General features: G+C 35.9%; 3 protein-coding genes across 3 annotated transcripts in view; all 3 read right to left on the bottom strand.

The window, feature by feature from the left end:
- The window catches only part of LOC131611675 (F-box/FBD/LRR-repeat protein At4g26340-like), a 2861-nt gene extending 2228 nt beyond the window's left edge, over nt 1-633 (bottom strand). The window contains exon 1 of the mRNA XM_058883596.1: nt 1-633. This exon is cut by the window's left edge and continues 235 nt beyond it. Within this exon, the coding sequence (XP_058739579.1) occupies nt 1-506 (506 nt within the window). The 5' untranslated portion in view covers nt 507-633.
- An 18014-nt stretch (nt 634-18647) lies between these two features.
- On the bottom strand, nt 18648-44196 carry LOC131613890 (F-box/FBD/LRR-repeat protein At5g22660-like). Its single transcript, XM_058885529.1, has 4 exons — nt 44033-44196; nt 19281-19719; nt 19040-19180; nt 18648-18950 (listed from the first exon to the last, which is right to left on the bottom strand). The coding sequence occupies exons 1-4, from the start codon at nt 44194-44196 to the stop codon at nt 18648-18650; spliced, it is 1047 nt and encodes a 348-aa protein (XP_058741512.1).
- Nucleotides 44197-44240: 44 nt separating this feature from the next.
- Nucleotides 44241-44834, bottom strand: LOC131613889 (uncharacterized). Its single transcript, XM_058885528.1, has one exon. The coding sequence runs from the start codon at nt 44832-44834 to the stop codon at nt 44241-44243; it is 594 nt and encodes a 197-aa protein (XP_058741511.1).
- Nucleotides 44835-72089: the final 27255 nt, after the last annotated feature.

Below are 72089 nucleotides of genomic sequence, written 5' to 3'. Positions count from 1 at the left end.
AGCCGAATATATTCCAAATGAAGGGTTTTGAGAGAAGGAAGTAGAACAGAAGAATAGGAAAAAACGTCTTTCACGCTAAACCCGTAAAGCTTGAGAACCACAAGTGTTTTGCAAGTGAGAATGGTTAGGGGCAATTTGGGAGGATGATGCCAGGAATTGATATGGAGATGAAGGTACTCAACTCTTGTTTGTAGGATAAAGTTTACCCATTTGGTTATACTGATAATGGGACACGGAACAGGAAATTCATATGTAACGTCAAGATAGAAAGTCTTGATCGGAAGTGTGAAATCTCGCGAAACCAAAACAGAGTATACAAAATCGTTAAACTCAGAAGTTGTGATTCGGTCTCTAACTGTCTCCTTGAAGCACAGAGTGGGAACTGAGAGCCAGAGATGGTTCCACCTCTTTGAGAGAATGCTTGTAGCCACGGATTGTTTGGTTTGAAGAAAAGAGAGAATGTGACAGAGAATCGCGTCTGGTAAATTGCTTATTATATCCGCCATTGTAAATTTCTGCTACCGGAAGAAGGAGAAGAAGCTTTTGGTTGTGGACTCGAATGAGAGATAACGGGTTTCTGGGTTTATAAACCCTACTTCATTTAGGGTCAAGCTTTAGCCCCTTTTGGGCGGAAAAAACACTTGTCTTTCAGGAGTCTATACTGGTTATTCGATCAATCGAATGTATAAAATTTAGGGGTGTTCATTGGTTCGGGTAAATCTGAAACAAACCAGAATCTGAATCAAAACATAGTGTTTGGGTTGGATATTTTTTCAGTTTGGGCAAGAACCGAACCAAACCAGTGAAATCTAATGACAATCAGTTCGGACATCGGATCTTCAATTTTCTACCCGCAAGCCCAACCCAAACCAACCATAATTAATTATCATGAAACTTACTACCAAGCATTCAACTTCAATATGAAAAAAATAAAATGTTGTGTGTGGACAAGTTATGTTATTTTAATTTGTTATTAGAAAATTGATAGTGTAATATGATAAATGAACATAAAGTTATGAAACACATTCATTATCATATTAATTCAAGTGAATAGTTATAGATTCAAAAGTCTTAATCTTAGATATTTTTCTTGTTAGATATTTTTGAATCTATTAGAGAAAAATTTCTAGTATAATATTTAAATTTGAACACTATTAATATTATATTTTTTTATAATATTATGAAAAATTAATTTTTGTAAATAAGTTATTTTTTAAAAATATTTTTGCATTTTTTATGTACCCGATCAATCCAACTCAAACCAATCTGTTGTTTCTCGGATCGGTTCGGTTTGGGCTTTATCGCAAAAATTTATAAATCCAATCCAAACCAATCCATTTAATTTTAATCCGTTTGGATATCAGATTCTCTCAAAACCGAACCAAACCGGCCCGCGAACACCCCTAATAAAATTAATCTAAATGGCTATTTTTATTACTCCTATTTATTAAAGAAAATCAGAAATTATATAGGTTTGAGTTTAGAAAGAAAAAAATAAACGGTTTTCACTATGCTCATTGTAGTTTTTTTTAGCAAATAACCATGTTTTTCAAATAAATTTTCATAATAACTAATTTTTCCACGTAATTTTTAAAGTAATTCATATAACTTCATGCGAGAAATAAAAAATAAGAACCATAAAAAAAATACAGAGTATGCTTTAAATCAACCATCATTCAGATACTACCACGAGAAAATTAGATTGTCAAATGTGGATACATCACTACAAAAAAAAAAGGTCTCCTGCCACGCCCAAGAAACCGAAACTATATGCAAAATAACCGTGGCGTAACGCTGAGGTCACGGTATGGCTACGGAAATCCAACTGTGGAGTATGCGGCCGTGGCCTAAAGTAAAGTCCACGGTTTTTTGGTATAGACCACGCCTTTTGGACAACCGTGACTTTTTTAGGCCACGGTTTAGGTAGCTTGATTAAGGCCGCGGTTTGTATTTGCGATGACTGCAAAACTGTGGCTATATGGTAAAGCCACAGTTTCAATTTAACATTTACGATACAGTTTTGGTTCAAGATATAGCCACGGTTTGGTTATGACCACATATTTAAAACCGTTGTTATATGTTATGCATTCTAAACCATTTATATTGCCACGGTTTATTTCTGTAAATATGTCATTATATATATATATATATATATATATATATATATATATATATATATATATATATATATATATATATATATATATATATATATATATATATATATATATGGGGACGTATCAAATGAGAACTTTGGCTATAATGAGAACTGAGAACTTTTAATAATAACCGTATGATTTAAAATCAATCCTCAGATTTGCTTTAATGTGATATGTATTGAAACCAGAATCTATCTATTAATTATTGTCTCTTAAAATTTAAGTAAAATCTGAGTCATTGATTTTAAATCGTACGGTTATTATTAAAAGTTCTCAGTTCTCATTATAGCCAAAGTTCTCATTTGATACGTCCCCTATATGTATGTATATATATATATATATATATATATATATATATATATATATATATATATATATATATATATATATATATATATATATATATATATATATATATGGAGAGAGAGAGAGAGGAGGGTTATATTGACTCCAAGAGTAAGTTATAATAACTTACTCCACATCTTGGCCATTAATTATTATCAATCTAATGGTTAGAAATAATAAGTCATTAAATGTGGAAAGAGAAAACTATTCCTTATTATTTTTAACCATTAGATTGATAATAATTAATGGTCAAGATGTGGAGTAAGTTATTATAACTTACTCTTGGAGTCAATATAACCCTCCTCTATATTATATATATATATATATATATATATATATATATATATATATATATATATATATATATATATATATATATATATATATATATATATATATATATATATATATATATATATAATTAACAATAATATTGATCAATATAAAATTAACAATAATGTTGATAATTAGAATCTAATTAATTAAAAAAAAATATTCAAGAAACAGAATATTCAAGGGCATAAATATTCTTGTTAACTTAACAGAATCCCCTAAAAAAATAATTGATGACACTATTAATCCAAACCACTTTAATCCAAATTACAAATTTACAACATTGAAGTACAATGTAAAATTGAACAAATACAAGTATCTACGAGTATCTATCCATTAACAGTATATTTCTTAACAGTTTATTTCTTATTATTATAGTTACTACAATTTATGGACAAAGTTCATATAGATCAATGAGTTCCATCATTCCATGCCTGCTGCTCTTCTTTCTCATCAACTACTGATCTACCACCCCCTAAAAGGCTATACATACTATATTATATGCATTGTATTAATTTATGGTGTACTTTTAGAGGGATATAAAGATGTAAACGCATATAGAAAAATAGAGTGCTATTCTGCCCAAGTTTTTTATGAATCCATCCAAGTAACTGCATCAAATTCTACGAGTATCTAGTTCACCCATTAGACAAGATCTAAGAAACACTTTGGTTTTACTAATCTGCAGCAATAAAGAGAACCATTAAAATAGTTTACAAGACAATATATATTTGAAGTTACTTGATAGAAATTTTAAGATTTTGTTAGCGCACTTAACGAACAAATAGACATCAAATAGTTCTCATTCTTAAACCTAAACTTTGTTGTCAAGATTAACTGTAAACCTACTTGATGGTCATGAATCAAAGAAGAACAATATACTTTTCTATCGCCATTCCATTAACGTGTAAAACTTTACTCACCTGAAAATTAATATATTTTTCTACTAAAGAACACAGTAAGAACTACAGAACTAACTGAAGTTTACTTACCTGAAAATCCATATACTAACCTAAAAATCAATATTCTTTTCTATAAAAGCAAACTGATATATGAGAAAAGCCAATAGTAACCCAAATAAAAAAATCAAGGTTCAGCTTTAACCTTAATAAGCTTTATAATTTCACACCTCCAATGCTCCCGGTACATTCAACAACATGATCCACACCTCCAATTGTCATTTTAGCTATACATGTACAACAACAACAATTTAATCTATCGAATCATAATCAAAATTTAAATAAGAAAATATACAAAACATAAATATAATAAACTATTTATGTTGAACTCATTCTAAAGCATTTGATAGAAGATAAAAAAAATGTACCTAATTCAAATTAGCTGGAGACTAAATCAACTCCAATTATTCTTGATGCACCAATGATCCTTGCCCCTTCAGCAGCCTATATTATGGTTTAAAGAGAAGTGCATGAGTTAATATTATATCATTTCATTTCCAGTCATAATTACAACAGACATAAAGTCAATCGTATAAGAGTAAGATACTACAAGGCTAACTACTCAAAGTCCAAAGATAGAGAAACAAGAGAAACTGGTTTTGGTTTTGCAACATTGAAAGCAGTACCAAGACCTACAGGCATAAATGCAAATTAAACTGAGACGGAGTATTACGGAGAGATACCATTCTTCCTAATTCTCAAAGCAACACACATTAAAGATAATAAGGTTAAAAACATTGAACAAAGTGAATGTTCATTTTCATTGATACAACATACTAAATCGATATAGAGAGACGTGAGTTACTTATCTACAAAGTTCGGAGAAAAATCCAGAGCAACCGGTGGTAGTCGCTTAGCGTAATAACAAAATAGAGATATTAATACAAACACAAAAAACCTTCATATGACAAGTTGATGACCTTCTCTTTAAAGTTGACTCTTTAAAGGTATTTGACTCTTTAAAGTTGTTTTATTATTACTTGAGTCAGACCGTTAGCCAATTAATTTCATAAGAGTTATTCTTATATGTTTAGAGTTGTCAGTTTATGAAGTCTGTGTTTACATTCTCGTTGAAACTTTACAAATTCATAACTTTCAAACCGGGAATCTATTTTGAGTACCGATTGAACCTTTAGAAAGCTGGCGTGACATTCTTTCCAATAAAAATAGTTTTGTTAGCAGTAGGTGATATTAATTGATGACTAATAGTTGTATTAATTGCATTGAGCCGATTTGATTGGAATATACTTGGACTTGGATCAATTATTCGGTTTATCGGTAAATTACGGTATTTTGAGAATTTGTCCGTAATTGTGTTTTTGGCTCGAATATTTATGTTGAGAATAATATAATTCTATGCCAATGATGTTGTTTTGATAATATGTATATTCATATATATGTGGTAAATGTGAATTGACATGAGATAGTATGGATACTAGTGTTAATTGGATTTTGCGAATCGTAATTGATTAATTGGCCTTTTATATGTGAATGATATGTATGTGTTGTGAATGTTGTGTACAATTGGTAGATAATTCATCGAGTTGAATTATTGTGATATGCGAAATGTTAAGATGGTAAAGATGATCTTAATTGCATAATTGGTTGGTAATTGTACATTCATTCATGGCATAGTCGGCTTTATTGTGGAAGCGGTGAAACTGTGGGTTCACATGGTATTAGACGGTGATCCTTGAATGGAAATAGACGTAGATTACGTTGATCCTTAATTGGAAACATGCGTAGTGGCTTTGATCTTGTCCGGATCGGAAGCGGCTTGGATTCTAGAGTGAATTCGGAAAGCGGTAAACTATATGTTTATATTTGGTGGCTTCGATCTTGTCCGGATCTGAAGCGTGGCTAGATTCTATATGAATCGGAAGCGGTGGATTTTTGGGTCCACATTGGGTACCACATGCATTGAGTCACATGTTTTGCATTGAGTCACATTGAGGTTATGTGATGTTTGAATATATGCATTTATGTGATTGTTATGTGTACATGAGATGTGATAATTGGATTTGGTGATGTTTGGACACATGACTTGGTAAGATATATGATTATGTGATAATTATAGTTATGTGTATTATTTAGGAATATAGTATTGGAATTTAATATTATACTCCTTGAGTTTTGATGTATGCTTGTAACATGTGAAATAAATGTTGGTTAGTATTATTTATCTGGTCATATAAGTGTGATCAATTCCTATAACTGTTGATTGAATCATTGTACCTTATTATACTTTCTTCATAATGATTTGTATTCTCACCCTTCTGTTTTAATGTTGCCCTCGTTTGGCGACATGCAGGTTCTGGCGATTAGTAGTTCGTACGAGATTTAGTCGGAGAGCTTCCGAGTTGTTTGATGATTAAGTGGCGAGTCAATGCTCTGGTCATGTAGCACTGGGTAGACTAGGCGTGTTGAACTCATGCTTCACAAGTTGTGGATAAATGCTGTCGGTTTTTTTAAAAGCTTTTAGTTTTTGAAAACGTCGATGTGACGCCCTTTTGAATTATATGCATGCTTATTCTCTGATTTTATGTTAAATGTTTTGGGTTATAAAAGGGGTGTTACAAAGGAGGGTGATGATAATAGCGGTTTCTTTCATAAAGTTATTAAAGAAAAAAGAAGTATAAATCATATCGGGCCTATACTGTTAGAACAAGATTTGTTCTGATCAATATTCTTAGTTTTGATGATAACAAGGATATGAATTTTGTGTGAGATAATGTGGTACTCTAATACATTGCAATTTCCCTTTCAGGAAATATATAAAGAGTATGCATAAATCAGCGCTCAGAAACTCTGTCTCAGAAGGTTCAGCATGCAACATCAGAACATAGTCTGGCAAGACATCAGAAGATGGTCAAGGCAGAATCAGAACATGGGTCTATGGAAGCATCAGAAGAACTTGAGATCAGAAGCAGAAGCACTGAAGTTCTCATGGTATCACGCTCAGAAGCACTTCAAGGTCAGAAGACAAGAAGATGCGATGCACCAAGCTGTTTGACTATGATGATATTCAAACGTTGTATACATAAACATCAGATCAGAAGAAAGTACAGGTGGCAGGCTACGCTGACTGACAAAAGGAACGTTGGAAGCTATTAAAGGCAACATCAGTAGATACAGCGTGAACAAGGCTCGAGGTAGTTGACAAAAGCGTGAAACATTAAATGCAATGCTGTACAGAATACGCAAAGCATTAAATGCTCCCAACGGTCATCTTCTCAAGTGCCTATAAATATGAAGTTCTGATGAGAAGCAAGGTTACCAATCCTGAACGAACTTATTCTGAAAAACTTGCTGAAACGCTGTTCAACTCAAAGCTCAGAAACTTCATCTTCATCAAAGCTCACTACATTGCTGTTGTAATATATTAGTGATATTAAGCTTAAACTTTAAGAGAAATATCACTGTTGTGATTATAGCTTTTCAGAAGCATTGTAAAACTCTTATTTGATTACATTAATTTGTAAGTAACTAGAGTGATCAAGTGTTGATCAGGATACTCTAGGAAGTCTTAGCTTGTGTCTAAGCAGTTGTAATTAGAGTGATCACGTGGTGGTCAGGATACTCTAAGAAAGTCTTAGCTTGTGTCTAAGCATTTGTTCCTAGAGTGATCAGGTTGTGATCAGGATACTCTAGAAGACTTAGTCGCGGACTAAGTGGAAAACCATTGTAATCTGTTGCGATTAGTGGATTAAATCCTCAGGTGAGGTAAATCACTCCGTGGGGGTGGACTGGAGTAGTTTAGTTAACAACGAACCAAGATAAAAATAACTGTGCAATTTGTTTTTATCGTTCAAGTTTTTAAGACTACACTTATTCAAACCCCCCTTTCTAAGTGTTTTTCTATCCTTCAATTGGTATCAGAGCTTGGTTCTAAGGTGCAAGCACTTAACCGTGTTTAGAAAAGATTCAGGAAGAGAAAAACGCTTCAGTAAAAGATGGCTGGTGAAATTCCAACAAATACATCTGCATCTACATCTGGCTCTGCTGAGCAATACAACGGTAACAATGGTTATACTAGACCACCAGTATTCGGTGGTGAAAACTTTGAATACTGGAAAGATAAACTGGAAAGTTACTTTCTTGGTCTAGATGGTGAATTATGGGATCTTCTGATGGATGGTTACAAACATCCAGTGAAAGCTAGTGGCGTAAGGCTTACAAGGCAAGAAATGAATGATGATCAGAAGAAGCTTTTCAAGAATCATCATAAATGTAGAACTGTTTTGCTGAATGCTATCTCTCATGCTGAGTATGAGAAGATATCTAACAGGGAAACGGCCTATGATATATATGAGTCATTGAAAATGACCCATGAGGGAAATGCTCAAGTCAAGGAGACTAAAGCTCTTGCTCTAATCCAGAAATATGAAGCCTTCAAGATGGAGGATGATGAAGATATTGAGAAGATGTTCTCAAGATTTCAAACTCTAACTGTTGGATTGAGAGTTCTGGATAAAGGCTACACCAAGGCTGATCATGTAAAGAAGATCATCAGAAGCTTACCCAGAAGATGGGGTCCCATGGTGACTGCATTCAAGATTGCCAAGAATCTGAATGAAGTTTCGTTGGAAGAGCTTATCAGTGCCTTGAGAAGCCATGAAATAGAGCTGGATGAAAACGAGCCTCAGAAGAAAGGTAAGTCTATTGCATTAAAATCTAATGTTAAAAAATGCACTAACGCTTTTCAGGCTAGAGAAGAAGATCCTGAAGAATCAGAATCTGAAGAAGAAGATGAACTGTCCATGATCTCCAGAAGGGTAAACCAACTCTGGAAGAGCAAGCAAAGGAAGTTCAGAGGCTTCAGAAGTTCAAAGAAATTTGAACAAGGAGAATCTTCTGACAGAAGATCTGACAAGAAGAAGGCTGTCTGCTATGAGTGCAATGAGCCTGGACATTACAAGAACGAGTGTCCAAAACTTCAGAAGGAGAATCCCAAGAAGAAGTTTCATAAGAAGAAAGGTCTTATGGCAACATGGGATGATTCTGAATCAGAATCAGAATCAGACTCTGAAGAAGAGCAAGCCAACTTCGCGCTGATGGCTACAGAAGATGATGGATCAGAATCTACATCAGAATCAGATTCTGAAGAGGTATTCTCTGAACTATCTAGAGAAGAGTTAGTTTCCAGTCTAACAGAACTTCTGGAACTCAAGTCTCAGATTAGTATCAAATACAAGAAGCTGAAAAAGCTATTTGAATTTGAAACTAAGAAGCTTGAAGTGGAGAATTCTGAACTGAAGGAAAAAGTTTTAAATTTATCCAAAAATACTGGATCTCCTTCTGTCTCTGAAAAATCTACTCCAAGTCTGAACAATATTCTGAAAGAATATGACTTAAGTTTCAGAAAGTTTTTATCTAGAAGTATTGGCAGAAGTCAACTTGCTTCTATGATATATGCTGTGTCAGGAAACAAAAGAGATGGCATTGGTTATGAGGGTGAAATTCCATACAAGCTTGAATCTGTGGATGATATGAAAATATCATACAAGCCTCTGTATAACCAATTTAAATTTGGCCACTCCCATGATATTAGGCACACATCACATGCTCAAAGCTTTCACATAACACACACCAAGAAGCATGTGACAAAACCTAAGAAATATCATGGAACTCAGAACATAAACTATCATTCTGTTCCTCCTATTTCATATAATGCTAAACCCAAGTTCAATCAAAACTTGAGGAAAACTAACAATAAAGGACCCAAGAAGATGTGGGTACCTAAGGAAAAGATTATTCCTATTGCAGATATCCTTGGCTGCAAAGAAGGAAAAGCACAACATGTCATGGTACCTGGACTCTGGATGCTCGCGACACATGACAGAAAGAAGGTCTATGTTCCAAGACCTGGTGCTTAAATCTGCTGGAGAAGTGAAGTTTGGAGGAGATCAGAAGGGCAAAATTATTGGCTCAGGAACTATAAAGTCTGGTAACTCTCCTTCTATTTCTAATGTTCTTCTAGTAGATGGATTAGCTCTTAACTTATTGTCCATAAGTCAATTAAGTGACAATGGTTATGACATAATCTTTAATCAAAAGTCTTGCAAGGCTGTAAGTCATAAGGATGGCTCAATCCTATTTACAGGCAAGAGAAAGAACAACATTTATAAGACAGATCTTCAGGATCTTAAGAATCAAAAGGTGACTTGTCTTATGTCTGTTTCTGAAGAGCAATGGGTCTGGCACAGAAGATTAGGACATGCTAGTTTGAGAAAGATTTCTCAGATTAACAAACTAAATCTTGTCAGAGGACTCCCTAATCTGAAATACAAATCAGATGCTCTTTGTGAAGCATGTCAGAAGGGCAAGTTCTCTAAACCTGCATTCAAGTCTAAGAATGTTGTCTCTTCCTCAAGGCCGTTAGAACTCTTGCGCATTGATCTGTTTGGTCCAGTCAAAACAGCATCTGTTAGAGGGACGAAATATGGATTAGTCATCGTTGATGATTATAGCCGCTGGACATGGGTAAAGTTCTTGAAACACAAGGATGAGTCTCATTCAGTGTTCTTTGAATTCTGCACTCAGACCCAAACTGAGAAGGAGTGTAAAATCATAAAGGTCAGAAGTGATCATGGTGGTGAATTTGAGAACAAATTCTTTGAGGAGTTCTTCAAAGAAAATGGTATTGCCCATGATTTCTCTTGTCCTAGAACTCCACAACAAAATGGAGTTGTAGAGTGAAAGAATAGGACTCTATAAGAAATGGCCAGAACCATGATCAATGAAACCAATATGGCTAAGCATTTCTGGGCAGAAGCAATAAACACTGCATGTTACATTCAGAATAGAATCTCTATCAGACCTATTCTAAATAAGACTCCTTATGAATTGTGGAAGAACAGAAAGCCCAACATTTCATATTTCCATCCTTTTGGATGTGTATGTTTTATTCTGAATACTAAAGATTATCTTGGTAAGTTTGATTCTAAAGCACAAAAGTGTTTCCTTCTTGGATATTCTAAATGCTCTAAAGGCTACAGAGTATACAATACTGAAACATTGATTGTAGAAGAATCAATCAATATCAGGTTTGATGATAAGCTTGGTCTTGAAAAGCCAAAGCAGTTTGAGAATTTTGCTGATATTGATATTGATATCTCAGAAGTTGAAGAACCAAGAAGAAAAGCTTCAGAAGCTGAAAACCTAAGCAACAAAGAATCAGAAGATCAGGTTGCTGCATCCTTGGAAAATCTGAGAATTTCTGAAGAACCAACTATCAGAAGATCATCTAGACTCACATCTGCTCCCTCAAAAGATGTCATTATTGGAAAGAAAGATGATCCTATCAGAACAAGAGCATTCCTCAAGAACAATGCTGAATGTCAATTAGGTCTGGTTTCTCTGATCGAGCCAACTTCTGTTCATCAAGCTCTAGAAGATACAGACTGGATAATTGCCATGCAAGAAGAGTTAAATCAGTTTACAAGGAATGATGTTTGGGATCTTGTTCCAAGACCTAAAGGATTCAATATTATAGGAACAAAATGGGTTTTCAAAAACAAGCTGAGTGAGAAAGGTGAAGTGGTAAGAAACAAAGCCAGACTGGTGGCTCAGGGTTATAGTCAGCAAGAAGGGATTGACTATACAGAAACCTTTCCACCAGTGGCCAGGTTAGAATCTATTCGTCTATTAATTTCTTTTGCCACTCAACACAACATCACTCTTTATCTGATGGATGTTAAGAGTGCCTTCTTAAATGGTTACATAGATGAAGAAGTTTATGTCCATCAACCTCCTGGTTTTGAAGACTCCATGTCTCCAAATCATGTTTTTAAATTAAAGAAATCATTATACGGATTGAAACAAGCTCCTAGAGCTTGGTATGAACGTTTGAGTTCTTTCCTTCTGGAAAATGGTTTCACTAGAGGAAAAGTGGACACTACTCTCTTCTGTAAAACATTTAAAAAGGATATTTTAATTTGTCAAATATATGTTGATGATATTATCTTTGGAACATCTAATGCTACACTTGGAAAGGAGTTTGCTGAGTCTATGCAGGCTGAGTTTGAGATGAGCATGATGGGTGAACTCAAGTATTTCCTTGGGATTCAAATCAACCAAACTTCTGATGGAACCTATGTTCATCAAACGAAGTATGTGAAAGAACTTCTGAAGAAGTTTAATCTTTCTGAAAGTAAAGAAGCCAAAACTCCTATGCATCCAACATGTGTCCTAGGTAAGGATGAGGTAAGTAAGAAGGTAGATCAGAAGTTGTACAGAGGTATGATTGGATCTCTTCTATACCTAACTGCTTCTAGACCTGACATTCTCTTCAGTGTTTGTTTGTGTGCTAGATTCCAATCAGATCCTAGAGAATCTCACTTAACTGCTGTTAAGAGAATTCTAAGGTATTTGAAAGGTACTATTAATGTTGGTTTAGTTTACAGAAGATCCAAAGATTACAACTTAGTAGGATTATGTGATGCTGACTATGCTGGAGATAGAATTGAAAGGAAGAGCACTTCTGGAAGTTGTCAATTTCTTGGAAGTCATCTGATCTCATGGTACAGCAAGAAGCAAGCTACAATTGCCCTCTCAAAAACAGAAGCAAAATATGTTGCTGCTGCTGGTTGTAGCACACAAATGCTCTGGATGAGAAGTCAACTAGAAGATTATCAGATATATGAGAGTAACATTCCTATTTTCTGTGATAATACTTCTGCTATATGTTTATCTAAGAATTCTATCTTGCATTCAAAAGTTAAACATATTGAGATTAAACATCATTTCATAAGGGACTATGTTCAGAAGGGTGTTTTATCTTTAAACTTTGTGGATACAGACCATCAGTGGGCTGATATCTTTACAAAACCCCTGGCTGAAGATAGGTTTAAGTTCATTCTGAAGAATATCAGTATGGATTTATGCCCAGAATGAGAAGATGAGAAAATCTTATGTATGGCTATCTTCTGAAATGAGATTGGATTAATGTTTTATAAGAAGTTCTGATCTTAAATCAATTAGAAGTAGTGACTCGTTTATTACTAACGTTTCATTGTCTAAGTTGATTCAGAATATCTTTTAAAGTAAATACAACTGTATCTAGCTTTCTAGATGGTAACACGTGTCTACCCTATTTGGACAAGCATGCGTGCAGTTGAGGAGGCGCCTTTCCTAGGTAACTGTTCTATCACTTCATTTGTCATAATTTCTCTCTCCTCGTGTCACGTAACATTAAATGCTATTCATCATTTCAGTTTATTTTTTTTATTCTTCAAACGCTTCTTTTCCCTCTTATATTTCTCTTTCTTGCATTCAGTTTCCTTTTTTGCTATCTCTCTCTCTCTCTCTTTGCATTCATATCATAAACCCTAGCGGTTCTCACTATCTGCAAAGTCACCATGAATCCTTCGTCAAGCTCACCAAATCAAGAAACTGACCGCAAACAAAAGAGAATGGCATCTGATGAACCTGAAAACAAACCAAAAAGGGTAAGGATCACCTACGATCCTCTCAAGGTGAATCCTTTTGAAGCTATGATGTCTGGAAACTACTCTAGACGTGTGTATCAACCCCTTGAAGGTATCCCTGAATCACCTCCCTCTTCACAGACCTCCACCACCTCTTCTTTTTCTTTCACCTCTCTGGAACCACCATCTTCACCATCTGATATCCTTTCTCCCTCTACCCATCTCACAGATATCTCCTCACCGCTCTCACACCCTTTTCCCACCAGAACACCTAACCCTTACAGTTTTGTGTTTCCTGACTCCAGATTCACAGTCAACCCTCCTACACCTACCACTCATGCTTATCTAGAGCTTTTACACTCAGATGTAAATAGCTGGTTGGAGATTCTGGGTGCTGCTCACGTTAATCATCTGGATGAGTACGCTACCTGCAACCTCTGGGACACCTTTCTCCAGGATTTTCTGGTTAGGGCTACGGATGTCCAGAGAAGGATCATGACTGAAGCACCTGGTGCTCGTGGTCTTCTTTTGGAAGTTGGTGAAAGCAGCTATCACCATCTCATCAGGAACAGAAGAGTTCTTGAAGAGAGGATACCTGCAGATGAGATGGAAGAAGGAAACCCCTGCAGAGACATTGTGGTATGGAGACCAAGGTTTCCAGTGCTGACTGGAGATTTTCAATGGCTGTTCAATTGGTTCAGAATGAACCCTTCTGAAAGCGCTCCTCACATGGTCTTTCCAGAAGTGGTTTATCCTGCAGAAGTTGCTGGTCCAATTCCTCCAACAAACCTTGCAGCTATTCTTCAGGCATTGAAAGTTGGAGCTTCTGTGTTGCCCGAGCCAGAATATGCTGAGGCTGAAGACCTTCCAGAAGATCACTGACCGGATTCATGACATACTGGCGCAAATTTTGTCTAGGCTAGGGTCTTAGTCTTTGGTCTTTGTAGTTTTCTTTGGTTGATTGCATCTGTTATTCTGCATACATCTTTTGTAATCCTGCTTGTTTAATCAATGAAAAGTTTAATTCTGTTTCTTTCCTTTGTCGTTTTCTACATCTGAATCTTTTATATTCTTTTTGATGTTATGATAAAAGGGGGAGAAAATATATGATAAATGATCTGATTAATATTATCAGTTACCGGGTAAAAAGGCCCCACATTACTAACAGAACTTGCAAAGTTCTATGCTTTAAAGTTGTGTTGTTGCAGGAATTGAAGATTCAAGATCAATATAAGAAGCAACAAGATGAATCAAGTTCTTGGATTCTTGAAGCAAGCTGAGTGCTATGAAGCTTCAGATTCAGAATCAGAAGCAAGAAGGAAGAATGTTCAGATATTCTAATGATAGAATATGCTCTGAAACATCATGTCTATTTGTTCTGATACATTCTATATGGCTCTGATACATATTATGTGTTCTGAAACATATTCTATGTTCTGACTCATTCATGCTGACTTTTGTCGTTTAGTTTTGTTCTGTAACAATTCAGGATGTAGAGATGCTCTGATGATGCTCTAGTACATTCAACAATGTTCTGATACAATCTAGCATGAAGTGATGTAAGAAGAGATTCAAGCTCTGAAGCTGTCCCAATGGAAGCAGAAGTCAGAAGCTGTGAATGTTCTGAAGATCAAAGAAATTCAAGTTCTGAAGCTGTCCGATGGAAGCAGGAATCAGAAGCTGTGAATGTTCTGAGGATCTAAAGAAATTCAATATTCTGAAGCTGTCCTATGGAAGCAGAAATCAGAAGTCATGAATGTTCTGAAGATCAAGCATATGTGAACGTCTCTACTGAAATACTCAGGGAAGTCTTTTATTTATAAAATTCTTCTAGTATTAATTTCAGGGGGAGATTGTTAATCTCAGGGGGAGACATATTCACATGCTTATGCTATAGCTGTGTAAATTGTCTTTAGCCGTCTGCTCTTTCTGATCGCAAATTCATATCATTTATATATGTTTTTGTCATCATAAAAAAGGGGGAGATTGTTAGAACAAGATTTGTTCTGATCAATATTCTTAGTTTTGATGATAACAAGGATATGAATTTTGTGTGAGATAATGTGGTACTCTAATACATTGCAATTTCCCTTTCAGGAAATATATAAAGAGTATGCATAAATCAGCGCTCAGAAACTCTGTCTCAGAAGGTTCAGCATGCAACATCAGAACATAGTCTGGCAAGACATCAGAAGATGGTCAAGGCAGAATCAGAACATGGGTCTATGGAAGCATCAGAAGAACTTGAGATCAGAAGCAGAAGCACTGAAGTTCTCATGGTATCACGCTCAGAAGCACTTCAAGGTCATAAGACAAGAAGATGCGATGCACCAAGCTGTTTGACTCTGATGATATTCAAACGCTGTATACATAAACATCAGATCAGAAGAAAGTACAGGTGGCAGGCTACGCTGACTGACAAAAGGAACGTTGGAAGCTATTAAAGGCAACGTCAGTAGATACAGCGTGAACAAGGCTCGAGGTAGTTGACAAAAGCGTGAAACATTAAATGCAATGCTGTACGGAATACGCAAAGCATTAAATGCTCCCAACGGCCATCTTCTCAAGTGCCTATAAATATGAAGTTCTGATGAGAAGCAAGGTTACCAATCCTGAACGAACTTATTCTGAAAAACTTGCTGAAACACTGTTCAACTCAAAGCTCAGAAACTTCATCTTCATCAAAGCTCACTACATTGCTGTTGTAATATATTAGTGATATTAAACTTAAACTTTAAGAGAAATATCACTGTTGTGATTATAGCTTTTCAGAAGCATTGTAAAACTCTTATTTGATTACATTAATTTGTAAGTAACTAGAGTGATCAAGTGTTGATCAGGATACTCTAGGAAGTCTTAGCTTGTGTCTAAGCAGTTGTAATTAGAGTGATCACGTGGTGGTCAGGATACTCTAAGAAAGTCTTAGCTTGTGTCTAAGCATTTGTTCCTAGAGTGATCAGGTTGTGATCAGGATACTCTAGAAGACTTAGTCGCGAACTAAGTGGAAAACCATTATAATCTGTTGCGATTAGTGGATTAAATCCTCAGGTGAGGTAAATCACTCCGTGGGGGTGGACTGGAGTAGTTTAGTTAACAACGAACCAGGATAAAAATAACTGTGCAATTTGTTTTTATCGTTCAAGTTTTTAAGACTACACTTATTCAAACCCCCCCTTTCTAAGTGTTTTTCTATCCTTCATATACTTGTGGGGAGTAATTTGGTGGATTCGGTGGAAGGGGTTAGGGAGGCGGTGGTGGATCATTTTGGAAAAAAATTTATAGAGGCGGATGAGAGGAGACCTTGTTTGGAGGGAATCCATGTTAATAGCATCAAGGAGGAGGATTCGATTGATATTGAAAAACCTTTTAAGGAAAGTGAGATTAAGGAAGCTATTTGGAGTTGTGGAGGGGATAAGAGTCCGGGACCGGATGGGTATACTTTTCTTTTCTTTAAAAAGTGTTGGCATATTCTTAAAGAGGATTTTGTGGTTTTTTTTAGGCTTTCTATTCCGGTCTAGCCCTTTCCAAGGCGGTAACATCTTCTTTTTTGACCTTAATTCCTAAATCCTCTAATCCTTTAGGTTTAGATGATTATCGTCCTATTTGCTTGGTGGGTTGCATGTACAAAGTGGTGGCCAAACTCTTAGCGGGAAGATTGAAAAGAGTCCTAGATCCGATTGTTTCTCCGTGTCAAAGCGCTTTTGTGCCGGGAAGACAATTGTTGGATGGGGTTCTAGTGGCTAATGAGGTGGTGGATTATGTTAGAAAGGAGGGGAAAAATTGTATGCTTTTCAAAGTTGATTTTGAGAAAGCATATGATAGAGTGAGTTGGAATTACTTAAGATACATGTTAAATCGAATGGGCTTCGGTAGATGGTGGATGCTTTGGATGGAATTATTGATTTTCAAAAGTAGTATGTCGGTCCTTGTTAATTGGAGTCCATCTAAAGAGTTCGAAGTTTTTAGAGGTTTGAGACAAGGTGATCCATTGTCGCCTTTTCTTTATGTTATAGCGGCGGAGGGATTACCGGGTTTGGTGAGGCGTTCTATTGAAAGGGGGGATTATGCTCGTTTTGATATTAAAGGGGAATGTTCGGTTGATATTCTTCAATTTGCGGATGATACTTTAATGGTGGGAGAAGGGTCTTGAAAGTATGTTTAGGCTATTAAAGCAATTCTAAGGGCTTTTGAGTTAGTATCGGGTCTTGGAATCAATTTTCATAAGAACAAATTAATCGGTATCAATAAATTATACTATTGTTATAATTTTTTTAATTTTTTAATTTATTTAATTTTTTCTACATGCTACTTGCAAGAATGATAACTTCATATTTGAAAAAATTTAAATAATCAATAAGATTTAAATTTCTAATTATTAAAACATAAAGCAATTAAGAGGCTTTTTAAGATTGACGAGCTCCTAAAGCAAGTGATGTTTTTTCGGTTGGAGGATTCTTCACAATAGATTAGTTACTAATGACCAATTACATAAGAGGGGTGTTTTGGTGGTTAGTAGTGATTTACTTTGTGTGTTTTGTTCGATGGAGGAGGAATGTTTACCGCATCTTCTAGGGGGTTGTGTGGTTGTTGAGAGTCTTTGGAAGAAGGTTTTTGAGTGGATTAGTCTCATTGATGACATAACTTTGGAGGAGTTTGAGGTTTTTTATTTTATTTTTAAGAAGTTGAAGAATATAGCCAAAACGTCTATTGTTGCGGTCATTTGGTTAGCAACGGCTTGGTATATTTGGAATAGGCGCAATGCGATCATTTTTAAGAATGAAAAGTTTAGCTTTACCGAATATATGTCAGAGATCGTTTTTAATTCTTGGAAGTGGCTATAATCTAGTGGATAATTGTAATTTTCATGTTTGGAATATTCTACCTCTCATTTGCTTTGAGTAGTAGAAGCTTTCTGCGTTTTATTTCGGGTGGAGTATCTCTTGTACTCCTATGTTAATTCCATTGCCTTGTCCACATTTCTAACCTTCTATACCAAGAAATCAATAAAGTGTGAATCTCATAATGATGATCTTGTAAAAGAGAACAAATTTTATTGCTTCATTAAAAAACTAAGGAAGAAAAAGTATTTGTTCAAAAATCATATCAATCATCTCCCAACTAAGAATGCTTAAACATAGCAAGTGTGTCAAGTTCCATAATATGTGCTTTGAGTCAAATGAATTTCATTGATTACTGTTGTCTAACACTACATCAGAACTATCATGCTGTGAAACAAGATTAATTAACTTTTACAAACATATGCTATCAAAAGTAAATCAAACTCAAGCTCAAGTATTAAAAAAAAACTAATTATATTAATCCCCTAAGCACAAAGCAGTGACATCAGCTTTATCACAAAATCCACTAAGAACAAATTAACTGTTACCACCAAATCTAGCAATTGCATTGTAGAAGCTAATTATCTAAATAAATGACTGGAATGATATAGCTAAGTAAATGACAGTAAGTTTACACGTTGAAGATGCCCTTGGGAAAGAGGATATTATTCTTTTGTTTTTGGAATGCCCACAGTTCCAAATTTTCATGGTTTGTAAAATGCTTGCATTCTTCAAGATATAACTTGCTAGCATAAGCTCATCTGGTAGGCCAAAGAAGTTGAAAAGATTGCATGTTTTAAGGTGTAATGCAAGGCATTGCGGAACAACAACCGGATCTACCCAATTTTCTCTATCCTTTTTCCTATTCCATATTTTGTCCAAGTTGGCCTGTTAAAATGCACATAAAATAAAATAAAACATATTGAGCAACACAAGAGTGCTATGAAAAGATAAATCAGATATGATCCTTAACAAACCTGACGAAGGTCGAGCTTTTGAAGCTTAGGGCAGTGATTTAGAACTTCAACTAAGAACTGGCAACTATATCTGAGAGAAATAAGCTCCAACTGTGTCAAATTATGAAAAGTAGGAATCAAATCATTCTGGTAATGCACCACCTAGTTAATAAATGAAGAAATCAGGTAAGATTATCATACACAAAAACAAAGGAAAACGAAATACATATGACTAACATTTTAGTGAGTGTAGTAAACGAACCTGATCAATTTGAAAGCGCAGAGAATGCACATTGTGAAATGCTTTTAATGGAAAATAAGAATAAGCGCAATGAATATCAGCTCTTGTCAAGTTACTTAAGCAAAAGCCCTTCCACTCGTTAACGGTGAGAGATTCGTCGGAACCAAATGTCACCTCAGTGAGTAAATGTAAATCCTCAAGAATTGGACATCCAGTTAGAAACAACATAAAATCTCGAAGTTTTGGGAATGAAATATTTTTCAAACGAAGGGTTTTGAGAGACGGAAGTGCAACAGAATAATCCTCTTTCATGCAGAAACGAGAAAGCTTGAGAACCACAAGGGTTTTGCAAGTGAGAATGGCGATGGGCAATTCGGGATAATGTGCCACAAGTGAGTTAACACGGAGAAAAAGGTACTCAACTCTTCTTTGTATCACAAAATTGACCCATTTGGTTATACTGATAATGGGACACGGACGATCATAATGGTATGAAAAATTTAAATGGAAACTCTTAATGGGAAGTGTGGCATCTCGCGGAAGCAAAATAGAGTATACGAAATCCTTAAACTTATCATTTGTGATTTGGTTGTAAACTGTCTGGTCGAAGCACAGGGTGGAAACTGAGAGCCATAGATGGTTCCACCTCTTGGAAAGAATGCTTGTAGCCACGCATTCTTTGGTTTGAAGAAAAGAGAGAATGTGGCATAGAATCGTGTCTGGTAAAGTGCTTATTGTATCTTCCATTGAAGGAGGAGGACGAGACAGTGAAAATTGAAATTGGTTTTTTTTTAAAAACTAAACCCTAAGAGATGATATGTATAACATGTGAGAAAATATGGGCTAAGTATTAGTAGTAGGCAGTAGCATGGTTTTAAATTGCGGTTGCGGCTGCGGATGCGGTTGCGGTTGCGGATGTTGCGATTGTGGTCATTGCGCTTGTCGCGATGCGCGTTGCGGCATGAATTTTTAAAAGGAAGTGTTTGAAATATTATATAGAAAAACACTTAATGTTATGTTTTTTCATTATTTAAGAAGTAAATTGAGTTTTAGACTTCTAATATATTGATTTTTGATGAAAATACTTAAAAAAACATGATTAAAATTGTCCGATGGGGTTCTTAATGCATCCGGAAGCGAGACTTTAAAATCACACCGCAATTGCGGTCTGATGCGGTTGCGGAGGCAACCGCATTCGCAATATTGCGGGTGCAATTGCGGTTGCGGACCGCAATTTAAAACCATGGGCAGTAGCTATTATTTTATTTATATTTATTACGCCCACGTTAGGTTATGTTTAGTCAGTTTAGATTGATCAATGGGATATCTAATGGTTTATTGAGTAGTTTTTTAAGGAGTAAGACTAATAAAACGAAGAAGATTTAAAGGATGCTTAAAATGATACATGAAAAGAAGTTTTTCAAATAATTTTTTTTTTTTACAATAATAATAATATTTTTCATATTCCTATTCCAATTATTAATTAAAAAGATAAAACTCTTCCTTCTTTTTAATTTTATTCAAAATTAAAAAATATATAATAAATTTCATTTTAATAATCCTTAAATATAATATTTTCAATCATTGTAGAATATTTTATTTTACAATGAAAAAGGGTCTTATAGTATATTATATTACAGCATTGCACAAATGTTATCAGAGGCAGGGCTGACAGTGTCATATGCGGACTCTGCTGTTTGGAATCTTCAAACGGATGGAGTTTATACCGTAGCATCATGTTACAATTTTCTGTGTAGTCATTTTGTTCTTTTTGGTCCGGCTAATCGTTATGATTCGGCTTTCATCGATATTTGGAAGATAGATGTTCCTTTAAAAGTGAAGGCTTTTGGTTGGAGATACTTCATCAACAAAGTACCAACTAAGGATTCTCTCTTGTTTAAAGGTATCATTGCTTCTACCTCGAACTTGGGTTGTGTTTTTTGTGCCGATGGTATTGAATCTCTTCTTCACTATTTTCTATCTTGTCGGAATATCGGTATTGTTTGAAGAGAGATGGCCGAGTGGATTGGGTTACCTTATAAAATCGGTTTAGATTTCAAGGAGGGTTTTATTTATTGGAGCTCCTTTTGTCGGTCTAAGAAAGTCAAAAATGCAAAAGTGGGTACCGTTTGGTTAGCTATTTTATGGAGTCTGTGGATGCGTAGGAACAACATTGTCTTTAACAACGGATCGTGGAATTCGAGGGATGTAGTTTAGAGTTGTAAGACTCTTGTGTGGAGGTGGTCGGATATCGGGAAAATTACTCATTCCAATTATAACTTCTATGAGTTTAGCAATAACCCATTGTTTTACTTAAGTTAAGTTTCAATCGGTCTATAATTTTCTTGTTTTGGCTTTTTGGTGTTGTAATTTCGAATGGTTGGTGATTATTAATATATTTCTTGATTTAAAAAAAAAGTATATTATATCATATACTTTAACCATGAACTTGATATTTAAAAAAAAATAAAAAATCTTTCTCAATTTTTTAATCATTAATTTATTTTAAAATTTAAATATTAGAATTTTTAAGTCATTATAATAATCTTGATGACAATTAATCATTACATCATTAGAGAAAACGTTGAATGAAATAATCATTAATTTAAGGGCAATGCTAACGAGTGCCTAGGAGCACGAGTAATTACATCTTAAATGCATTAATATTATTTAAAAAAAGAGTTTAATAATAGTGTCATTAAAGACAAAAAATATTATTTAAAACAAAAAAAATTGAAATTTTCTAAACCATAAAAAATTGAGACGTTATAAATTATTATATTTAATGTTGCTTACTGTTGCTGCATATTTGATTTCCAATACAATACTTACTAATTTTTAATTTCAAAATACATTATTAGTTATTTTCAAATTATTCTCATATTAAAATGATAATAATATTGAAATGGGATGGTAATATTTGAATTCTAAATTGTATTTAATTTCACGTGTATAAATTTTGTAGTGTATGAAAAAAAAGAGTGAATGAGATAATTTAAGTGAATCTAATAATTAAATATATTTAATTATCATTTTCAAAAAACATTATTAGTTATTTTCAAATTATTCTCATATTAAAATGATAATAATATTGAAATGGGATGGTAATAATTGAATTCTAAATTTTATTTAATTTCACGTGTATAAATTTTGTAGTGTATGAAAAAGAAAAAGAAAATGAGAAAATGATGTTCTTCCTCCATTGTCGAAGTTCCTCCACTTGTCTCTCTTTGGCATCACTTGAGCCCATTTGTGCTCTGAGACCTCTGATGGTACTTTAAAGGTAACGCTTCTTGCTTTTGGATATGGACTATCCTGTCTTCTTGGGATTCCCCTCTTAGCGAAAATGTAGAGATATGGATTGCCCCTGCGGGCATCCCAATTTTGATTGGAGGGGATTCTTTCAAAAGATTCTGACAACCTTCGATGGTAAATCGCCCCACATCTGGGACACATTAAACATTCGGTTTCGTCCTTGTGGTAACGAACAAGAAAACCTAATAGGCTTTCTCCAAGTTTGGGATACACTCCCAGCAATTCACCTTCGTTTCTCCATTTTCTGTCAGCTTTAGCACGTTGCCACCTTTCATAGTCTTCAGCCATCCTTGGATTCACTTATATACTGCACCTAGGGCATAACAACATTTCAGAACTTTGTTTGTGACATCTCTAGAGGTATTCTTTCAGAGTTTCGGCAGGTTTGGGGTGATGAGACTGCATCCCTTCTTTCTTCAAAGAACTTTCAACTTCCACCATTTCTGGGGTTGAATGGTCCAGATTGGCGCCATGAGCAATTGACATTTCTTAGAACTTCTCCCTTAGGCCTTCAGTAGCTATAGCTGTCTCTCCGACAAGACCTTCAGTAGTCTTTGGTTCTGAAAATTCTAGTATGACAGACTCTGATGTCAATCCTGATGTCAAGACATCTGATCTGTTATTAATGTAGCACCAGCAGAATACAAGGATCCTCATTATTTAATTACTCTTAGGAAAGACTCAATGAGACATGGGATCACATATGTTAAGTATACATAACAAGATTATAATTTTTACATGGTTTTGTACAGGATTAGCTAACACTTCTGAATCTGATGTTATAGACAAAGTCATAACATTCATAACTGAACAAACAATGCAGAAAATAAATAACACAGTTAACTGTTAACCCAGATCGGTTCTAACTAACCTACTCTGGGGGCTACCATGCTAGGAAGAAGATTCCACTATCAGTAGTACTATTTTATATAAACAACCTCTGGTTTACAGATAAAAAACCTCTGGTTTACCTAGTCACTACCCAATGCAATCTCTATCTCAGAACTCCATCCAAGATAAGAAAACCTCTGCTCACTCCCTGGTGATACCTAACTGTTACAACCCTGCAACAGCTATTTACATAATTAACAATGAACACATACTTGATCTGCTTCACAGCTTCAATCAAACTTACAATACTCAACTCTTACCTACAGGTTTCGAGTGAGGATAAATCAATGACCTTCCCACAAACCGGGAGGTTCACCTACACGGCTAACCCTAATGGTTACATGTTGTTGATACTTGGCTAGCTTGCAAAACTAGGTTACAAAGTTTCCTATTTATAACCTGATCCCAATTGGACTTGGGCTTACAAATCGCAACACTCTGGCTGTTACAAATATGGAGAAAATATTCTGCTACAAATTAGGTCTTTTAATCTTGAGTTTCCTAAATTTGAAACTGCTGAATTCAATCTTATGATCTGATTCTTCTGAATCTTCAATCTTCTGATCTGATTCTTCAATTATTCTTTTGACCTGTAAATGTGCGCCACATAGGATTACATAATATTCACATAGAATATTCCGTATCTGTTTTAAACCAAACTGAATCTTCCTTCCAGTTCTGCAGGCGCGATGTCATGAGTTGATGTCATGACATTCCATCTAACATCTTGCTTGTTGTCATACCCCAAAATTTGCCCATACATTTTCTCCTATTCAAAATCAGATCAATGCGCAAAACTCATAAGACACATTCTCCTACACAAAGGCTTTGAATTTGGGTTTGATTAATTCAAAAGGAAATCAGTAAATCAATGGCTCCAAGGCATTCTATATGTCTCAATATATCTCACATTATCTCCATGACAAGTTTCAAGTCTCAGCTTAAAGGATTGGTCCCTCAATTGGTCCAGAAAGTCAACAGTCGACTAGGTTAACCTAAAAGTCAACTGTGGTCAAAGCAAAGTCAAAACTCCTGATTTTTTGTCAAGATCCTCATATTGAAGTATCATTAACCATTTGATCAAGAATTGATCATGGTTCATCAAGAAAAGATCAAAAATCAACAATTCAAAAAGTTTCTAAATTAGGGTTTTGTATAGGAAAAGTCAACTGAACTTTGACCGGCCATAACTCTCACATGGAACATCAGAAATTTCCCATCCAAAGCTCATTTTGAAGGAAATTTGATTCTCTACAACTTTGTGTCTCACATGCCAAGTCCAAAAATGCTTCATTTGAGAGATATGGACTAAAACATTATGGGTCCTTTTCAAAAGTCAACAAAAAGACACTTTTTTCAAAAGGACATAAAATGAGAATGGAAAATAATTTTGACATGAGACCAAAGACACTGGTTAGAGGACTCTCTAAGGTTTCTAAAAAGTCCTAGAACACTTCCATACCTCAAAAATTGAGAGAGATGGGCCTTGTCAAAGTTGGGCTATTTTGGAGGGAAAAATGTGAAAGAAATGAATTATTTTACAAAAGGACCCAATCTTTTTTGATTCAATCTTGCTTCCCAAGTCATCTAGAAGATCTAAGACCAATGCCACGAAATTTTGATGATTATTTGATTTTCTATTGAATTTTATTTATCAAAATATGATTTAAATCAAATAAATCAAAGAAAATTGAGGAGATTTGATTTGATTATATTTTTCAGTCAATCCAATCTTCAATAATATCCCACAATCATTAAAAATTCGTGCTAAGAAGAATTGGAAAGATTGAATCAAATTTTGGCCATAATTAGTAATATTTTTCAATCAAATTTTGCCAAATTGCCAATCATTGATTCAAGGGATTTTTCTCATTATTTTCTAACCTAATACAATCCTATAAATACCCCAAGAAACTCAGAAGCAAGGGTTCACGTTTTTGCAGCCAAAGAGTGCCTATCCCGAGTCCAAAATTCTTCAAATTTTTCAAACTTCAATTCTGAAATCTAAGCCAATACAGGTGTTGCAAGTGATCAAGAATTGTTCCTCGAGCGTCATAAAATGATTCCCAATCGTTTTCGAGTCACCAAGCACCAAGAACAAGGCACTGTAAGTCATACTTGGTCCAATCCTAATCTTCTTCAATTGCGTTGTTTCAGGCATCCACATCATAATCTAATGGGATATTTGTGTTTATCTTGATGTGTTTATTGTTTCTGGATGATTTGGTACATTGTTATGCCGTTTTGGGTAAACCACCATGTTAGGGTTCATACCTCCGATTTAGGGGTTTTTGATACAGGTTTCGATAGATAAATTTGATGCCCTCATCAGGTTCGTAAGGATCGCACGAATTTAATGGTACCATCGCGAAATATTTTTGTCTTGGTTTGCCTGTATTCGCTATTTGCAGGGAAAGCATTTATAGCGCTTTTTTTTAAGCGCTTAAAAGGAGGCAACTGCAGAAGTCCAAGGTAGGGGACGACAAGCTGGCGCGTTCTGATTGGCTGGTTCAAACCAGTTTTTGGCGCATCCTGGTTGTTGGAGCGAACGGATCACATGCAACACGAAACACGCGTTAGCGTGTACCCTCGCATCATCAGCCACTGGATCACGTTTAAATGCCATCCAACGCTTCAGGCGGCGCAGGTCTATCATGGTCATGCGCGTATCTGCCACACTGGAACGAAAGCTAAGTATTTTGCAATTTTTTTTATTTTTAATTACATAGCTTATTTTATTTATATATTTATATATATATATATATATATATTATTTCAATTCTTTGTTTCTTAGAAATAATAAACTATTATTAATAATTTAATTTGCTATTTGATTTGTTCATTATTTAATTAATTAATTTATTTAAATGATTAAATTCATATTCTCTTTTTATTTAATATTTATTTTTTATTATACTTAGCCATGTATATATCTTTAAAATCCATAATTATTTTATTTAAATTCTAAAATTTCATAAAAATTATTTTTATTCTAGATTTAATTTTTTGATCCCGATTTAATTAATTAGGTCGCGAGACCAATAATTAATTAAATCGTTGGTATTTCTTATTTAAATTATACCCTAATCAGGGTTTACGAGGAACATTCCAATACACTGAATATTTTCTCCTATGCCTTTTCAGGGTTATCAACATGGTTCCTTCCGACTACGCGCCCGATTAAGATTCAAAGCTAAGTACCCTACTTTTTAAAAAATCTAGTTTGTTTCCTTTTAAAATTAGGGTTTGTTTTGCATTCATCTTTCCTCCGCCTTTGCCATTTTTCAGGGTTACCCCCGAGGCTCCCCGCCAACCATATCAGATCGAATCAAGCTAAGTACTTTTATTTATTTTATTATTTTAAACTCATTATATCATTATTTTTAGGGTTGATGCCGTTTGCCTCCGAACCGATAATGCACTCACCTTCTGTTTATTCTTTCTTTTCCAGGGTTTGCCGAATAGCCAGAGCTACGAGTATTGGTAACCCTAAAACCTGATCTATTTTATTTTTATGTTTTTATCCGCTGGTTACAATTCCCCTCTCCTCCGCTGGTTTCATTTTCCCCCTTCCCATAAATTGTTTATATACTGCGTGGTTAGTAATTTAGGGAGTGCAAATTTAAACTGGATTAGAGTCATTAATTATAAGATAAATAACTGAATTGAACCACGTGATTGATGCACACACGCACACTTTTGGGTAACCTCTCTGTTGCCTTGTTGCCTGTTGCCTTGTTGCCTTGTATTTTGTGCAGAATAGCCAGTCCCTCGAATACGAGGATACCTCAGCCATGTTGCCTCGATTAAAGGTCATGGTCCCTAATGATGCTGCCTTCGACACACTAACATGACCTCGACCCTCGGAAGTTGCCTACGGAAAAGGTTGAGGTATCTTCTGGTTGCCTACGAAAGGCTATTCTGATCCTTCCCCTTAGACTACATGCCTCTCTATGGCATGGGTCAGTCTTTGAGCGAATGATAATTCGATGACCCTTCTACCTCCAAACAAAAGGCTTCCTGCCCTCTTATGGCAAGGACTGACCCTTTCATTCTGAAAGGCTAAAAAGAGACCTATCATCTGAGTTTAAGGTAATTGCCCCTAATTGCCTTGCCATGCTCTATTTTCTATATTCTTTCTCATAATTCTTCAAAAACTGGCTACGCTCATTTACGAGCTAAAGTCCATTTTTTCCTCTTTCATCTACATTTTCTTAAAACGAGCAAGCAAAGCAATTAAGAGCCCATGGAAAACCATGGATGCAAAGGGTGCCTTACACCTTCCCTTTGCATAAATTACCCCCCGAACTTAGATTTCTTTAAAAGGTTTTTTTCTGTTTCTTTTAGCCTTTCTGAATTTGTTTGGATAAAATAAAAGTCGGTGGCGACTCATGCTTAACCGCGACATTTCGATCGATAAAAAGTCAGTTCACCGTGTTACAGAACTGGCGACTCTGCTGGGGATTATTTCGATAAAAGAGGGGTTACCTTAAAAGTTTAGGAATCACTTAAATGTTTTCTATTGTTTGTTTTGCTTGCTTTAATTTTGCAGGGCTGTTTTGGGTATTCTGCTGTGTGAAAGATCCTAACCCGGATCTGAGTACCTTAGGTAAATGGCATGAGATCAATGAGACTGCACAGCGTATACTGATGTGGTTGATCTGATGGCCATCGTTAGTGTGACACATTGGTTTGTCCTGGTGTTCCTTGGGATCCGACCTGAGGAAATGCTTGGCTGCCGCGTGGTGTCATTAAGCACTAATTTGCCCTTAGAACCTTAGTCGAACTTGACTTTGGCCTATTAGAAAGTAGCGAGATGGTCGGCTTTGGTTCCGACCGAAGTTGGTTGATACTCGAAGCTACACTCATATGGACTGGACTTTCAGGACCTTTTCGGTTGGCGATTCGATTGCCGAACTGAGATAAGCGCCTTCGAGAAAGGTCAATGATATGAGCTCCCTAGAACCCGATCTTTATATAGGACAGGTTTGAACCAACTAAACTTCAGGGGGAGGGTACATACCTCTGGACCACATGCAAGCCTAACCATAAGGCAAAATTGTGTGACTTGTGTGACTTGCGTGACTTGTTGGTGTTTGCTACTAACCTTCGTTCTTTGCAGGTTTTGTCAAAAGGACGTGTTTGCCCTTACTATTTCATACTATGCCTAACGAACTGCATTCGCACAACAGCATGACATCATAAGCATAACATGATTAACTAACCCTTTCAAGGATCTTAGGAATTTAGGGCGCACAATTTCAGGTGCCCTCATCAAAGACATAATCCCTATCAAGGGGCAAGAGGATTTATTTTCCTCTGGCCACATACCTTCCAATTCAGAGATTCGATACCTATCAAGGGGCAAGAGGATTTATTTTCCTCTAGCCATGTACATCTAAATTCAGAAGTATCCCGAATCAGAGGCGATGACCCACTCGATATGGTGAGCTTGATTCTCATAAAAAGACGTTCAAAGACAAAACTTAGATTTCTTCAAGACAAAGACGCGACCAAATCGCTTTCTAATGTTGCTAACTAAATGCCTAAAGATCCTTGAAAGTATTGCATCTGCATTCATAACATCGCACAACAGGTCTCCTATGATGGGTTTCTCATCCTTCCTCGCTGTTTATTTCAGCATCATGGATCTCGAACAATCTGTCAAGAATCTCCAAGTTCAGAATGCCGAGTTCCAAGCTCTGATACTGAACTTGTCCAAGGGACAAGATGAGTTGAAATCCCTTCTTACCAAGAAGAAGAAGAAAGGCAAGAAGATTCCGAAGAAAAAGCTAAGACCGATCTTGCAACTCAGGGATGCTGAAACCTCTGAAGACAGTGACGAGGACGAGCAAGATGATGATGCTAGTGTCAAGACTGATGCAAAAGGTAACCATGATTCTGCCAAGCCCTCTGAAGAAGAAGAAGACCATTATCATGAGGATGAACATCCAGACGACAAATACAAGCTGCTTGAAGAACGTATGAAAGCTGTAGAAATTCAGAAGATACCTGGACTGGATTTTGAAGAACTAGGACTCGTTCCTGGAGTCATTATTCCTCCAAAATTCAAGACTCCTGCCTTTGCTAAATATGATGGAGTTTCATGTCCCAAGTTGCACTTGAGATCGTATGTAAGGAAGATTCAACCTCATACCGATGATAAGAGACTCTGGATCCATTTCTTTCAAGAGAGTTTATCTGGAACTCAACTCGAATGGTATTATCAGCTGGAAGGTACCAACATCCGTACTTGGGAAGATTTGGTTGTTGCTTTCTATAAGCAATACCAATACAATTCTGATCTTGCACCAACTCGCATGCAATTACAAAGCATGTCTATGGGACCCGAGGAAAGTTTCAAGGAGTATGCTCAGAAATGGAGAGATCTAGCTGGAAGAGTCAAACCCTCCTTAACTGACAGAGAATTGGTCGATATGTTTATGAGTACACTGACTGGACCTTTCTATAGTCATTTGCTGGGAAGTTCATCGTCTGGATTCACTGAACTCATACTGATTGGGGAATGTGTCGAGAGTGGCATTCGAAGTGGCAAGATTCAAGTGGCTACATCCTCAGGTACTACAAAGAAGCATTTCAATGGGAGGTCAGATTCCAATGCTGTGTATAGGCAGAAAAGGATAAGCCATGATCAAACTATTGGGGCAGTTCTGAGCTCCACACCGGCACCTCAACAGGGTCGTCAAAACAAACAAGATACACCCAGACGTCAATTCACAAAGATCAATATGTCGCTAGCTCAGGCTTTACAACATCTGCTAAAGGCAAATTTGATCACCCTGAGGGATCCTCCTAAGAATCCTAACACCTCTGCTCCTAGTTATAAGCCCAATGCGAGGTGCGCATATCATTCTAATAGTCCTGGACATGACACAGAGAATTGTTGGCCGTTGAAGAACAAGATCCAAGATATGATCGACGCTGGCGAAATTGAGTTCGACACCCTTGAAACTCCTAATGTGATCACTGCTCCCATGCCTAATCACAACAAGATTGCTAATGCTACGGATGGCTAGAAGGATGAACTTTTTAGATCATTAGATTTACTTTCATTTGCAATTTCTATTCTGTTTGTTTAAACATTCGACTTATGATAGACATTATCTGCTTTAATAATCATCATCAGTGCATTGCATATGTTTGTCTTGAATAAATTATTTCTCTATCACTCATTTTTAATTATGTCTTTACTTTGCATGTGTTTTGTGATGTTCAACTCCTGCTAAGCCGTAAGCCTTTAAAGGGAGGATGACGAAAATGATACCGCAACCTCATACGGTATGCTTTTGAGCGGACTATGCTGACGATGTACAGGCATTGTTTCAATTCCTAAACAGTGGAGATATAAGGATGTTAATCCCTCGTCAACCCCTTTGAGCCTAAGAAGTAGAAGTTCCTTTCTTGTACTAATCAAAATCCTTTGATCATAACCTGGGGCAAGGTAGTTCTCAGTTAATTTGGGCTGTGCATTCTATTTTAAGAGAATCATTCAAGTACACCTTTCAACAAAGGTTTCAATCACAAGCGTTCATCCGCACACATCAAAGAAGTGTGGGAGGTGTCAATCAAAAGCCAATGATGGTTCATCAATCATTAAGCGAGGCAGTCAATATCTTTCAAAAAAGAAAAAAATGAAAAAACACTTATACAAAGAAAAGCCTGCTAAGTCAAAATTAAAAGATGACTTAGGCAAAATTCAAGGCATCCCGCTGACTGTAAGCTCAAAATAGTCAGTTCAGGCAAAATTTAGGGATATCAAAAAGATGAAAAAAGAAGTCAATAAATTCCTGAACAACACAATGTTGTGACTACCAAAAGGAAGAAGTGACTGCCATCTCAAAAGTTCTCTTTGCTTGTGAACCACCATCATTATCAAAGGTGCAAATCCAAAAGTCTCTTGGAACTTGAATGCATAAGCTGAATTCACTGAGCTTAGGATTGAAGATCATCACGAAGAGGGGTGGGTACAATCAAATTTTGAGCCTTTATCTTTTGTTTCTTAAACCGTGAACCAAGCCACGTTACAACCCTTAAAAGTCCTAATTGAAGCCTGGTTAGTTCGAAAGCATACTGTCACAACAAAGGTATCCCGACTCCTTAAGGTTTACCACAAATGCTGAGTTGATATCCTGTTCTTTACAAACATCACGTTTTATAAATATCACGCTTTTACATCTCTTGTTTTAATGTTTTTCAAAAACTCAAGACAAACGTATGCATTGCATCTAATGAATTCATTATTAAACATATTCTGCTACATAATTTCAACTGTTAGCATCAGAATGAATTTGCACAGGGTATGGCTAATGATTCAAAGTTATCCCGACCAACACAGATTACTCCAAGAAGCAACGTCTCCTACGTATACAAGGGGCATGGTACGTTTTGCCCAATTAATCTGGGGCAATCCAGTCAAGATTCCAAGAATCTCTCAAATTTAAAATAATCAAAGGCATACATACCAAGTGGAGTTCAAACTATTTCCCGATCAATCTGGGGCAATCAAGTCAAGATTTCAAGAATATCTCAAGGATGCCAAAACAATCAGAGGCATGCATCCAAGCAGATCTGAAGTTACTTCGCAACCAACATAGGACATTGTCTTGAGCCTATGATTACTAGGGGCATGTCGCCCATAATGTACATTTCATGAAGTCCTCGCGAGGCGAATCTTTTCAAAGTTCCTACTAACAGGGGCAAATCTATGCAAGCCCAGTTTGACATCTCGAACAATACTCAGTGGTGTGTCCTAATCAAATCCAGGAATGGTAGTTACTATAATACTGGGGGCAACTTTCAAGACACCCATGTCTACCCACAGAGCCGGGTTCACAAGATCATGTCCCCACAGAGTAATCATTAAGAAGATATCTTCAAATGCTCTCGTCCCGACAAAGACATGGCTCCCCAACAGAGTTTACATCTTCAAAACTACCGGTTCTCCAACACTTTGCTCTTCTCCAACATGGTTTATTAATATCTCTAATCCCCAATCAGGGTACATCAAGTTACTGATCATCCCCAAGCAAAAATATAAGTCCCCAGCTGAGCATCTTCAAGACAAGATCAAACAACAAAATTACAGGGACATGGAGATTCAATTTCTCAATCAAGACGACATAAATCATATTCATACATCATAAATCATAAACATATTCATACATCGCATACATACTGAACTCACGCATAACATACCATGCTCCTCATTTATTTTGAGAGACTCATTACATAATACACGCAGCATGACATTTCATACATAACTATACCTATTGCAGGATACAGGTACCGACAAATGAACGAAATCTCCAAATTTCCAAGATCTAATTCAGCTACTACGAATGGTACTGACACGGTCAACGCCCGAAGATCTAATTCATTTACCACGAACGGTAATGACACGATCATTTTCAAAGATCTAATTCAGCCACTACGAATGGTACTGACACGGTCAACGCTCGAAGATCTAATTCATTTACCACGAACGGTAATGACACGGTCATTTTCAAAGATCTAATTCAGTTACTACGAACGGTACTGACACAGTCAACTCTTAGAGATCTAATTCTATCATCACGAACGGTGTAGACACGATCACTAACCTTCCCAGTCTAATTCAGTTACTACGAACAGTGCTGACACGACAAGAGAATCTAATTCTATCATCACGAACGATGTAGACACGATTATCTCTCCAAGATCTAATTCGGTTACTACGAACGGTACTGACACGATCAACTCTCAGAGATCTAATTCCATCATCACGAACGGTGTGGACACGATCAACTGTTTCCTAAGTCTAATTCAGTTATTACGAACGGTACTGACACGACAAAACGATCTAATTCTATCATCACGAACGGTATAGACACGATCATCTTCCAAAGTCTAATTCAGTTACTACGAACAGTGCTGACGCGAACAACTCTCCTAAAATCTAATTCATCTACTATACGATCAACATTCAAACAATTACTTCCCAAAAAACTTCAGTCTCAACATCTAGATGGCATCTTTAAGCCCATCTCCGACAAAAGTCCCTACTCCAGTTAGGGCAAATTTCTTGGTATTCTAGTGTTCAATCATCTTCCACCTTCAGATACCGACTGGCATACAAACCACTCTACATCTTCAGGTTTAAGATAATTGAACAGGGGCAGCTGTCATACCCCAAAATTTGCCCATACATTTTCTCCTATTCAAAATCAGATCAATGCGCAAAGCTCATAAGACACATTCTCCTACACAAAGGCTCTGAATTTGGGTTTGATTAATTCAAAAGGAAATCAGTAAATCAATGGCTCCAAGGCATTCTATATGTCTCAATATATCTCACATTATCTCCATGACAAGTTTCAAGTCTCAGCTTAAAGGATTGGTCCCTCAATTGGTCCAGAAAGTCAACAGTCGACTAGGTTAACCTAAAAGTCAACTGTGGTCAAAGCAAAGTCAAAACTCCTGATTTTTTGTCAAGATCCTCATATTGAAGTATCATTAACCATTTGATCAAGAATTGATCATGGTTCATCAAGAAAAGATCAAAAATCAACAATTCAAAAAGTTTCTAAATTAGGGTTTTGTATAGGAAAAGTCAACTGAACTTTGACCGTCCATAACTCTCACATGGAACATCAGAAATTTCCCATCCAAAGCTCATTTTGAAGTAAATTTGATTCTCTACAACTTTGTGTCTCACATGCCAAGTCCAAAAATGCTTCATTTGAGAGATATGGACTAAAACATTATGGGTCCTTTTCAAAAGTCAACAAAAAGACACTTTTTCAAAAGGACATAAAATGAGAATGGAAAATAATTTTGACATGAGATCAAAGACACTGGTTAGAGGACTCTCTAAGGTTTCTAAAAAGTCCTAGAACACTTCCATACCTCAAAAATTGAGAGAGATGGGCCTTGTCAAAGTTGGGCTATTTTGGAGGGAAAAATGTGAAAGAAATGAATTATTTTACAAAAGGACCCAATCTTTTTTGATTCAATCTTGCTTCCCAAGTCATCTAGAAGATCTAAGACCAATGCCACGAAATTTTGATGATTATTTGATTTTCTATTGAATTTTATTTATCAAAATATGATTTAAATCAAATAAATCAAAGAAAATTGAGGAGATTTGATTTGATTATATTTTTCAGTCAATCCAATCTTCAATAATATCCCACAATCATTAAAAATTCGTGCTAAGAAGAATTGGAAAGATTGAATCAAATTTTGGCCATAATTAGTAATATTTTTCAATCAAATTTTGCCAAATTGCCAATCATTGATTCAAGGGATTTTTCTCATTATTTTCTAACCTAATACAATCCTATAAATACCCCAAGAAACTCAGAAGCAAGGGTTCACGTTTTTGCAGCCAAAGAGTGCCTATCCCGAGTCCAAAATTCTTCAAATTTTTCAAACTTCAATTCTGAAATCTAAGCCAATACAGGTGTTGCAAGTGATCAAGAATTGTTCCTCGAGCGTCATAAAACGATTCCCAATCGTTTTCGAGTCACCAAGCACCAAGAACAAGGCACTGTAAGTCATACTTGGTCCGATCCTAATCTTCTTCAATTGCGTTGTTTCAGGCATCCACATCATAATCTAATGGGATATTTGTGTTTATCTTGATGTGTTTATTGTTTCTGGATGATTTGGTACATTGTTATGCCGTTTTGGGTAAACCACCATGTTAGGGTTCATACCTCCGATTTAGGGGTTTTTGATACAGGTTTCGATAGATAAATTTGATGCCCTCATCAGGTTCGTAAGGATCGCACGAATTTAATGGTACCATCGCGAAATATTTTTGTCTTGGTTTGCCTGTATTCGCTATTTGCAGGGAAAGCATTTATAGCGCTTTTTCTTTTAAGCGCTTAAAAGGAGGCAACTGCAGAAGTCCAAGGTAGGGGACGACAAGCTGGCGCGTTCTGATTGGCTGGTTCAAACCAGTTTTTGGCGCATCCTGGTTGTTGGAGCGAACAGATCACATGCAACACGAAACACGCGTTAGCGTGTACCCTCGCATCATCAGCCACTGGATCACGTTTAAATGCCATCCAACGCTTCAGGCGGCGCAGGTCTATCATGGTCATGCGCGTATCTGCCACACTGGAACGAAAGCTAAGTATTTTGCAATTTTTTTTATTTTTAATTACATAGCTTATTTTATTTATATATATATATATATATATATATATATATATATATATATATATATATATATATATATATATATATATATATATATATATATATATATATATATATATATATATATATGTATATTATTTCAATTCTTTGTTTCTTAGAAATAATAAACTATTATTAATAATTTAATTTGCTATTTGATTTGTTCATTATTTAATTAATTTATTTATTTAAATGATTAAATTCATATTCTCTTTTTATTTAATATTTATTTTTTATTATACTTAGCCATGTATATATCTTTAAAATCCATAATTATTTTATTTAAATTCTAAAATTTCATAAAAATTATTTTTAATCTAGATTTAATTTTTTGATCCCGATTTAATTAATTAGGTCGCGAGACCAATAATTAATTAAATCGTTGGTATTTCTTATTTAAATTATACCCTAATCAGGGTTTACGAGGAACATTCCAATACACTGAATATTTTCTCCTATGCCTTTTCAGGGTTATCAACATGGTTCCTTCCGACTACGCGCCCGATTAAGATTCAAAGCTAAGTACCCTACTTTTTAAAAAATCTAGTTTGTTTCCTTTTAAAATTAGGGTTTGTTTTGCATTCATCTTTCCTCCGCCTTTGCCATTTTTCAGGGTTACCCCCGAGGCTCCCCGCCAACCATATCAGATCGAGTCAAGCTAAGTACTTTTATTTATTTTATTATTTTAAACTCATTATATCATTATTTTTAGGGTTGATGCCGTTTGCCTCCGAACCGATAATGCACTCACCTTCTGTTTATTCTTTCTTTTCCAGGGTTTGTCGAATAGCCAGAGCTACGAGTATTGGTAACCCTAAACCCTGATCTATTTTATTTTTATGTTTTTATCCGCTGGTTACAATTCCCCTCTCCTCCGCTGGTTTCATTTTCCCCTTCCCATAAATTGTTTATATACTGCGTGGTTAGTAATTTAGGGAGTGCAAATTTAAACTGGATTAGAGTCATTAATTATAAGATAAATAACTGAATTGAACCACGTGATTGATGCACACACGCACACTTTTGGGTAACCTCTCTGTTGCCTTGTTGCCTTGTATTTTGTGCAGAATAGCCAGTCCCTCGAATACGAGGATACCTCAGCCATGTTGCCTCGATTAAAGGTCATGGTCCCTAATGATGCTGCCTTCGACACACTAACATGACCTCGACCCTCGGAAGTTGCCTACGGAAAAGGTTGAGGTATCTTCTGGTTGCCTACGAAAGGCTATTCTGATCCTTCCCCTTAGACTACCTGCCTCTCTATGGCATGGGTCAGTCTTTGAGCGAATGATAATTCGATGACCCTTCTACCTCCAAACGAAAGGCTTCCTGCCCTCTTATGGCAAGGACTGACCCTTTCATTCTGAAAGGCTAAAAAGAGACCTATCATCTAAGTTTAAGGTAATTGCCCCTAATTGCCTTGCCATGCTCTATTTTCTATATTCTTTCTCAAAATTATTCAAAAACTGGCTACGCCCATTTACGAGCTAAAGTCCATTTTTTCCTCTTTCATCTACATTTTCTGAAAACGAGCAAGCAAAGCAATTAAGAGCCCATGGAAAACCATGGATGCAAAGGGTGCCTTACACCTTCCCTTTGCATAAATTACCCCCCGAACTTAGATTTCTTTAAAAGGTTATTTTCTGTTTCTTTTAGCCTTTCTGAATTTTTTTGGATAAAATAAAAGTCGGTGGCGACTCATGCTTAACCGCGACATTTCGATCGATAAAAAGTCAGTTCACCGTGTTACACTTGTACCTGTTTTATTCTTTATAAACTTGCAAGATTCACATTAGTATTATGTTTTACTGCTATTATGTTTTAACCAAACATAGATGCCAATCAGACAATAAAAGCACTAACAATCTCCCCGTTTGGCATATTTTGGCTAAAACATAGACATGCAAAAAAACATAAATACTTCAAGACACCAAGGAAGAACAGAGTTTACATTCTCAGAATTGGGTTTCTCAGAATTGGTTTTACCTTCTGTTCTTCAGGACTTGAACCACATCATAACATCGTCAGTCTGCTACACAACTTTTTACAGTAGCAAAATCAGAAGATGAAATTCCTCTCCCCATTTTTAGACACAATATGACAAAGAAGGAACCATGTCATAATATGCAGTGGATCATATTCATGCAACACTGATGTACATGAGGAAGAAGATGGGAGAAGCCCTGCGTCTTGGAGGACCAATGGTGGCATAAGAGACCCCTTCCTTAGTCTTGTACCAGAAACCAAATCCTAGCTTAGACCTCAAGAGAGGACTTGAGTGAAAACTGTCCACCAGTCCTAGTAACTCAGAACACAAATCACAATTATGTTCATAACTCAGATCACAAATCACAACGAAAAGTGATTCCTATACTGAAGGTTGTATATAGTGGAACATCTTTGTTGTTATTGTAGAAAAACCTATGGTAGAGACCATCAACATCCCTAGCCCGTGTTTTTCTTTTTCTGAGATGGTTTTGGTACAGCAATCCATCACAATACCAAACCCAGACTCGACTCACAAGAACACACACAAACGACATTTTGAGAGAGTTTGATTTCTATAATTCACGGAGATGCTATTATATAGCAAATGAAGATCGTAGGAATTAACGAAGGTCTTTGGTCTTGTTCAATGGTCAAACGGTTAATTAGGAACCAATTTCAAAAGCTTTTACTCTTTCCAAAGTAGTTTTTGACTGTTTTTCTGATAGGAGTTATCTTGAATTACCAGTGCATGCATAGTCATTGAATGAACTTTACACCGACCGCTGATGTGTAGATAAACTTCAATTCAGATTTCCTTGTTTGACTGTGAAGATTCAATGTCTTTAAACATGTCATGACATTGTGTCAGACATTGTCACTTTTCTTTCCTTCAGGCACATAGCCTAAGATTCCGTAAACGTTTAAGACAGAGCATCATTTGGACCAATTAACATCCTCCCTACTTACTTACTAGTAATGGACATAGACTTCTGTTGTTTTTGTACACCTTGAGACTGTTAGCACACAGCTACCACATTAGTGTAGAGAAGGAATAATGGTTATTTGTTGCACATGGTTAACTTGAACCATTCAAATAACTGACAAAGGTATCACATTTTCTTCATGATGTAAAAGTATTTTTAACCAAGAAATTTCTCTTGACAAAAGAAGTTACTCCCCCTATCCGAGATAGTTTGAGCTCCCACAGACAGAATAAGATTGAAATGATGAATGGAAAATATAAGACACATCTTCATATCTTCAAGAGCCGCACCCTCTGTTCAACAATCCTGATGAACACACCCATTATAACAATTTTGTTCCTCACAATAAATACTTACACCAGAAGTAGAATGTCATAACATTGTGTCTGATATTTGTACTACCAGTATTCTACACAAGTTTCATTCTCCTCTTCTTTTCAACAGACCCTTGTCTAAGAACTTATCTCCTTCAGAAATGATCAACTGATGACCCCTTGATACTAAAATCATACATAGATAGGTTGCCACGATCTCAACACGCAGAACTGCCACTCCTAGAATTTTGTTGAGCATTAACCCTACCATGTTTGAAACAGATCATGGTCTGCTTAAGATACTTTTGAAATCCTTCTTGATAAGGTGTTTTTTTTTCAATCTCACGCATTGATTAACATGCTCCTTGAACAGAAGAGATTCTCCTTTATGCTTAGCTGTGTTGATTCGATCATAGAACTTTTGTCTTTATAGTCATCTTCACTAAGTGAAGTCTTCATCATGAAAGTAATTGTGTATGTCCAGAACACATTACTTACATCCAGATTAGAACCTGCCCATTCTAACCCACATTATGTCCAAATTGCCACTTTAGACTATAATGTTGTTATTTCAAACTTCTCTATATTCCCAGTCCTTCTACTAGGGAATATGAACTTTGTGATGTTGATACCTAAGACACTAGTTCATCTGAACTCAATCAAACTCTTGACTATCCATAGAGATAAAACATCTCTATAGAGGACTTGGAACACAAGAAACGAATTGTGTTCACGACTCGAAGCAAGACTCTTTATTCTTTACCAAACAGTTGTAAAGAATGACCTCAGACTTAACAATGCCTGAACACTACCCTTAAACCCTATGATTGACTCAAACAAACAATCATAACCTAAACTCTAGACATTTCTCATATTCAAAAGAAGAACATGAGGGACTCAAACAAGACTAAAAAAAACGAAAAGAATCTATAATCCTGAGCAATTTAAACAACATACCTGGACTTCACCCAAAGTCTTAATCAAGAAATGTTATTTGAGAACAAACTGCACCAGGTGGACTTGTGCATAGGTTGGATCATGCACTTAGATCAGAACAAGTGATACACACCATCAATTCATGTCGTCAGATGATAATGCAAAGAATATTCTTTGTTGATCTTTGAGAATACACATGACTTGAGTTATGTTCTGAGGATTTTGTGTGACTTTGTTCTTCTTTCTTCAAGGTTAGTCTTTGAAGGACTTTTCAAATGAATAGAAGTAGAAAAACATTGTCTTTGCTGATCTTCATACTCTTTTACTCCCACTGAGATATACAACTTTTGGACATCTTTGATGTTTGTCCTTGAAGTTCCCTTCATTTGAAATTTGCCACAGATTCCACGCTTTGGAAACCTCAGTTTGCTTGCTACACAAGATCCAGATTGCCACATTCTGTAACTTGGAATAGAAGAAATTGTGATTGTATAACCGTAAATTGATCTTCAATAACATGTCTGAGTTGTTTTATACAGACTTTGTAAATATCCAGCTCCCATCAAGATATTTAATAGAATCAGTATCCCACATCAGAGACTTTTGCCTTCTTCTTTGATGTGTGAAGATAATTGAGAACTCATGGTTGTAAAAACTTCTTTTCAGCATCCAGGTTCTAAACCTAATAAGTACTAAGTCTTCCGTCAAAGTACTTACCAGCTTTTCAGTTAGAATTTGCTACTCACACTAGGTCATTCTGACTGATTACCTCTTCACATGTATACTTTCTGTTCTTGGCAAATACATAAAATAACTGAAGATCTTGAGATGTTGTAACATCAGATGTGACATCATCCTTCATGGTTCTTGGTTAACATCTTTAATGTCAAATTGACAATACTCAGGTTAGTAACAGAATAATCCAATAGTCAGCAATATCCAGACACATCAAGGGATAAAATAGCATCTCAATAAACGTTTCTTCAGACTTTAATTCTGATTTTGAGATGAAGGATGCCATGGTCTGTACCTATAGAGGAGATTCCCTCAGCTAGGTTTCTGGAACAGACTTAGCCATAGCATAACACTAAATTAGCCAGATCCATCTGACTTCCTTGATAATCATACTACCCTTTCTAGATAACAACTAGGGCAGTATACATTCTCAACCATATTTCACTGTGATTGAGACATAGTATTTAGCTCTAATAACTGCTCTATGGTTATGAATACTTATCAGGTTTCGTCGATCAGAGGAAACTGACAGATATAGGCTCTTCAAATGTATAACATAAAGGATTAGAAAGGAATGCCTTTATGAGTTTTTCTTTGTGGTACTGAACACATGTTAATCGTGTCCATATTCTTAACCATATTTCACTGTGATTGAGACACAGTATTCAGCTCTAACAACTGCTCCATGGTTATGAATACTTATCTGGTTTCGTCGATCAGAGGAAACTTACAGATATAGGCTCTTCAAATGTACAACACAAAGGATTAGAAAGGAATACCTTTATGAGTTTTTCTTAGTGGTACTAAACACATGTTAATTGTGTCCTGATTAACTTAGCCAGATGTCTCCTCTTCCAGACCAAGAGTAAGTTCCAAACCAATGTTCTCACACTATATTAGTTTAGCACCATAACACCTTTTCTTTAGCTGGTAGCTGCATACCAGTTCTTAATGTCCCAACATCAGATAGGACATCTGTTCCTTCTTCTAGGAACACTTCAACCTTGAAGATTTCAAGGTACACACTTGTAGATAATTATGAATATCAATGATCAGATGACATTCATCAGCTCTAATAAACCATGCCATTATGAGTGGACTTGAGAGATTACTCAAGTATCTTTGACACTTTAATTATAGTTGTCAATAACTGCCATATATTCTGTTGAACCTTCATAACCCTAGGGTTTTTCAGAGACTATGCAGCGGAAAAATAGTCATATATCAACAGAATTTACACAATGCTTACTTTAAGTGTTAGTAGTAAGCATGACAACTACAGATTGATTGTTAATCAACCTTGCACAATGCTTGCTTCTGCACTAAGCAACTGATTAGACCAAACCAAAATCCTGACTTGATGAACTCACAGACAACAGAGGTTACCTTATCAATATCTTCACTCCCGCATGAAGGTTTTGATGAGCTTCTTCTCTGTTCATAGATACCAGTTGAATTTGTATTTAAATTCAAGTTCTTCACTCCCGCATGAAGTCCTTGGACTTAGCACTCTTCGTTCCAGCATCACAACTCTTAGGTCAGGTTGGTCTAATCATATAGGTACATCCTCTAATTCAAGGGACCATACAATATGAACATCCTATGTTCAAACACTCTTCTGCTTTTACCACAACCAGAATTTATCCCTTATGGATCTCATCCAGAAACAGACATGATGCCTGCTTTGAAACCAATTGAAAATTCTTGTATGACAGACTCAGATGTCAATCCTGATGTCAAGACATTTGATCTGTTAATAATGTAGCACCAGCAGAATACAAGGATCCCTTATTATTTAATTACTCTTAGGAAAGAGTCAATGAGACCTGGGATCACATATGTTCAGTATACATAACTAGATTATAATTTTTACATGGTTCTGTACAGGATCAACTAACACTCTTGAACCTGATGTTATAGACAAAGTCATAACATTCATAACTGAATAAACAATGCAGAAGATAAATAACACAGTTAACTGTTAACCCAGTTCGGTTCTAACTAACCTACTCTGGGGGCTACCAAGCCAAGAAGAAGATTCCACTATCAGTAGTAGTATTTTATATAAACAACCTCTGGTTTACAGATAAACAACCTCTGGTTTACCTAGTCACTACCCAATGCAATCTCTATCTCAGAACTCCATCCAAGATAAGAAAACCTCTGCTCACTCCCTGGTGATACCTAACTGTTACAACCCTGCAACAACTATTTACACAATTAACAATGAACACATACTTGATCTGCTTCACAGTTTCAATCAAGCTTACAATACTCAACTCTTACCTATAGGTTTCGAGTGAGGACAAATCAGTGACTTTCCCATAAACCGGGAGGTTCACCTACACGGCTAACCCTAATGGTTACATCTTGTTGATACTTGGCTAGCTTGCAAAACTAGGTTACAAATCGCAGCACTCTGGCTATTACAAATATGCAGAAAATATTCTGCTACAAATTAGGTCTTTTAATCTTGAGTTTCTTAAATTAGAAACTGCTGAATCCAATCTTCTGATCTGATTCTTCTGAATCTTCAATCTTCTGATCTGATTCTTCAATTATTCTTTTGACCTGTAAATGTGCGCCACATAGGATTACATAATATTCACATAGAATATTCTGTATCTGTTTTAAACCAAACTAAATCTTCCTTCCAGTTCTGCAGGCGCGATGTCATGACATTCCATCTAACATCTTGCTTGTACCTGTTTTGTTCTTTATAAACTTGCAAGATTCACATTAGTATTATGTTTTACTGCTATTATGTTTTAACTAAACATAGATGCCAATCAGACAATAAAAGCACTAACAGGTTCAACTGAAGTCTCGGATGTGACATCCTCCTTCAGGTCATCAGTAACCTGTTTTTCAACTTGGACATCTTTTTCATCTCCTGGGATCCCTCTTGCTCCAACTTCGACCATGTCAACCATGTTGATCTCGACAGGCTCAGAGTAATTTGTGTCATCAATATTGAGGGGATTAGCGTCTATCTTCATTTAATTTCTTCCTTTGTCTGCAAACTTCAGACGCCCTTCCTTGATCGCATTCTGGATAAGATCCCTGAAAAGAAAACATTGTGATGTTTTGTGACCCAAAAATTGTGGTATTTACAGCAGCCTCTCTTCTTCCGTTGCTCTCACGGAGGAATCTTAATGTTAGGAGGCAAAACCATTTGGCCACCTTTCACAAGAAAATCAAATATTTCATCACATTTAGTTACGTCAAATGTGTATATTTTCTTAGGAAACTTATCATTCTTTTCAATTTCAACGAGTTTTTTTTCGTGTGATGGTGTGATCATCTTGTAGGTATAGGGGGCTGCTTCTTTTAATTCGGCTAGATCCACTTTGCAATCTTCGAAACCATATTGATCCTCGGAGATCTCCGATTCTCCTTCGTTTACTTCGACGTAGGTAAAGCTTTCCTTTTATAGCTTTTATTTGCTCTAGCCTTCTCAACCTTTAATCTTTTGACCTGGCGAACTCTATCAGCCAATTGGGCCATATCTCGCAGATATTCAGTATCCAATTTCTTCCTGATGGAGTAATCTAAACCTTCATCGTCCATTTCGACCAATTCGTGTTTAGGTACCACTATAAAACATCTAGCTTTTAGAAAATGGTACCTGTTAGATAATCATCTATAGGTTCAGTAAACTTCCTCTTAATATTGGCCAATTCTTTGAGACTTATCTTGGTTTGACCCATATAGAATTGTTCATGGAATAACCTCTCTAACTGAGACCAATTATCTATTGAGTTTGGTGATAGTGTTGTGAACCATGTGAAAGCGTTCTTGGTTAGAGAACTAGGGAAATACTTCATCCTCAGATCCTCATTGTTCGCCAAATCTCCCGCCTCTGTCATATACCTGGCTATGTGCTTTGTGGTAGATTCACTATTATCCCCTGAAAATTTGGTAAACCTAGGGATCTTGCGACCCCTGGGTAATTCAGTTTGTAAAACATAATCTGATAAAGGGGATGTATAATTTGGCCTTCGAAGTCCGGTGTTCAAACCATTTTGGGCCATAATCATCTCTATCATAGTAGTCAGATTTGTCTCCATCTGATTATTTTGCCTAAACCTGTGAATCATTTCGTCAGCATTTTGGTTTCTATTAACCATCACTACCCTCCCAGGTTGTTCTTCAAGGATCTCTTGTGGAACTGGTTGTTGTCCTAATCTTGCCCTCAAGGGTTCCATTTCGGGGAATGGTCTTGGTGGTCGAACTTGATTTATGGTTGGTTCATCCTCCTGGATAAATATTTGGTTTGTCCTTCGACGCGCCGAGGTCTCAGGAGCGCCTAAAAAGTTGGCTATTCGACCCATATATATTGACAATTGTTGACATGTCTCAGAGTTATCTTGATTGGTTCGGTTAAGGTTTTGTATTACTCGCGTCCATTTGTTGTTGGAACGCTGCTTGATTATTCGTTGTTGATGTGGGCATGACATTCTGGCCTTGGACATTTTGTCTCACATTATTCACACCAGAACCAGAATTTTGGAATGGGGAAAAAGCTGACACATCGGGTATCGTATAAACAGGTATACTACTACTTAAATCTTCCATGAAAGAATATGGCATACCGTAAGGTGGATCTCTCCATTGTATCTGGTTTCCAAATCCTTGGTTCGGAGGGGGTGTCCCCTGAGTACCAAATGGTGGTATCTGGCTCACTTGTGCATTCGACGGAGTGGCTGCCGTGGTTGTAACGGCAACAAATGTTGAATTATTTCCTTGGATCGTTTCTGTAGATCCAGGTATTGGACCAGTTACGGCCAATGAATGTGTTGGCGCAGACATGGCCTGTGATTGGGCATTGGGACCTGTAGTGTTTGTTGCACTAACATTGTTATTTCTCGATCCCTGTGGAGGATCCTGTTGTCCCCCTCTGTTAGTTTTGTTAGTCATTCTCTTAGTATATTTCCTCTTAGGTATTGGTTGGTTACTATTGAAAATTTTACCACTCCTAAGGTTCATACAACGCAAAAGGCAACGAAAACACTAAATCTACAAACTAATTGAAATAAAAAACACTTGACAATAACACTATGACATAGTCCCACCAGGTGTGCCAATTTCTTTACCATTGATTTCTAAAAAACAACCGCTAGTCCTCCAAAGTGTTTAAACAATCTAGTTACTCGTAGGATCGACTAGATTGATCCTAGGACATTGTCAAATAGTGTTTTAGTGTTTTGATTCATATTCAATAATCTTTCTAGTTTGCAAATATATACAACTTTCTAATGTAAATTGCAATAAGTAAATGACTTTAAAACGAAACAAAGCAAATGCATAAATAACATGACTTTTAAATATAACTTTGCATTGAACAAATAACATGAAATGTAAATATGATGTTCTTCACACATACATTGTTTCAGCAAAGACTCTTTTCTCTCACGCTGGTACTTCAAGTATTTTTGTGAATTTTCAGTATATTGATTCGAACATGCCAATCTAAAAAATAACACTCCTATTTATACTACTTCGACCCTAACGGTCATTAAACAGATGTCTGCCACGTTCAACATTTTGAACGTTTACTTCGCTTCAGATGCTCCCACGCGTCCGCTAGACAAAGCCATTCCATTTGAATTTCAAATCTTCCCGCTTCAGCATTTCAACTATGCCAACGCTTCCGTCGAAGGATACTTGTAAAAGATTATAAAAGTAACTCTTGGTCGAATAACATCTCTTACAAAGAGAAAAACCCTTAAATAGTTCTATGAGAACCATTTCTTTATCATGATCCAATACTCCAAAGTATTACAATTCTTTAGTCGAAATCTTTAGCTAACAGATGGCGAGTTGAGAAATGAGCGAATGAGTTGTTCGATGAGAGAAGAGTTTCAGTGAAATGGGCGAATCTGAGTTCGTGAATCTGGGTTTCGGAGATAAATCAGAGTTTCGTGAATCTAGGTTTCGGTGAATTTGAGTTTCGTGCATGCGTTTCGGAGGTGAATCTCAGTTTTGTAAATTTTATGTTTAAACTATTTTTAGTCTCATTTTTCTTCAGTTAAAATGAATGGTGCTTTACTACTTTCTGGTTAAAAGGGTATTAATTTCTTTCATTATTAATATTCACCTATTAATTAACTAGTGTGTTTAAAAGAAATAGTTATTAACATAATTGAGTTAGATTATTTTATTCACCTAATAAGTTTAGACCATTAATATTCACCTATTAATTTGTTACAGTATTTAACTATTTAGATTAAATATTTTAAGTTATAAAATTAAATATATTTTTTTAGTCTATATAAATTTACACCCGTTTTTATTTTAACGGGATTAATTGAGATTTGATTATAATAATATTTTTAATTAAAACCCATTTTTAAAAAATAGGGTGTATATTGTCACCTAATAATACTTAAAATGACATTTTATTTACAAAATTGTCATTGTGTTACTTATTTACACCCGTTTTTAGTATATCGGGTGTAAATTTTAAAATTATATTGCTATTTTTGCACTAGTGTTTGGTTTGATGATGTATCTTATATCCCACTTAACTTTTATATATATATATATATATATATAGTTAGAACAAGAATTTTTCAGATCAATATTCTTAGTTTTGATGATAACAATGTATATGAATTTTGTATGAGATAATGTGGTACTCTAATCCTATGCAATTTCCATTTCAGGAATCATATAAAGAGTATGCACAAAATCAGCGCAAGAAGCACTGATTCAGAAGGTTCAGCATGCAACATCAGAACATGCTCTGGCAAGACATCAGAAGATGGTCAAGCAGAATCAGAACATGGTCTATTGAAGCATCAGAAGAACTTGAGATCAGAAGCAGAAGCACTGAAGTTCTCATGGTATCACGCTAGAAGTACTTCAAGGTCAGAAGAAAAGAAGATGCTCTGCACCAAGCTGTTGTACTCTGATGATATTCAAACGTTGTATCTACAAACATCAAATCAGAAGCAAGTACAAGATGGCAGGCTATGCTGACTGACAAAAGGAACGTTAGAAGCTATTAACGGCAAAGTCAGTAGACGTAGCAAAAGCAAGGCTCAAGGTAGTTGACAAAAGAGTGAAACATTAAATGCAATGATGTACGGATCACGTAACGCATTAAATACTCCCAACGTTCATCTTCTCAAACGCCTATAAATAGAAGTTCTGATGAGAAGCTGAACACAACACTTTGCGCAAACATACAGAAACGCTGTCAAATTCAAAAGCTCTCAAACTTCATCACCAACCTCACTTCATTACTGTTGTAATATCTTAGTGAGATTAAGCTTAAACTTTAAGAGAAATATCACAATTGTGATTATAGCTTATTAAGAAGCATTGTATAACTCTTGTAAGAATTTATTTACATTCATTTGTAAAGAACTAGAGGAGATCAAGTTGTGATCGGATTCTCTAGAAGTCTTAGAGGTTATCTAAGCATTGTGTTCCTAGAGTGATCAAGGTGTGATCAGAATACTCTAGAAGACTTAGAGGTTATCTAAGTGGAAAACCATTGTAATCTTGTGTGATTAGTGGATTAAATCCTCAGTTGAGGTAAATCACCTTGTCAAGGGTGGACTGGAGTAGTTTAGTTAACAACGAACCAGGATAAAAATCATTGTGCAAATTGTTTTTATCTTAAGAGTTTTAAAACTACACTTGGCATCAGAGCGCCGGTTCTAAGGTGCAAGCACTTAACCGTGTTAGAAAAGATTCAGGAAGAGAAAAATACAAAAGTTTAGATGGCTGGTGAAAATCCAACACCTACATCTACATCTGGCTCTGCTGAGCAACATAATGGAAATGGTAACAATGGTTATACTAGACCACCAGTATTCGATGGTGAAAACTTTGAATATTGGAAAGATAAACTTGAAAGTTACTTTCTTGGTCTAGACGGTGACTTATGGGATCTCTTGGTGGATGGTTACAAACATCCAGTGAAAGCTAGAGGAGTAAAGCTAACAAGACAAGAAATGAGTGATGATCAAAAGAAAGAATTCAAGAATCATCACAAGTGTAAGACTATTTTGCTGAATGCTATCTCTCACGCTGAGTATGAGAAAATATCTAACAGGGAAACTGCTTATGACATATATGAATCATTGAAAATGACTCATGAGGGAAATGCCCAAGTCAAGGAGACTAAAGCTCTTGCTTTGATCCAGAAATATGAAGCCTTCAAGATGGAGGATGATGAAAACATTGAGAAAATGTTCTCAAGATTTCAAACGCTAACTGCTGGATTGAGAGTCCTTGACAAGGGATACACCAAAGCTGATCATGTCAAGAAGATCATCAGAAGCTTGCCCAGAAGATGGGGCCCAATGGTGACTGCATTCAAGATAGCAAAGAATCTGAATGAAGTCTCTTTGGAAGAGTTGATCAGCGCCCTGAGGAGTCATGAAATTGAGCTGGATGCTAATGAACCTCAGAAGAAAGGTAAGTCTATTGCGTTAAAATCAAATTATAAAAAATGCACTAACGCTTTTCAGGCTGAAGAAGAAGATTCTGAAGAATCAGAATCAGAAGAAGAAGATGAACTGTCCATGATCTCCAGAAGGGTAAACCAACTCTGGAAGAGCAAGCACAGGAAGTTCAAGAACTTAAAAAGTTCTAAGAAGCTTGAGAAAGGAGAATCTTCTGGAAGCAGAAGATAAGATAAGAAGAAGGTCACGTGCTATGAATGCAATTGTTGCACCCCAATTTTTGACCTCTGAGATCCCATCATTTTCTAAGTGTTATGATCATTATTGTTATACCCCAAAATTCGCCCGCTTTCTTTTTTTTCAAAAAGAAGTCAACAAACTTCTGTCTAAAAATTTGGAGTTTTATACAATCTTGGATTTTTATTTCATAAATATCCTGATTTTATGAATACTCAATTTTTAGAATTTTTTATACAGTATTTTGGTTCGCTGTTAAATTTATTCTTACATAAACGCCAAATACTGTTTATCACTTCATACACTGTTTATTTCAGATTTATTTTCAAATAAATAATGCTGGCGCAGTTGGTACAAAATTAAAATTTGCAGGCGCGGAGTCTGGGTTTCAGATTATACTGGTAACAATTAAATTATTATTGGTTTTATTTCCCACTAATTTTTTATTTTTATACTATATTATTTTTTTTCTTTCTTTTCAAATATCTTCCTTTCTTTTCAAATCTCTTTCTTTCAAATCAAATCCTAGCTTTATTCTATACCCCTTTTCTTTTCAAAAACCTACCATACTTTTTTTTCAAATCCTACTACTATTCAAACGGTACCATTCCATTCTCAACGTCTCTATCTCTCTCTTTTCACTCTATAAATACTCCTCATTTTTTCCATAAATTCTCACATCAAATTTCACTCATCTCCCAAATTTCTCAAACTTCTATCTCATAATTATTTTCTCTTCTTCCCCGGCAAAAATGGCAAAGTGGATGGATACGTTTTTTCTTATGGTCATCACTGTTTTGGTGGTGATCATGTCCTTTTTCTGTCTGCATAGTCCTGAAAAATGTGGACCTGGGTTGCTTACACTCCCGTTCATCTATATGTTGTTATTTATAGCATGGGTTTTTAATCGTCATTTTTAAAGTTTGTTGTATCCTTCGCTTTCAAATAGTGTACCGTTTATTTTATTTGTCGTACTGTTCATTATATTATGTAATATTTGTACTGTTAGTATTAAATGTTGTACTATCTGTCGTACGGTAGTTTAATTATCAAGATAATATTATGTGCGTTAAATATTTATTTTTCTGTGCATTAAATTTTTTTTTCAAGGTTATTATCGGTAATTTCGTTCGCATACAGCATATTTTATTTATTTATTATGTCTGTGTTTTTCTAACAGCTCAGGTAAATAAATTTTTCACCATTAACACAACAAAAACAAAAATAAAAAATTAACTTTAACTGTTACGTTAATACCCGGACAGCTAGTTACCAGTCAAACCCGCTATCAGCGCAATTCTCCGTGTTTGTACCATCAGTCAAATCAATTTTTCGCACTTCAAATTTCCAAGATTTTGTTCTAGAAGTCTTCTGATAATCACGTGATCAACAGAGACTTAACACTGCATAAAAATCAGGTACGCATAACTGTCTCCTACAAAAACAGTCCCTAACTAGGGTTTTTGTTTTTTTCCAGGAGAACGATTTTTTGAGACCTCAAATGGATTTCATGGATCTCCATATATCTCAAAGTACCACCAGGCAAATTTTCAAACTTCGATTCGCTCAGACGCACAGTCAACAGCTCAAACACTCAACAGACGACCAGTTTGACCAAAAAGTCAACAGACAGTCAAAAATGCAATTTTTTGTCAACATCCATATTTTGTCAAAAGATTCATCATTTGATCAATGGTTGATCATAATTCATCAAGAAAAGTTCAGAAATTGACAAAACTCAAAATTGCAAAATTAGAGTTTTTTACCTAAAAGTCAACTGAACTTTGACCGACCATAACTCTCTCATAATTTATCAGAAAAATTCCAACGAAAGCTCATTCTCAAGGAAATTCAATTCTCTACAACTTTGATGTTGGGACCAAGGTCAAGAAATTCTTCCGCCTAAGAGATATAAGCCAAAACATTACAGGTCATTTTCAAAGTCAACAAAAAGCAGTTTTTTGTCAAAGCCCATATCATCAAGATAACTTCTCCAAATGCAAAAACGCTTCCAAAGTGGCTTGTAGAGGACATCTTGGGTTTTCCAAAAAGTACAAGAACACTTTCATAGGATCAAAATTGAGGGAGATATGCCTTGATGAAGTTGACCTTTTTTGGAAAAATGCATGAAACAAGTAATGACCAAAATTTGATTTTTTTTCAAAAAAGGCCAATTCTTTTGTGATTCAATCTTGATTCTCATATGTTTAAAGATATTCACAACATATCCATGATTCATGACATTTTTATTTCATTTTAATTAAATTTTATTCATTTAAAATTTAATTAAAGTGAGATAATTCAAAGATATTATCCAAGATGCTCATATGATGCAAGCAATGATCCAATTCATCTCTAAAGGCCAAGATTCCATTCAAGATATGCAATGATCATAAGTTGGAAGGAATAATAAAACACTTGAGATTTTAAACCATGGTTAGTCTTTTTAACTTAAAGCATTAAATGCTAATATTCCATTTTATCTTCAAAGTTCATCATCACATATTTATTAATAATTGTCCAAATACTATGATCATTTTTTTGTTATAATAGAATATTCTAGCTAACCATATTTTTATTCCACCATCATTTCAATAGTTTATCTAACCATCTTATCTTATATTTTTCTACAAATCTTCATTCTCAATTTTTATTTTAGTTAATATTATTTTAATTAACCATGTTTTTGTTTAAATTTATTTTATTAGTTATGTTATTATTATTATCTCGTTTTTCTTTTTTATAATATTTTATATTTTTAATTTCATTTTTGTTATTGTCTTAAACTAAAATTAGTATTTAAGTTTTATTTTGATATTATCTTGTAACTTGATTTTACTATTTTTATTTTGATATTATCTTTAAATGTTATATTTTAATTTTTATTTATTATCCTTATATATTATAAGATAGAATTGTTAAGTCACCATTCAACAAATTCTATTCAAACTTCATAATTCTATCCATTAACCATTAATGTCTTAATGTTTCAAACTCAATTCCAATTTAATTTCTCTCCATCTTATGTCATTGCATACATCACCTTACTTGTAACACCCTTATAAACCCCGCGGAAATTAATAAAATAATTCAGAGTAAAACATGAAAACAAGGGTGCCACAATTCAATTTAAAACAAATTATCATAAATCAATTGTCATGCTTCACTTAGGGGAAAATCATCCATTTAACAAAATCATGTTTCTATACAGCGGAACATTAATCAACAGATAAGCATAACATCATCTATGCAATATCTCACAAAATTACTCCAATAACAACAAAATAGAGTATCATCATAAACTCTAAACTAACGTTCCCCCAGTGTTACAATATCAGAGCATGACACCGACGCTATACCAAATAAACTGACTCATGAGCTAATCCTCACCGAGCCAAAAGCCGCTACTCGCCAATCTGAAATCATCAAAGTAAGGGTGAGTCTCATTCACAATTAACAAATGTTATCGAATCATAAACAATAACACATCATAGTCACATTATTCATCCAATTTCGTTATATTCAGATTGTCAGGAAGTACTCATCAACACACAACACAAATAGAATACATTACCAAGAGGCAACACCATAATTCATCCAAACAAATCATAACCATTACACAATCATCACATATTATAACATTGGACAATCTTCCATTCATGTTATAATAACACAAGTAACCTAATGCAAATGCAACTATATGCATGTGGTACCAAAATCTGGGATAACCCAACTCGCCGATCCACCATCATCAAGGATACGGCAACACCCACTCACTAATTCCACACAATGGGAATTAGCTACCACTGATCCACCATCGTCAAGGATCAGCCACATAATGATTATGAATGCATGTATCAACCATAACATGCTTATCACCCACATAAATCAACCAAATGTCATAATCATCAACCACCACAATAATCAATAGCCATACACAGTTATGCTATTTCTCAACCACAATAAAATACATATTTTACATCAACAATATATGTATAACAAACACCAAAAAAAACATTGCCAAGTCTTTGTTTTCTCTTTTCTTTTCTCTCTTCCAAGTTTTAAGTTTCAAAGGGAGTAAGAATTTGGAATTGCAAAACCAAGAAAATCACAAAAAAAAATCGAATTAAGTTTAATTTGTTTTTATATTTATTTTTGTATATTATTTGATATTATTTCTTATCTTTTTCTTTGTCCCGAATTGGAATAAAAGATCAAATATGGCAGAGATTGTATGCAGTTGATTTAAGACTTTTGGAAATTTATCGTGTAGTCGCTATGATTCTATCAAGCTTCTGATAAATTTTCATTAACTTTAAGTCCGAGATCATCATTCACTCACCATCGATCTTCACTAACATCGTGGATATACTTGACTAGCTTCAAGATGATTCGCGTGCTAACATACTAACAATTAACTTTAAATTCCGCATTTTATTATATTGTTCTTTATATTTCTTGCTTTATACTTTATTTTATCATTCATCATATTTATGTTTATGTTATTTTCTCTTTGTCCATTTGGACATATTATTTATATTTCTGCTATTTTCTCTTTGTCCATTTGGACATATTATTTATATTTCTGCTATTTTTTCTTTGTCCATTTGGACATATTATTTCTATTTCTGCCATTTTTTCTTTGTCCATTTGGACATATTATTTATATTTCTGCTATTTTTTCTTTGTCCATTTGGACATATTATTTATATTTCTGTCATTTTTTCTTTGTCAATTTGGACATATTATTTATATTTCTGTTATTTTTTCTTTGTCCATTTGGACATATTATTTATGTTTCTGTCATTTTTTCTTTGTCCATTTAGACATATTATTTATATTTCTGGTATTTTTTCTTTGTCCATTTGGACATATTATTTATATTTCTGCTATTTTTTCTTTGTCCATTTGGACATATTATTTATATTTCCGCTATTTTTTTGTCCATTTGGACATATTATTTATGTTTCCGCTATTTTTTCTTTGTCCATTTGGACATAATATTTATGTTTCCGCTATTTTCTCTTTGTCCATTTGGTCATATTATTTATGTTCCCGCTATTTTCTATTTGTCCATTTGGACATATTATTTATGTTTCCGCTATTTTTCTTTGTCCATTTGGACATATTATTTATGTTTCCGCTATTTTTCTTTGTCCATTTGGACATATTATTTATGTTTCCGCTATTTTCTCTTTGTCCATTTGGACATATTATTTATGTTTCCGCTATTTTCTCTTTGTCCATTTGGACATATTATTTATGCTTTCGCTATTTTTTCTTTGTCCATTTGGACGCATTGTTTATGTTTCCGTCATCTTCCTTTTGTCCACTTGGACCATATTTTTACCTTTGAGCTAAAACATTAATAATCAAGATAAAACTTAAAAAAAAAGCACTTTGCACACTTGCACCTCTATGGTTCTCCCTCTTATTACTTTTTTTAATCATACCATCATTTAAGAAAAGTATTAAATGCATAGGAAATGTCTTATAAATTGAGAGTAGATAACTCCTAATTGCTTGCTCAAACACTTTCATTTTCAAACAACGTATTTTCAAAACTTCTCATCTATTTTCAAAACTTTCATCTGGTATTTGAAGGGCATTATTCCCGGTGAAACTCTTCAGAGACCTATGTGACATATTGTCCATCTTCACTTCTTCTATTTTCAAATCAATAAAGCATTTAAAAAGTGAGCTAAGCAATTAAGAGCCTATGGATAACCATGGATACAAAGGGTGCTTAAAATCTTCCCTTTGTATAACCAACCCCCCGAACCCAAAATCTGTCAAAAGGTCTTTTTTCTGTTCTTTTATGCCTTTCCTAAATATTGGACAAAATAAAAGTCGGTGGTGACTCTTGCATAAAATAAAAAAATATCAAAGACAAAAAAGAGCAAGGAGTCAGTTTGCCTCAAAAAACCGAGTTTACAGAATTGGCGACTCTCCTAGGGACTTGAAAATTTTTTTTAAAGAGGGGTTACCTTAGAGTTTTTGATCACTTTAATATTTGCTTATACTTGTTTATTTTATTATTTTTTGCTATTCTGGATATATGTGTGGTTCCGTCACTTGAGATACATTATGGACAAATCCTAACCCGGATTAAGTACACATAAGAATTAGGTGGAGGGTATAGTCATGTATGGCATACAAGGAGTTCAGTCCTTAACAAGCTGTCATGAGAATCCTTCCGCTCAGTGGAGGTTCCTTGCTGGTAGTATATGTTTAGCAAGTTCAGTTGCGAAAACATTATTGGTTTCATTGAACTGTAGAAGCTGAGTTGGCCGTAGAACCCATTATCCCATCTTGGCCTTTTTAGGTTGTGATGCAGAAACTATTCAGGTGTAGACTTGGATTAGTTGTCATGCGGAGAATCACACACAGACGAGTTTTTCTTGAGAATATTATTGGCTCACAAGTTCAGTTGTGCAAGTCGGTAATATCCGAAAGAAGAATGCGGACTCTGACGTATCAGTAGAACATGTTATGCAGGTGATTAACCCTAGTACTATCCCATATTTGGTTCTTTGACCTCATGCTCGTGACGTTGAACTTTGGAACCTACCTTATGTGCACCATGTTTGTGTTACCATTTCTGTATATGTGGCATTCATGCATTCATACATTCATAAAAATCTTTTCCTTTGATTTCCAATGAACTCAGAGGTCTTTTTTTGTAAACATCGTAAGTTTCATCAAACTCAATGGATCTTGGGTGTTGATGGAGTGAAAACTCTAATCCACCAAAATGGATGATTGATTTTGATGATAAATTGATCAATGCTTTAATCCAATGCTTGAATGTTTGCAAATTAATATTTTAAGTTCTTTGAAACTCAAATAATATAAACAACAATTGCATCATTCGCATACATACATCCAGGTTACCCATGAAACTTATCCTTGTCTGTCTCCATCCTCAGAATTGTCTGTCTACCGTCAAGCTGATTCCCTCACACAAGTACGGAACTAGAGCCAACGTCAGATTAAGAATGGAGTATCAAGAGCAACATAACGTAGAGGTCAGAATGGAAATAGAGGATTTGAAGTCAAGTATGACTAAGCTCACTGAAATGCTGTAAGTTTTGATCGCTAGAGGGGAACCGCCTCAGAAGACTGTCATTGTTGAAGTCCCAAGTGCTGATGTTGACCCTCAACCCACTCAATAACCACCTTCAACTGGCTTGAGTTTGGTTTGCCACCTGATTTTACTCCTCCCTATGAGAAGACTCCTGGTATTGGTCAATCATCACGACCTGTGATGGGTCAGACTTCAAACCCAGTTATTCGTGCTCCTATCATGACTAAATCTCAGCCCATTGTGCATACTGTTGCTCAACATGCTTATGAGAATCCTTTATTTGAATACCAAGCTGCCAATTCCCAGAATGGAAGCCAAGGGGATGCTGGAGATATTGAAGATGTCAAAGAACAATATCAGACTTTGGAAAAGCGATTGAGAGCCATGGAAGGCAATAATTACTTTGGGGTTGCTGCTAAGAATATGTGTTTGGTTTCTGATGTCGTCATGCCTGCAAAATTCAAGACTCCTGAATTTGAGAAATACAAAGGAAACACCTGTCCAAAAAGCCATTTGATCATGTACTATCGCAAAATGGCTGCTTACACTCAAAATGACAAACTGCTCATCCATTGTTTTCAAGATAGTTTGAGCGGAGTTTCGCTAAAATGGTATATGGGACTCGAGAGGAGTCGTATTCATTGTTTTCAAGACCTAATTGATGCTTTCATGAAGCAATATAAGTATAATTTGGACATGGCACCTGATCGCCGACAACTACAAAGCATGTCCCAGAAAGAGAAAGAGTCTTTCAAGGAATACGCTCAATGTAACACCCTTCAAAACCCTCGCGGAAATATAATATAATCAGAGTAATAAAATAGCAAGGATGCTACAATTAATAAAAGAAATAGAATACCAAGTCGTTTGTCATGCTTTATTAAGAATAATCCAAAAATATCAAAATACATGTTCAGCACAACGGAAACTCATTTTAACCATGTTAGGAAACATATCCAAATAAATCAACAATACATAATCTGATGATGGAAAAATAGTGTATCACTGGTAACTCTAAGACTATCGTCCCCCAGTGTTACAAGACCAGAGCATGACCGACACGACCCAACATAACCGGATAAATTCTACGAGTCATCCTCACCGATCGCTTAGGCCGCTACTTCAATCTGAAATCATCAAAGTAAGGGTGAGACTACATCATAATTAAATAGCATTATAAATCGTCCGATATAGAATTCATAAGCAATTATCCACCCTACTTAGCATATTCAGATTTATCAATTCATACCAATCACAAACACAAGTCGAAAGTATGCACCAATAACACAACACAATCATAACACCGGAATTCATCCTGACATGTCACAATTTATACAAAGACCATGCAGACTCTTATGCATGTGGTACCATACATGGGATACACCCATCCAACTGATCTTTTTCATCACCGAGATACAGTTTAACCAGCACAAATTCCACATAATGGGAATTATGCCCACCATTTTGATCCATTTCATCACCGGGATCCATCACCAAAAATGTATGCGAATGAATGCAACATACAACATGCTTACAACATCACCAATCCGATGTATCACATCGTCTCATTATCATCACCAATTCATCACCAATAAGCATGTATATGTATCATGCATCATTCAAAACAAATCAATCATCATTATACGATCACAACAATCACCACATGATCAAAATGAACAATGTCATTATCAATAACTCACCAAAAGCAACACCGAATAAAATATTCGATTTCAGCACCATCTACAATTATATCATATATAATTCACACCACATATAACGTCAAATCACAGTTATATCATTATAACATCGCCACATTGTCACATTAACCAAATCATGCACACAATGTACAAAACACGCCATAAACGAAATAAATCAAGATTTCCAAAATAAAATCAAGTTATTGTTGTTTTCTTTACTTTATATTATAGAGTTTTTAATTTAAGAAACAACGTCCAAAACGGCGTCTAAAACGGACTTACGGTTTGAAAATTAGAGCTGTTTGAAGTTAGAATAGTTTTCAAAACGTGCTGCTGGAAATTTGTACTGGAACCCGGTTCGTCCCACATGGGAACCGGTTCCTGGACCCAAAAAGCTATTTTTAACGTTCTAACACAGTGGAACCCGGTTCCTCCCACATGGGAACCGGTTCCCACGAACCCTGAAGCTAAAAAACATGATTTTTAAGGCTTTTATGCATCCCAAACACATACCAACACATACCATTACGAAATTGATCGTCAATAACATCAAAATACTCCAAATACATGATTCTAATGCACAGACAACATACCACAACACCATGTAACAATACTACATCATCAATTGCAGTCAATTCATCAAATCATACATGTCAGTGTTGGTATTTCACAAAACCTAACATCCCAATTAGAGATTCTAATTCCTTAATGCAATCCTATCATCATCAAAATTATAATACCATATAATTAGAGTAATCACCCCTTACCTTAGCCAAAGATTTCTCGATTGGTCTTCTTCCTCTTGTTCCTCTTCACGTACAGCTTCCCAATTCTCTCCTCTCTTCTGTTCTGCTTTTCACGTTCCTTTTTCCTTTCTTCCAATTCCTTATTGTTTTATAAAAATAACATTAAATTAGTAATGGGCTTTACTAACTTAACACCTCCTTCTTACTAACATCACACATGGCCCAATAACTATTTTCCAATATTTCTCAATGTTCCTCATAAAATCAATTATTCCAATTAAATAATTTTCCTATTTAAATTAAATAATTAGAAATAATTTTTGGGGTGTTACAACTCTCCCCCACTAAAAGAGTTTTCGTCCTCGAAAACATACCCCAAGTGAAAAGTTCCGGATAAGAGTCCTTCATCTGACTCTCCCGTTCTCAGTCAACACTTTCTTAGTCAAACCTCAAAAATTCATCTGACATAACCAACATAAGCATGCCTCATGTATTCAATCTCAGCTCTTACGTCGCATTTGACCATCCCAAGGTGTACCACTCGCTATATCTCCCAAAGGTCAACGACAATGGAGCGTCAAGGTGCGACTCATACAATACGCCCAATAACTGAATAATATACTTACACAATCCAGGGTATGATCACACCTGATCAACACTGCAGTACTGCATTCCATCTACTGAACGTACCAACCTTAGACACACTTTTCCATCTGAGCGATAAAATAATACTTACACCTTTCACCAACTGCTTCCTTCAAGAAACTCAATAATAATATCCCTATACCAATGAATTTCAACTATCTGACTCCTCTCAAGTCACACCAACAATTATCCAACACGTTACATTCCGCTTTTGCTGCACTATTCTGATTACTTATTACAATCATCATCACCAAATTAGATTTCTGAGTTATACCCAACTCTGGCCCTCTTTACTCATTCGTTCAAGAATCATTCTTTACTATCCATGGTACTAATCCACCACTCGTCAGTACTTACTCGCACTCAAAAAAACAAATTCCTGATTTACTTCATCTATTAAACATTCCAACCATGGAAATGAGTGCACACGAGCTGTTATAATCACACTTATCAGCCTCGATATACCATTGCTTACATAATAGCTCAAACTGAATCCCACTCTCCTTTAAGAATTAAATCAACTTCGTCCTTCATAGAGTATAATTCCTCATTATATCTGGAATCCACGATACCACCTTAACAATGAAACAAAATTATTATAACATCATATAGTATAAACTTGTCGTCTTAGTTTTGCCAAATACATACTCGTCAACCTTGCACAACCACAATAACATATTCATCATCTCGGCAATTATTCAAAGAAAGTTATAATTCTATGATACGACATCGTTACATCCACTAGATCATAAATCCAACATATAGATCAATACATATCTTCTATGTAGGCTCTTGACATATTAATTCCTCACTTCCCACGAGTAATACTCATAACACTACTCCACATCACACTTTCGTTGCGCGATTCTGATTACCCGTCTTAAGTCACCGTCCAATATATTGCACTCTTTCATATCCACTTCTTCATAAATTCACACAACATGGTGAGTGATTATTCTCACGGCTTAGTATCCATCATATCCTAAACCATTAAGGTAACAAACAAGCTCATCCTATCTATATGATTCCGTCTACTATCAACAAGAGATTAAGGGTGATCAAGTCCTCAATTTGTCAATAGATAGCCGACAACCATATTTAAGCATAAACCGTCGTTACTACATAATAGTGTCCTTTCCGAGTTTGCACCCAAACTCATTAACATCGCCATAGTCTAATAATTCACTTTGAGTCTTTCCAACTCGCACACTTCCCTCTCATTGGCTCTTGTCGGTGAGACACCAACGTCCAAATATTTTACACAATCCGCTTCATAGTCACTTAGAATCACACACTTGTTAAGTACTTCCAAACTTCATAATCACTAGTACACTCGTACATTACTATTCATCTCGTTCCAAATTAAAATCCTCATCTTAGCAAAAGACCGCGACAACATTCATAACTCGAGGTTTTAATCTAAATCCCATGACATCTTTCACGTCCAAATGTCATTCCACTCAGAATTTCCACAAAGTCTTCCTCACATCAATAGGTGTTAGAAATTCTCTACAATTCTTCTTTTATACCTGTCGTTACTTTGGCATCACAATTACGACTTCAACTGTTCCCAAAGTTTGTTCCACCTTTTCTACTAATTCACTCCTCAATAAAATCCATCGGCACTCAAATCATCTTTATTACCGAACATCTCATTCACTTATTCCTCAACAACATATTCTACTCAATTTTGTTTCAAACAATCGTGGTAGTAGGCATTCCTATTCAATAAGTTTTACGCTTCCTTAACCGACTTCAGAATATCTCCTCATAGGATCAAAAGTTATGGGTTTTTAAAGTAGAAATAATTTTTCCAAAAACACACAGTAGAACCCGGTTCCTCCCACACAGGAACCGATTCCTGGCTGCTTCCCATAACTCGTCTCTGATATTTACTATGGGGAACCGGGTTGTCTCTATCTGAGAACCGGTTCCCAACAACCCAAAATTCCCACGCCTCTGTTTTTATAATGGGAACACATTTCTAACAAGTTTTAAATATCAAATGACAACATATGTCATGGTTATTAAGTCAGCTTTGCAATGCCCCAAACGGCACTTAAATCAGACACTCGGATCTCAAGATATGAATTTTCCAATCGTTGTCCGAAATTGCAACACTTACGCCATGCAGCGACACCTTAAATGATATTTCCAAAACTCCTCAAATGGTATACTTAATTCTTAAAATTGCTCCTCAAAAAACCTTTTAATTATTCCTTCAATCCGTTCAACTCTGACACTGACATCCCGTGCCGTACCAACAAACAAGTCTAGTTCTAAGAGCACGCGTAACTGCAACTTCACCTCTTTCCAACATCATCCTGTCACAATTAAATATCTTACAGCTGCTGCAACCATTTTTATAACAAAGTTCATCTCTTTAGCTTTCCGACGCTTCAAACGGAACTCAAATCGGATGTCCAGAACTCCAGTTATGAATTTTCGAAGTTCTGCAGCTATTCAGCAATTTCCTGCGTTTTGCTTACGAAAATTTCACTCCAAAACTCATTCTCTTCAACTCGGTCACATTCCAAACAGCCCCTTATCATATCTCTTCACTTCCAAACATTCTTATAACTTGAGCAACACATCCCATTGCCAAAGTGAGATTTCTAAAACATTACGACAACAACCCTCTCTGCAAACTTGCAGCTGAACCTCTTCCGAGACGCACGACTACCTAACTGACAACTTCGCAGCCCATCAGCAGAGCTGATACATTACAACTTCTTAATTTCCCTCTCCTACAAATAATCATCAATTACCTCTAATCATTTTTCCTTCCAGATGTTCCAACTTAACTACCAGACAAGTCGCCTCCGATTCGGAGAACAACAACTCCAACAACACTTGCACGGTTGCCAACAACAGCCTACTGAATCAATCGTCTTACAACCGAAACATAACCGAGAAGCGAAGCTTCTCCCCCACTTATTTCAATCCAACACCTACAACAAAACAAACAAGTACCGAAAGTGATTCACTCACATGCCGTGTGTCATACCCTAATTTTTGACCCCCCCTGAGATGACATATCTTCAGGATTTTCATCAAGTCAAAGCAAGTACCCAGAGCAGTCTGGCATTCAAACAAGGGTGTTCAAAGAAAAGAAAACTTAGGCAAAGGATCAATCAATAGAAGGATTAGTCTCTAATACAATCATAAGACTCAAGAGCTTCATTATTTCACCTATGATTGATTAGACACCCAGTCATCTGAGTACAGGTTTACTCAGGTCACCAGACTAGGGTTTTTTAGCCTATCAAGGACTAAAATCAGGGATCACCTTTGGGAAACCCTAAAAAGCCCCAGGGGATCACTCAAAGACATCAATCATCTTCAAATAACTTATATGACAAGATCCACTGGACATTACACCTCAATTCAAAGTCTACAGTCATTATTTTCATATGGTCGACAATTAGGGTTTTTGACCTAATTCACCAAGATAGTTGACTTTTAATCAGGGCATGGATTCAAGACTCAAGACATGATTCAAGAACCTCTACTACCTCAATATAATCCATTTACATCACTCATTTGAGGAGAAGATCTTGATTCTACACAAAAGTCCAAATTCTCACTTTATTAGGAAAAAGTCAACTGTATGAGTTCACCTTTGACTTTTGAGATTTTTGGTCAAACCATGACTTTCAAGGATCAATATCATCAATATATGGATATTAAAGTCATTTGACCAAAGAAATTCAAAAAGAATCTTCAAAGAGCAAAAAGTCGGGAATTAGGGTTTTTGAAGGCATGATGAGAACTCAAAATTTCACCTACACAACTCAAAAAACTTCCAACATGAAAGTTGTAGATCTTGCAAAATAAAATAACATCTTACAATGCAACTTTTTTAAAAAGATCAATCATTTAAGAGTTTTGGAAATTTTGAAGTTTTAGGTCACAAACACTTAGAAAATTTTCTAAGTGTTTTAACCTAGTTTTCTTCCAACTTTGGCCTCATTTTTAACAAATTTGCCAAAAGATTCTGAAGAAACTCCAAACTAATGATTTGAAGTAGATGTTTAGGGCTTTCCAAATTGTGTTCAACCTTCTCCAAATTCATTTTGAGCTAAGAGTTATGCTTGTTCAAAGTTGGCCTCGTGAAGTGAAATTATAGGTCATGTACAATTTGAAACTTTGCAATTTTGTGCAAATGACCTCTCTTATGGATGCTACACGATCCATACCACATCTGAAAACATGCCATGCATTCATTTTTACCATGACATGAGAATTGAAGAAGATTCTAAAAAACAAGAACATGTGATTATGTAATGATTACATTTGTGAATTTATGGCAAATTGATGAATCACCCAAGGAATCTTCTCACCAACCAATTAGAGCTCATTTCTGTCTCAGAATTGTCCCCTAAGATCAAGCAAAATCGAGGGCTAGGGGATTGATCAAATGGAATCAAAATTCTCATCATTGCATAAGAGATATTTACAAATTTTCTTCTTGGCTAAGAAACCAAAATGACTTCATTAAGCAAGCTTACTATCTCCAATTGTTCAGCATCAATTGCCTATAAATAGAGGCCTCTTTCTCATTCAGAAAACACACCAAAGCAACCATATTCCTTGCTTTCTCTTTCTCTTCTCATGCTTATTGTTTTTCAAAGTTCTTTGGCAAGAAGAATCGTTTTCTTCAAACCAGAGCTTATCTTTGGAAAGTAAGCATTCTAACATCTCAAGGGAGATCATTTGAGGTGATCCAAGCACCTGGATCACTTCTGTAAGTGGAGGAACGCCATTGTTGCTCTCACTTTGGAGCTGTTGCAGTTGGAGTTCCATAGAGCAATTCAGAAGGTTTCCAACAAAGCCAAGCATCCAGGCACGTTCCATAGGAGGTAGTGAAGCTGTTCAGATGGCTGCAGCTCATCTGTAACTTAAGAATCATCACTCTCCATGTTCACTTGAAGCTCAAATCGAGGGAGGTCCATAGAACAATTCAGGAGGATTGAGGTTACAATAAACATTCAGTTAGCATCACTGAGTCCCAAGGAAGCTTTTGGGATCATTCATACAAGCCCAGTTGCTCTCTATCATCCTCACGACCTCCATTTTCAGAGGTAAGTTTCTGAACTCCACCTCTTTAATTTAAGCACTCTTTATGATATAGCTTGATTCTATCTTGTTCAGCATCATCAGAGGATTGAAAACCCTCTATCATCATTCATTTATCTTTCAGTATAGTCATTTAATTTGATTTTCAAATTTTAGGGTTCTTCACGTTTTTTAGTAAATTAGTTAGATGTAGTTAATATAAAGGGTTAAATATGTATTTAGTCCCTATAAATATGCGACCCTGCAATTTTAGTCCCTATAAAATTTTTCTTCAATGAATCGTCCTTCTAAAATTTGTATGCATGCAATTTCGGTCCCTGTTATTTTCTAAAATTTCAAAAACTGTTTAATTACCCTTTAATTTTTAAATTTTTGAATAATTTTTTTTTTTATATATATGTTTAGAATACTGGAAAATATTTATTTACCAAGTTTTAGAATTTTTTAAAACGAGAAGAATTAAATATGAATTTTTCAAATTTCAAAAAATAATGATAAAAGTAATGAAAATCTCAACTTAGAAATTAAATTTTGAGTTTATTTTATATCCAGGAACTTTTTAAAACATTATGAATACGTCTGCAAAATAATCATTCTAAAATACACATTGGTTTGACAGTAGGGACTGAAACTAGGTGCATAATAATTTTATAAGGACCATTTATTGAAGAAAAATTTTATAGGGACTAAAAATGCAGGGTCGCATATTTATAGGGATTAAAAACGTATTTAACCCTAATATAAATTTATGTTAGTTACATATTCAGAATCGTGAGTGAATTTAGAACAAGTTTCATGTTTACATCGTTGCAAATGGTTGAGAGTTGAGAGAGTTCAGATTTTCAAAAATTCAAAGCTAGAGGTTGAAGATGACAATGGTGGTGGCGCGCAAATTTCAAATTCAGGGTTAAGTTTATTTTATTTTGATTGATACCTGTTTCATTAATGACTAAATCGTTATAGCCCAGTGGTAAGGAGTGTTTGTGTGTTGCGCGTGCCCAAGGTCTGGGGTTCGAATCCCCCTCGCCCCAGACCTTTTGATTTTATTTTCTTTTTTGCTTCTATACACTTGAATAACATATGAGTTGCAAAGGAGTCAGTTTACTATCACCATACGTGCGCTGGCCCAGTGGTGTTGGTTTTGGGTGTGTGACCTAAAGGGCGTGTGTTCAAACCTGGGAGGAGACAAAATCATTTTTTTACCACTAATTTCCTTCATTTTTTCTCACAACTTCACACCAATAATTCACCTATCAAATTAAATCATTTTCACTCCATTTTTCATACACTTGTTATTTAATATACTTATTTTATGAATAATCAAAAAAATCATAAAAAATATTATTTATTTCATGTATTTTAATTAGGGTTAAAATAGTATGTTTTAAATGTTTTCTTAAAAAACATTAAAATATATATTTTTATCTTGTTACCTTTGTGAATAATTTTATGATAAAACCCTAATTGTTTAGGTCTTAATTAGGCATAGATCTTTATCTTTACCTTAATTAAGTTGACTTTTGTCAATTTTCAAAGCTGTTATCAGTCTCCGATTAAACGGATGATTAAGGTTTTCAAACAACAGAACCTTATATCATTTCAAATCATTTTCAATTTGCTTTTATAGCCAGTACTGTAAAGTAATGGGCCTCTAATAGAGTGTAAGTCCCAAACACCTTCTCTTTTTAGCTTGTTTTCAAAACTGTATTTTCAAAATCTTCTTTCTGTTTTCAAAACATTCTTCTGGTATTTGAAGGGCATTATTCCCGTGAAACTCTTCAGATACCTATGTGACCTTTGTCCATCTTCACTTCTTCTGTTTTCAAAAACCATTAACTGTTTATCATATATATATTCAACTGTTATCCACCAATTACTGTTGAGGCTCTGTACATACTTCTTCAAAGGCCTCCACTCCATCCAGGTTAGGCTTTACAAGCTTTCAATTTACCGTCTTTATTTAAATTACTGTCAAATATAAATTGTGCATATATATTAGTTTAGAACTACGTTTGAGTATAAACCCTAGGACAGTTAAACTATATATATATTATAGGAATATGACCTAGGATTGAGAATGTCTTCCCGGTGAAGGCTCTTTCCTAATTAGAGATCTGTAGTTCAAACCCCCAAGATGAATTATTCCCGGTGAAACATCTTGGCAAAAACCTTAGAATCCAAAAAAATAGGACACATCCACCCAAAGAGGAATTATTCTCGGTGAAACCTCTTACCCATTTGCTTAGAGCCAAAATAAGTTCAAAACTACATAGCTTTCTCTTGTGCTATAACAAGGACCCTCGATTAGCCTCCTCTTGGGCTTTGTACAAGGACCCACAGGCTTCTTAAAAGCATTTCCAGCTTCCTCTTGAGCTTATATACAAGGACCCATCAGGTTTCTTATAAACATAGGAACAGGTCTTTAGTCACCTTTTAGCCTACCTTGGTGAGTTTCGTCCAATTTAAACCAGACTTTAAACAAGCTAAGTTTGTCTCAATTTCACATTGAGTACATTTTTGGAATAAGAGACATGGATAGTCTCTGTCACCCTTATCTTCATCAATCTCCCTTAGCAGAGTCTAGGATCCTTATTTGCTTATCCTCAGTAAGTGTCAGCCTTCATCTTGGGCTTTAAACAAGAAGTCTCCACTAGATAATCTTTCTGCCAATCATTTTCAATAAAATCCCTGGAAAGGGTTAGCCTCCAAATCATTCCTTCATTTTCAATAAAATCCCTGGAAAGGGTTAGCCTCCAAATCATTCCTTCATTTTCAATAAAAATCCCTGGAAAGGGTTAGCCTCCAAATCATTCCTTCATTTTCAATAAAAATCCCTGGAAAGGGTTAGCCTCCAAATCATTCCTTCATTTTCAATAAAACCCCTGGAAAGGGTTAGCCTCCACACATTCAGTCATTTTAATCAAAACTCCTGGAAAGGGTTAGCCTCCAAAATCATTTCTTCAAAAAAAACAAAGATTCATTTCTCTTAGGAGATAATTTCCCCAAAAGAGTCAAAACCCCTGGAAAGGGTCAGCCTCCAAAAAACATGATAAAATCAGTCTTTTAACAGACAAATTCACCAGCTGAGTCAAAATCCCTGGAAAGGGTTAGCTTCCAAAGGAAAAAAAACAGTCTTTTAATAAATAAACTCTCCAGTAGAGTCAAAATCAACAAAAAACAGTTAGCCTCAACCTTGGGCTTCATACAAGGCACCAAACAATAAAACTCCCCTGTCAAGAGTCAGCCTCAACCTTGGGCATTGTACAAGGCAGATAATAGAGTCTCCCCAGTGAGTTCTTCATCATTCAGTAGCCACAACCTTGGGCTTTGTACAAGGCAGATTAAACCATATGTGTCAAAGATTCCTAACACCTAGGATCTTTTCCCCATAGAGTCATCCATACTCAGTTTATTTTAGAGTCAGCCACAACCTTGGGCTTTTTACAAGGCAGAAAATAATGTTTTTTTCCTAGCTAGAGTCAGCCTCAATTCTGGGCTTTGTGCAGAACACCAAATAAAAATCCATCAAAATAAACACTCTCCAAATAGAGTCAGCCTCAATTCTGGGCTTTGTACAGAACACAAAAATACCCTGTAATTAATCCTCAATGGAGTCATCTCCCAGAGTCAATAATAATTAATAAATCAATCAAAAAGCCTCAAGCTTGGGCCTCATACAAGCCAGCTAAAGTCAAATCTTTTATACAGTAGATAGACATAGCTTATCTCTATAGAGAGATATTTTTACTACTCTACCACATTCAAACAAACAAACATTACATTTTAATCAAGTCTCCCATTTAGGATTTTGAAAGGCATGAGCTGGCAGTAAAACCCAGACATGTGGTAACTTTCCCTAATTTGGATGAGCATCTTTCTTTCATTTAAGAGGCATTTGACTGGTATACTTGCACATACACAAGTAAGGTCCCCCTCTTGAAAGAAATGAATTCAGTTATTCTGTCACTCCTTTACAATGTTTGTGGTAGAATAGTACTAATACCTCTCTGTAAAGATGATTCCATGTCTCTTTACTGTAAACAGAGATTTAATTCCAAGCTTCAACCTTGAGCTTCAAGCAAGGCACCAAAAAAACAATTAATTTCCCTAGTTAGTTCCCCGAACTACATTAAGCTCTGACTTCCATTAGGGATATGTAGGCATGAGGTTCACAAGGAATCTCAGCGAGCTAATAAAATACCAAAAATAGTCAGTCAGTCTGTCTGTCTTTCTTTTATTCAATTCAATTCCTTCTCCTAACACAAAGGAGAAACTTTCCCAATAATCATTAGCAGCACAAACACAAATGACACAGAGAAGGTTCCTGTAGAGTACTACAGATATGTAGGGTGTTTAAACACTTCCCTATGTATAACCGACCTCCCGAACTCTAGAATTTCTAGTCTAGGTGAAATCCCCACACTTAGCAAACTCCTAGGGTTTAGTTGAGATCTTTTTTCCCCTTTCCTACTCGTAGGACATTAAGAAAGTTCGTGTGATATCGTAGGAAGAACTGAAATAAAATTCATCCCACCACGGGCGCATTCTCCTTCCAAATTTCGCGTGAAGGGTCTAGCGTGCCGTCCTCCCAAGTGAAACGGGGAGGTAAACAAAACGACACCACAGTAAAAATGGCGACTCTGCTGGGGATATAAGTGTTAAAAACCTTGGTTTTTCATCCAAACCAATGGTTGACCTATTGCTGGTCCAGCCCCAATGAGGAATTAGGGATGCCAAATTCCCCCTCAAACAAGAGAGGTCCTGCCTAACCTCTGTGTCATTTCATGTGTTTGCTGCATTTATATTTGTTTATTTTGTTTATTCTGTATCGGGAAAGGGCTTGATTCCCCCTTGTGGTGAGAAATCCTATACCCGGATTTGAGTGCAACATAAGATAGGATGGAGGATGTCTTCCCGGTGAAGGCCCTCTAATCTTGGTTTCCAAATCTACTCTTGGGATTTGCCTGGCTGGTTGTGATTAACTGCGCCACTGCATTCCGAGACTGATTTGTACCAGGAGGACCTAGAAACACATTAACCCCACTTAAAGCCTTTTTTTAGGACGTAGAGCGGTGATTACGAAAGTAATTGTCACGCAGATACTACACTCAGAGAAAACTCTCTTATAGATACCAATCAACGTATCTTTAAGGTTGAGCAAAAACTCTGAGACCCCTAGAACCCGTTCTACAGGTACAAAAATCCTTATCCTTAGTTTACCATTGGGGCGAGGTTTGCGTTTTGACTTCATGACCACTATACCCTTCAACGCCATGTTTGTTTAAAAAACTCTTGTGTGTGCATTCATGCATTCATGCATCATTCATTATAATAATTAAAACCAAAAAGAGTCTTTTTCGAGTCGTTTTTCAAGGAAACTAAATAATGAACGTTTTGAACTTCATAGAAAGAGAGAGAAGGAGAAAGAACTTAAGGATCTATACCATGGATTATGGAAGAAAGAGAGCTAGGAAATTCACCTTCAAGATTCCCCAGGTCGAGGAACTGGGAAAGCTCGGAAAACTGGTGGTCAACCCCCAGGTTTTCAAGGAGAAGTATGGAAAACTTCTGCCTTTGCTCAATACCAACATTGTGGATGGGATCCTTCCCACCTTGGTACAGTTTTACGATCCAACGTATCACTGCTTCACCTTTCCGGATTATCAGCTCATGCCTACGTTGGAGGAGTACTCTCGTCTGATTGAAATACCCGTGTACGCGCAAGATCCGTACTCCGGTTTGGAAAAGAATCCTGACGACGTTATCATTGCTGCAACTACTCCTTTGAACATAGTCGACATCAGAACTCATATGGTGAGTAGAGGAGGAATTCAAGGATTGCCTTCCAAGTTCCTGTTGGATCAAGCTCGGTACTTCGTCAGCATCCAAGATATGAGCGCTTTTGAGGAAATCTTGGCTTTGCTTATCTACGGATTGTTTTTGTTCCCTAACATTAATGATTTCGTCGACATCAACGCAATTAAGATCTTCTTAATTGGAAATCCAGTTCCAACCTTGCTTGCGGATGCTTATCACTCTGTGCATTCAAGAAACCTGCAGCGAGGAGGATTAATCACATGCTGCGTACCGTTGTTATACGAATGGTTCGTTTCGCACCTGCCAAAGTCCAGCACTTTCTGGAATATGAGGGATGGCCTTTACTGGTCACAGAAAATCATGTCTCTCACTCATACAAACATTGATTGGTGTAGTCCTGACAACGACGAAACCAAGATTATCTTCAGTTGCGGAAGTTTTCCCAACATACCCCTTATTGGAACTAAGGGAGGAATCGGTTACAATCCAGCTTTAGCCCGTCGTCAATACGGCTATCCTATGAAAAATATTCCAAGTAACATCCAATTGGAGGGTCTGTTCTTCAAGAACATCGACTATCATGGCAACATGCTGAAGAAGGAAATTGTCCAAGCCTGGCGTCTTGTTCACAGCAAAGGGAGAAGATTGTTAGGAAAACATCTTTGCATCTCCCTAGATCCTTACCTTCAATGGGTACGCGTCAGGGCATTCAAGCTCAGGATTCCATATCAACATCAAGAACCTATTCCCCTAAGGGAACCAATTTACCTTTTCTCCACCGATTTCGAAAAACTACAAACAGCATTAAACAAGGTATGCCAAGAAAGGAATGCTTGGAGGAACAAGTATCGAATCGTCAACACGGAAAACGTTGAGATTCATAACATCCTAAGAAGGAAGGATGAGTTACTTGAAGTACTCGATCGACAAGTGACACAATCGTCACTTTCTCATCATATCCCTCCTGCTTCCTGGATCATCGATCAACTCACGTCAGAGAACGCTCAACTCAAGAAACAGAAGAAGATGTTAGAACGTGAAGTCGGCTCTTCGTCAAAGTTTTAGAGTCCTTTCCCTCTGTTTCTCTGTATTTCCCTTTTCAAAGTGTGTAAAAAACGGCGTTTTCGCTTAATTAATAAAAAGTTTGATGTTTCATAACGTAATTATGGTGTTTCCTTGAAAAATATTAACTTAATTGCATATCATGCATCGCTTTAGTCGTACGCACTGACACGAGAATTGTCGCGGATCTAATAGTCACTTTCCTTTCTCCAGAAAGAGAGGAGGAGAAGGAGGTGAACCAAGATTTTCAAGCTGTCTCATCCATACAACACTCGTTCAAGTCGCAAGAAAATAATGGAAGACTTTGAGCAAGAGAATGGAGAACTCAGAGGAGATTACTACTCTCAAAGATGCTATTGAAAGGCTCAATAGTATGGTAAAAGCCCTGGTAGTTGCGCAGAATCGACCAACGCCAGAAGAACCACAAAGGACTGTGGTTTCCGAGATTGTTTCTACTCCTATTCCTCAGTATACCATGCCACCCAACCGACCTTGGGGCATGCCGTATAACTTTATTCCAGAAGGATACATACCACCAAGTTCTGAAGTTCCAAGAGCTACAACGGAGATGCAACCACCGGAGGGTTACAAACCTCTGGAAATTGAAGTTCCAAGAGAAACGGCAATGGGTTTCACACAACAGAATGCTGAGATTCCAAGATCTGCTGTCATG

This window comes from Vicia villosa, linkage group LG6, assembly GCF_029867415.1.
Source record: "Vicia villosa cultivar HV-30 ecotype Madison, WI linkage group LG6, Vvil1.0, whole genome shotgun sequence".
Taxonomy (NCBI): domain Eukaryota; kingdom Viridiplantae; phylum Streptophyta; class Magnoliopsida; order Fabales; family Fabaceae; genus Vicia; species Vicia villosa.
This window is presented reverse-complemented; position numbering and strand designations above follow the sequence as displayed.

What these genes read in the sequence shown, in the direction of transcription:
- LOC131613889 (XM_058885528.1), bottom strand. Translation starts at nt 44,834, where the DNA reads ATGGAACCCTTGAGGGCAAGATTAGGACAACAACCAGTTCCACAAGAG.
- LOC131613890 (XM_058885529.1), bottom strand. Translation starts at nt 44,196, where the DNA reads ATGGACGATGAAGGTTTAGATTACTCCATCAGGAAGAAATTGGATACT. An exon ending in AAAGCTTTACCTACGTCGAA is followed by an intron (nt 19,720 to 44,032) that starts GTAAACGAAGGA and finishes TCCCATTATCAG; the next exon opens with TATAACCAAATGGGTCAATT. An exon ending in AAAAGCTCGACCTTCGTCAG is followed by an intron (nt 18,951 to 19,039) that starts GTTTGTTAAGGA and finishes GCATTTTAACAG; the next exon opens with GCCAACTTGGACAAAATATG.